Source organism: Phaseolus vulgaris, chromosome 3 (assembly GCF_000499845.2).
Source record: "Phaseolus vulgaris cultivar G19833 chromosome 3, P. vulgaris v2.0, whole genome shotgun sequence".
NCBI lineage: Eukaryota > Viridiplantae > Streptophyta > Magnoliopsida > Fabales > Fabaceae > Phaseolus > Phaseolus vulgaris.
Window position 1 is genome coordinate 46,160,153 of NC_023757.2, and position 71,538 is coordinate 46,231,690.

Sequence of the window (71,538 nt, forward strand, 5' to 3'; positions counted from 1 at the left end):
GTTAATACCATGGGCTTAAACTCTGGTATTAATTTCAATTGTAAAAATTTGAAGAAAAGTCTTCACTTTGGGCTGCTATAAAATAAATAACCTGATTAAGCTATTTCTAATTTAAGAATTATTTTATTTCATGTGAATTTTGTTGTGTCAAATTATTAGATATGTCTTAAATTTACAAAATTAACATAGTCTATAACAGTTAATTTCACTGAAAACAATGCATGGATGATGTAATTCATTTTTAAGCATCTTGTCTTTTGGCTTAATGTTTCTATTGACAATTTTTAGTGTGTTCCATTAATTTATTGTATTTACTATATGATTTTATGTTTATTTTTTAAATTAGGTAGCTATAAACAGTATCTTTTTCGTCTTCTAACACGTCTTCTAAATTAAGTCAAAATTTTCCTCACTAAATAATTAATAGTGCCATAACATATTTATAAATCATCATGAAACTAATATTCTGCCAATTAAATTAAGTTTTCACCTTTTAAAAAAGAAAAAATCTTAATTTTTAAGGATAATTTTATTAATTTTTTTAAAAAAGAAACATTGAAATTAAGCCTAATAGTAAATGTTAATATTTGAAGGTGTAAAATTTAGGTTGAAGTGTTAAGTTACTTTAGGAATTACTTTTGGATTAATGAATGAATTTGATGAAGTCGAAAATGGAAGGAGAGGAAAGAAAAAAATAGTAAAAAATAATGTTGTTTTAATTGAAAGAAAAATAATAAAAAATAAAGAAAAATGATGATGTAATAGAATAATCAATGGTTCACACATTTTTGTGATGGATGATATAAAGAAACAACATATATGAAAGTAAGTGTTTGAGAGCTTACTTGTGGATGTTTTCATACACCATATACAAAATTGTGTGATCCACTATACACACCAAATGAAACTGTTAAAGCTCCTATGTATGTACAAACTTGTTCAAAAGATTATCATTTTGTCTTTCACATTATAAAGTCCCCATTACTCAACAACCCATAAACTCTAAACATTTCTTCCTATCTCATGGGAGCTAATAGAAAATCTTATCCTTAGATAAACTGAACTAGCAAAGATAATGATAATTGACATCATTTGGGAGAGTTCAATCATTCCATGTAAGATAGAACTCAAAGGACTAGAACACTAAATAATTGTAACCAAAATTGATTGTGGATTATTGGTTGCGTTTTCAAGAATGATTACAAGATGAAGGAGAATATTAAATAAAAAATACAAAGAGATTGATGATTTGAAAAAAGGACTTTGTTCAAAATAGTACTTTATTACTTAAGTTTCAATTAAATAATGATATATATTACTATTATTAACTAATAACTAATTTATTAAGAGAGTTTAAATTTAAAGACTTATCAACCATTACTCATGACTTATCAAGAGAGTTTAAATTCAAAAGACATTTATATGAAAATTTGAAAATTTTATTTAATGACCTATTAACCATCACCAATTGAGGTATTTAATATTTGTTCCGTCATTTTGGTTCCTTTTGTTTTTGCGATATTAGTTCCCAAATCTTCTAAAATATGTAATTTTAGTTTACGGTACTGGACCCGAGATATGGGCTGATCATTTGGGCCTGTGTGGAAGCTCAAAAAAGTAAAGGAAAAAGTTCGTAGTTGTGCTAGATTCTTGAACTTTGATGGTTTCACTCAGTTTAACATCGCAACTTCATGGTCCTCCTCCTCGTACCTATACCCTCTGCAATCTTAACCTAAAGTAAACAACCTTATTTGTTGCCACCTATTTCTCTCCATTCACATATTTTTTATACCTGTTTTTGTTGTTTGCTTATAAAATTTGCTAGCTGATTCCAATCTTACCGATCGTGTCTATTCTAATTAATAATATAGTATGTTCATCCTAGTAATTTTGACTTCTGAATTCATCACAAATTCGCATTATCTCTCTATTTTTGTTATTTTTTAAACTTTCGTTCATTTTAAACCTATTCAATTAATTTCAAATGTGGTTACTTAAGTTTGTTCAACAACTGAATGAGTGTGAGCAAGGTTGAATTTATTTTTATTTGTTCTAAATCCTGATATTCTGAGTGGTAATTCATTTAATTACTGATGCATTTCAATCTTCCGTGTTGAAGATGATCTCAACATGCGGTGATAAAAGTGTTAAGTAACTTGCTGCAATGAATACTTAGAAATTGAACTTTTGCTGCAGTGCGCTGTGGCCGTGACTGTGACGGTGAGGTGAGTTCGTTAACAATGGCTGATGCAGCTGGCATGCCTGAGCCAGAGACACCGGAAAGTGTCCCTCCAAGGTTGGATGTCTATGTTTGGGACATGGATGAGACGCTTGTACTACTCAACTCCTTGCTGAAATCATCATATGCAGAGGCTTTTAACGGTCTGAAGGATGCGCAGAAGGGAGTTGAAATGGGGAGGATGTGGGAAAATCTCATTTTACAAATATGTGATGATTATTTCTTCTATGAACAAGTAAAATTTGGGTTATATGTTGAAATTCCATGGATTGTTTTGCTTGTGGAATGTCATTGATTGATTTGGGGTTTCTATGCTGCAGATTGAAAATTACAATAAGCCATTTCTTGATGCTCTGGCCCAATATGATGATGGGAGGGACTTATCTGATTATGACTTCAACCAAGATGAATTAGGTTCCCCTCATGATGATGCCAACAAAAAAAAACTTGCATATAGGCATCGAGTCATTGCCCAAAAGTACTTACAGGTTAAACTTCTGGAGCATTATTATTTCTGTATTTAACTTTTGAAACTCAGTACTATTGTACGGAATTTTGTGTTATAATATTGTTGCATATTTAGTGATGCTTCTTGAAGTTAATGTATATTATTGATGATAATGTATATTATTGATTATGTATGTATCTATGACAATATTTTCCTTTGTATTTTCAGTTATCATTTTCTTCATGATGAAATGGTTCAGTTATGAAGCCATAGCTTTGTTTTGATTTTATGTTCCTTGTCTATAAATAATAGTTTCCACAACACATTATAAATTACTTATAAGATTAAAGAGAGATTGATTGAGTTCTCTTTTTATACGGGTATGTTATAGTTTTCTGTTGTCTATAAATGCATAATTGTAATGAGTTTTTGAACCTTATGAAACTTGTCTCAAAGTGCATACATGTTAAAATACATGTTAAAATAAAAGTTATAAAACAGTTTGTGGAGCAATTTTGCTAGTCTTACATTTAACATAAAAGGTTTTGATAGGCCATTGGCTTGTGATAAAGGAGGAGGGTAAACAGGAGGGGGCCAATGGTAGCACGGGCCTGATGTTTATGAGAGGAAAAAGAAAAATAACAGTAAGGGTAAAGAAATTGAAAATTCAGTTAGCAGATAGGAAAAAGGTTCATTAGCGAATTGTGATGGGTAGCTTGTGGTGGGGGAAGGAGGAGATTCCGGAATCAGGATTAGTTGGAGGAAGGGAGGGAGAGAGAAGGGTTGGACAGAAGATAGTTTAAGGTCTTGTTGTGTCTGTTTGGTAGGTGGGTTGGGTATGCTATATAGGTTCTGTTCGGATGAACTTCTCTATGAACATATATAAGAGAAGAAAACAAGAAGGTAAAATAAATTGAGTTTTTCTTTTAAGTTAAATCAACTCATAAACTTTAACCTTTTTACTAGATCTCTCTCTAATTTCTCTAAAGTTTGAAATGATAAGTTAATTTTAGTTTATAGAAGAAACTCAATTCATTTTACCTTCATATTTTCTTCTAAGTGCTTATAGAAAAAACTTATTCAAAGTGATAGTGACAATGACATGTCCTTTCTTTTTGTTGAGTATTCTGTTTATCAGAGGATTTTTACTCATCTGTAAAGAGCTTTGCTCCCTAATTTCTGAATTACTATTATTCAGTATATCTTGTTTCTATCAGTTTTTCAGTTAGATATTTTCTGATTTTTGTGATGATTATTCTGAAAGTCAGTTGTAAAACTTTCATCTGACTTGCTCTTTTATCATTACTTATTTATCGCCGGATTTTGGATTGTATGTGTACCTATTACTTTCCCAATATTCCATAGTTTGTGTTTTAGATATAGAATAGATTGGCCATTGATAATTAACCCTGTTTCCATAAATTTGTGTCTATGATGACATATTTATGTATTGTTGTAGTCCCAATCTCACATTTTATGTTGGAAAATTATATCCTGGCAACTGGGCACCACTTGACAACCCGTGAGAGACAATTTTTTTAATATGCAAAGTTCATGGTAATGTATTGTGAGTGGAAAGAAAATACCACAATAATTTTTTTTCATTTAAAATATTATAGTTGTAAAGTGGTTTTAGTTGTCAATATATCAGGACATGTGAAAACAAAAAATACACAAGAGAGGGTTAAATTGTGTATTTAACTCTTCCGAAAATTTTCGCAAATCAACATTTGATCACAACATTTAGACGAAGTTTTGATTTGACAGATGCAATGTCAAATAGATTCTGTAAGAATAGTGTCTTATGATGATCATCATATGCAACTTCAAGTTGACAAACGTACTTTCAAAATCTTTCTAAAACTCGTTTAAGTAAAACCCTCCTTCTTTGATTAGTTTAAGATAAATAACATGCTTTTAAAAAGATAAGAGTTGAAAGAGATCACAAGGTATTTTTATACTAGTTCGTTTGAAAATCTAAACTACGTCCAGTTCTTGATCAACATTATCAAGTTCTACTGGCAAGCTAATGCTACAAGATACAAGGTGAGTATTCTTTGGACCCCACCCGTCCTAGCTAAACACGAAGTATTATTTGGACTGCTGCCACTCTTGGCTAAGAACAAATATTCTTTGGAACACAACCACTTCTGGCTAAATCAAGTATTTTGTAGGACACAACCACTCCTGGCTAAGACCGAGTATTCTTTTGAAACACAGTCACTCCTAGTTAAACATTTGAGTATTCTTTGGACACACAACCACTCCTGGTTAAACATCATTGAGTATTCTTTGGACCTAGTCACTCTTGACCAAATACTTTGTTTACACAAAGGTATGATCTAAACAATCACATATTTGTTAACTAAAAGAGGATAACATCCTAAGATGAACACAAGATGATAAACACTCTTTTATATTTTTAAATGAATATAATAGAGTTCTTGATCACAAACTGAAAACTTAAGGATTGTTAAAGATTACAAGAGCTTTGTTATCGTTCTTGTTATAAGAGTTTTGTCAATGTTGTCAACCTTTCTTCAAAGAAGTCTTCTTTATAGAGATGTTGAGAAGAAAAGAGTCGTTGCTAATCCTTTAAGAGTCGTTGTGAGATCTTGCGCATATCCATGTCAAACTCTTAGATGAATTAAATGCTCTTCATGCAACATGAAATGCATATAATTTCTCTATGCTACTTTTTGATGCACAACATGAATTATTAGGCTTAGGTCAAGTGGCTTCTTCCCAAACTTGAGTGAAGCATAGAGTCTGACGCGGCTGATTGCCTTTGCACGACTGATATTTCGCCTTTTCAGGAAATTCGTTTGCGTGAAGTAGCTTTAGGTGCATTCTTTACGAGATATTTTATGTAGACTCTTTAATGTGAGTAAGACACAGAGACTACATTCTCTGCAAGCATAGAATAAGACATGTATTATGTATGCTATAGACTATGTGTACTTATTGTCTGTCCAAGCAAAAACTTGTCAAACGAAGTATATAGGCAAAATGTTGTGCATCTGTTTGGCCAGACAAAACTATATAAGCAAGAAGCTTATGCGTCTGTTGGCCAAATGAAACACTTGCATTTGTCGAGACTTGATGCTTATAAAATCATATTTTATATTTTGTTGTTAAACACATCAAAATCAAATATAGGGTTTGTTGAACTTTGCGCTCCTTTTTATCTTCTATTAAAAATAGTAAAATGTCAAATAATAAGATGTAGCAAGCTGAGTGCTTCATCTTTAAAAACTTGTGGATTAATATTGAAGACAAACGACAAGGCTACACAACTATAGGCACCTGCGTACTGCAACTTTTTTGTTAATAAATATTTACATTCCTATGCTAGCAGATCAATAGTTGTAAAATGTAATAGAAACAGGCTTTCAAGTTTCAACAAATCAATGCTCATAATGTAAAACTGGGTTATTGTTTAGAAACAACTTAATGAGTTTTTAGTTTATCGGTGAGAGATGCTGCTTTTTTTTTCTAGTGACTGAAGCTTTGTAGACATCATGAAATGAGAATCTGAGTTAGAGACATGAAGTTGGAGTGTTACCAAATAAGTTGTTGCTTACTTTATTTGTTAGCTTTTCCATTGGTAGCTTAACATAAGGATAAACTTAACCTTTTCTTGTTTGGTTTCAGGGTTTACAGAATATTTTAGATCAAGAGACAATAAAACACTGGGATGAATTGTATGATAAAACTGATGAATACACTGATAGGTGGCTTTCATCAGGTATGTTTTGATGCTTCAATGATATTATCTTTTGTTCACAACCTGTATTACTTATATCTTTCATGTTTAATATATTGTAGCACAAACCTTTTTGAAGGAGTGTTCGGGTGAAGATGAAGATGCAGTTTCTTCAATTGCTTCTTCTAATACCAGCTATAACTCAACTAATGTAAAGCATGTTAATGTTTTAGTGACCTCTGGATCGTTAATTCCCTCACTTGTGAAATGCCTGCTCTTTCGTCTGGACAGCTTGATAAGCCATGGAAATGGTGAGTAATTTATCTCTTCTGGCTACTGTGAACTCACATAATTTGATTTTTTCATGCCATCTTTCCCAAAACTCAAAGCTAACAATCATGTTATAATGAACATTTTTGAAAGCCTAAACTAATAGTCATTTCAGTAACCAGAGTTTAATCCTGATCCATGTTAATTATGTATGTTGCATTTCAGTTTATAGCTCATGGGAAGTGGGGAAAATTCAATGTTTCCGATGGATCAAGGAGCGTTTCAACCGTCCTAATGTTCGCTTTTGTGTATTTGGAGATGGATGGGAAGAGTGTGAAGCTGCAGAAATCATGAGATGGCCATTTGTTAAGATTGATCCACGGCCAGGAAAACTTCACAGGTTCCCTGGTCTTACTTTGACAACAGTTAGCCACTACTTTTCTGTGGTGTATGGAAGGCCAAACAATGAGGATGAAGATTGTTGATTCAAGATGTTTATCTCATCTACATTTTCCTGCTATTCATGTCTGTACCAATAATGTAAAATGAATGCAGCAGCATAACCGGCAATTGTGTTACCAAGTGTATGCATTACTTCCGGGAGATGGCTATCAATCTCAGGTGCCAATTGCGTTGCGATTGAAGAAATTAGATAGAGCTATTTTTCTGATATGCGTTATGAGATGATAACTTCAGGATGTAGAAATGAATGTAGATCATTCAACAGCCACCAGTTCTAATGTACATAAGATGTCGTTTCTACGCTTATTTGGCAGTAAAGAAAGGCAAATTTGAAAACGCGCATGACTTACCACCACTAATCACACATGCACTGCATTTGCTTTACAAAACAAATACTTCGAAAGGCCTAAAGTTTACTGGATTTTAGGCTCATTTGAACTTCTGAATTTCGCACAATAATGTACATTCATAGCAAATCAATCACATACAATTCTCATCATTTTAAGTTAAATGGGATTTTTTCTTTCCAGTATCCTATAAAGTCAACCTACACCCTCTTTTACTCTGGAAAGGATAATCTAGAACGTTAATATACTTTTCGGAACACTCTTTCTGAAATGAAAGATGTGGGTGGAATTTTTTGAGGGGAAAGGAAGCCACTTCTAAGTTTTGTTCCAAGATGCATTGCAGATCAATTGTTGACATCAATATTTATGTGCTTATGGCTGGTGCTTCGTAAAGTGCTAGCTTGTTCTTCATTTACAAGTTTAGATAATAAAGTTTGGCATCACATTCACAGAGCTGTATCTGATGTGGAATGGCCGTCAACTAAAACTATAGGATAAATATCCTGATGTGATTTCTGAGGATTGACCAAAAGATTATAAAGATTTTTTGAGGTCTTTGTCAAGTTTGAATTAAGCTTGCCAAATTAATCTGAAGCTGCATGGCTGGTGTTAAGTCCAATTTTCCCCCCAGCACGCCTGTTTTCATATTAATTAAACAACTTGTCTTCTTGCCAGATAAGACCAAAAATGGTATTGGTATGGTATTCCTTCGGATTTGACATGCACTGTATATTGTTCTGGCATTTGAGATATACACAAAATCTATCCTTTGTTGTCCTTTACTTTGCTTGAGACCATGAATTGGTTCGAATTAAGGATAAGATCATTCGATAATCGAGGTACATATGGCTCGGGCTATTAGTCCAAATGAATACTTTGTCCACTTAATCATCTACTAATGGAAGACAAATCACCTCGGATTTATTTGGCCCTGCTCAATTGGAGGACGGACGCACTTTCATTATCAATTTTGGCTTGGTACGGTGACACGGACACCTTTCTTTCATAACTTTATACAATAGTATTTTTTTTTTCTGCATACCACTGGTTACTACAGAATAATTCTCTTCTTCTTTAAGTATTTACCCTCAATAATATCTAAGGATTTGTATTTTGTTTCCCTTCTTTTAGTCATACTCTACTTTAGCATTAAATAAGTGAAAAAAACTGTTCCTATTAATCACTGCTCTTTTGAATGTGGAGCTGTTCTCAATGTTTCTCCTAGAAAATTATATTAGAAAACATTTTATAGGAATGCCAATGTTGCTAATTCTCAAATTGCAAAACTTGATATTGCTTTTCTTTGAAGAAAAATTAAGATTTTAGACTTATCATTAGTGTAGGGTAGATATAAAGCACGTGATATACAATGATAATGGATGATAGTGGATTTTGTTTACAGAACAACATATCTTTATAGGGGTCCATTGCTGCATTTCCTCACCATCAAAGGCATGACCCGTGAGGTTGTCATTAGTAATTATCGTACTCATAGTTAGCAATTTTATCTTCTTCTGCATTTGCATTTTATATACTCACTCTTCATTGGTACCCACCAAAGTATATAGTCCCTTCTCTCATATCTGGATTTGGAAAGTATCTGAATTTCTTATGATAAATTCTAAAAGCTTGCGATGCTTCAACATAATATATAAAGGCCCAATAAAAGAATTTGTGCTTCAAATCTTAAACCACTCATCTTTAATCTGTACGGTCATTTTTATTGTCTTGTTTAAAGTTTGTATTAGAAAACAAATTAGATAATGTTATCTGTATTTTTATCATGGTTAAATTAATCTTTATTATTTTTAAGAAGTAATTCTCATAAAATTGTTTCCACTTATATACTATAAATTGTTAAATCTAGTTGAATTGAGATTTTCAAACACTCATTCACATCAATGCATATAGATATAATGCATAAATATCAATTTAGAAACTATTTAACAATAATAGAAACTAATTTAGAAACCATTTTTTTTTAATTTCTAAAATTGTCTCTAATTTAGTTACTATTGCAACTAATTATTTTGGTGTCTAAAAATTTGTTTCTATTTCATGATTATCTTGTAGTGTATACATTGTGACATTATTTTTAGTTAATGTGATTGGAACAACTTTCTTTTAAAGTTTAAAGTTGGTATAGTTAAATTTCTCTTAAATATTACTAACTTTATTGGATTTTATGATCAAGTTGTCATAGTTTTACGCTTTTAATAAAATTTAATAATTTTGAAATTAAATCCCAAGTTAATACTATTAAACTTCTACTAACTACTACTAATATTTTTGAATTAGTAACATATTTAGGGGAAAAAAATTAATAGGAGAGTGGATGAGAAAAAATTATTGGTAAATTATTGGATGAGAAAAAATTATTGTTTGCAGGTTTGCTTGGCGTGTCTGGTGTCTGTGCTTTAAGTAGTTTGGTGTGTCGTCTGTAATTCACAAGGAACCTAAGTCAAATTTTTCACAATTCAGGATGAGTCAGGCTTCTGTTTCGGTTAACGAAGTTTGGGATACAATTTGGGTTGACATTGTGAGCGAAATCTGGGAACATATCATTTTCAATAGAGGTGTGGCAGATATGTCTGAAGTGTTCGCTTTGGTGCAAATAAAGGTATGGTCTTGGATTTATGCAAAGTCTCGTTCTGCTTATTTCCCTTATTCTAGTTGGGTTTTAAATCCTCTGGCTTGTATGAGGTTGATTCATTAATATTGGTTAGTGTTGGTATGATTATCCATTTGCTAATTTGGTAGGCGCTCTAATAGGAGATTGGTGTCATGTATTTCTGTATAAAGGTTGGACCGCCCCTGAAGTGATCCCTATTTATTTATTTTTTTTATTGCTGATAAAAAAAATGAAATGCGTGCCCAAAATATAAAATAAACACAATGTAAATCTATACGCAATATTTTTAGTGTAATATTTTGTTTGACAACTTTATCTTTTAATTAAAGGGATTTCTTTTTGGTAACTACTGCACAATTACTCTCTCTAATTATAACCATCCAATTTCTCCACTTAAAATATATAACGCATTTTTTGAAAAAAAAAATCATTTTCTTAGAATTATATTTGTTTAAAAATATATTATTTAAATTAAGAAATGTATATACACAAACGTGAAATGTATTTCCACTAGTAATATGTAATGAAAATATAACATCATTAACTGATAAGGATTTAATTATAAATTTTAAAGCTATAGATATTTAGTTCAAAATAAATTAATTTTAGAACCTAATTTTGTAATGAATAATGGGGAGTTATAGATTAATTTTTTTTTCGTTATCATCAAGTTCTTTAATGTAGTTTTTTTAATAAAACAAAATTGCAATATATATATATATATATATATATATATATATATATTTGATGGTGGTTACTTAACATGATGGTGGTTACTTAACATAAAAGAAAGGATTTACATGTTATAATTTGATCGAAAATTTTGATAATAATAATAAAGATATAAAGAAATTAATCTAAACTTTGTCTTTTGTGTATATAAACCTTTTCAACCTAACACTTATTTTTCTTTTTCATATGTCCTTGTTAAAGATGAAAATGATCAGAGTAAACATCAAAGAGTTAAAATGGTTAGAATTAAATAAGTGGGTGTAATTTGTATTAATTTCATGTTGTCAAGGATATAAACTCAAATTAAGATGAATCTAAAAGACGGGTCAAAGTAGGCAAACCTTAACACAAATAAATGTATTAGTAACTACACGATTATCATCTTTTAGGAAAAAAAAAGTTAAAGTTTGTATATATTAGTAAGTACACGATTCTAAATGCCTCTCTGACTCAAAATTGAGATAAAAACGTCTTAAAAAAGGTAATGTAAAAGATCTATTTAAATAATAAATTAATTTTGATCTATTTTCGTCTTAATTATTTTCTATCTTCATCGTCAAGAGTTTCCATAACATTAGAAGTTTTTTACTTATTAAAGTAATGATTATATTGAAGCTTTTTTAATAATACTTTATTAATTACATTAGAGAAAAAAAAAGGCAAACTGGGCTGCATGGAATGGTTTTCAATGACTTAATTTTTGAACTTCCACATGTGCATTAAATTGAATGACTTAGCCTTACTTTTTTAAGTGCATTTAACGAGTAATTAAGTGACTTTAATAACTAAGTTTTAATAGAGTACAACTTTTAACGTGGATTCAATTATTTAGTTTTTTTTATCTGATTATACAATTATTTAGTTCAACTAAAAGTTTCACGACTTGGTATACTCAATTTATCATTAATATGACCTAAACTTATCAACAATAATAAATATATAGTTTAAAAAATTAAATACTTTAAATTTTCAAAAGTATAGTTTCTTGAGGAATGATTTAGCATTTAGAGACTTTTTTTTCTCAAAAAATTGATATTTTCTTACTATTATTAGTTTTAACAAAATACTGTAATTTTATTTCTTTTCATTTTCTTACACATCTCATTAAAAAGGTTGAGAAATATACAGGAAATTTTAAAGTTTTGTGGACAGTTGGCAATAGAGTAACGATGAGTTAAAAAAATGTTGAAACTTACATAAAACCATTTCCAAAAAAGAAAAAGAAAAATAGAAAAAAAGTGGACGAAGGTGTAGTCATAAAAGCATTGTTGTTGTGACAAGAGAGTTTGCTATAAAGTGATAATAAGAATTAATAATCATGGTATATTTTATACGAAATAAAGGACAAAATCTATGTATTGAAAAACACAGTTTCCTTTATTGAATATAATAAGTTTCTTTATTTTTACTCTATTTTTTTAAATCAATTATTCTTTTATTTATTTTTATTAAAAATAACTTTAAATTTAACTCAATCATAAAATATTTTTATATCTAATAGATGTGAAATCTGCAACTCTTTACTTATATTATTTTTTCTATATAAATAGTTAGAGTTTGTTTAAATAAACAATAGCAGTATAAGAAAACAAATGATTCAACCCTATCAATGCTCACCTCAAATTATGACCAATATAAATTTCCTTTTCTTTAAGCCAAGATGTATGTTCTACTAGAACCACCTTTGCTGAAGTGGGATAAAAGTATTAAAAAACAAAGTTCTGTTCTATTTGATCTGATCCTATTGAATGACTGAGAAGAATGTGCTACTAGTAGGTGACTTTCCATGGCCCATGCTTACACAATAAAAAAAATGGTTGAAAGATTGAAAGTTTTCATGAAGCAATCCTGATGAAGATGTATTTAAGAGTGGTTGAATGAGGAAGGAAATGAAAAGTGTAGGGGTGAATAATTGATGGACACATGTAGAACAATAATGGTAGGAATAATATCCAGTTAGGATGAGTGTTAGAACGCGGAGAAAATCCAACAAAACTACACTTTGTGGTCCCTTTTGCCTCTTCAGTGCTTATCTCTGCTTCTTTTTTTTTGGTTCTTTGTAATACCCATGCCTCACTTCCCCCTTTTCTCACTCTTCTTCCTCCTTCCCAACTTTTCATTCTCTCTTTCTTTCTTCACAATTCAATGCATTTTACTCTTTTTTCTTTTTTTTTTCTATACTTTCACCCTCACAGAAATTTCCCTTCTCTTCATCTTTCTCAATTCTTATAATAAGCCTACTTTCCTCCTTTTCCCATACCGTATCTACGAAGTTTGTGATCAGTATTCTTGTTCGCTGCCTTTTTAGAAGAAAAAGGACACACTCATCACTTGAACCAACACCTAGTTAATTAGCTTTAAAAAGATTACTTTTACATGATCTGATAAACTAAGGTTTTAGATATCTTTTAAGAGAGATGTCTGCAGATTTAAACACTGTTTCTAGTTCGGAAGAAAAAATGTCTTGGAAAACAAAAACAGAAGAACAGTGAGTAGGACTCTATATTTTGTCTTTAAAGGGAAGTTGAAGTCAGTTGTTAAGAAATCCAATTAATGCTGCTGGTACGGTTAATTAAATTGAAAGTTGAGAGTGTTATTTTTTGAAGAGGAGCTTAAAACCGTGAGATATGGAATCCAAATTGGCTGGTCCAACAAGGGTTGTCCTCCTGAGGTACATGGGCACATGGGTAAAAGGGTGGGAAAGGTTTTGAATTGGGCCACCTTTAAGAGCTCTAACATGGTTTTGATTGAGCAAGAAAAGCTAATGATGATGACAGTAATAATGGGTTTGCTAAGGCAGTTGTTGTTAATTAGATGAAAGGTTGAAAGTTGAAAAAAGTTACTAGAGACAGACAGAGAGAGGACCACAAAATTGAACAAGAATGAGGTTAAGGTCACCCCTCTCACTCATTCATGCATGCTTGTGTTGTGTTGTGTCCTCAACATGCAGAGGTTGGGTCCTATTGTCCAGTTTTGGCAACGTGGACGTGGCACATCATGCACCATCTAAAATGAGTGTGCCAAGTTTGCATCGGTCACGTGTGATACTGTACCTGGCATTTGCATTTGCATTTGCATTACACCAATGGGAAGGCCTAAAAGAAAGAAAGATGGTGAGTGATATGTAGGACCCTCATTCATCTCAGTTGTCAGTTTGATCTTGATATGCCACCTACAACTATGCTGCAAAACTAGAGATTTTAACGTCATGCTTACAACTCACAAGGTCATGAGGGTCTTTTTGGGATCTTCCAACTCTTGCATCCAATGGGAACTGTCTTTCTTCATTTATGGCATCTCTGCCGTACACACTCCTGTTAAATAAAACATAACTCACATATATTCATTTATCAAAGACAAACTTTATAAGCGGAAAAAAAAAATTTGTATTGAAACTCTCGATATGTTATTATCAACAAATAACCAACCTCTTATCCAATACATAACTAAAAAAACATTAAAATTAACGTCATTATAGTCTCTCTAACAGTAATCTATGCTTCCTAAAAAAAATTTAACAGACCTCATACAAATCATTACACCAATAAAAAAAAAATAAACATATCGCATAAGTTTTAGACTTTATTTAATACCAAGTCTTTAGTTGTGTCAAAGTAAAAATCTCATTATGATCCTATCGTCTCTAAAAATTCTCTTATTCTTGTGTTTTCATAATTCTCCTACAACTGCTATCCACACATAACCTCAAATCTAATTAAAATTTTCATTGACTTCACTCACCTTGAAGTTAACAAAATGCTTTTTAGGCTTCCAATGAATCATCGATGTCAATCTCATCCACTCATAACACTTGGACCACACAAGCCAGACAACTCTACATGTACAAAAGATATGAGACGTATTTTCGTCTTTCTCCCCACACATACAACAAATATTATTGGTTGTACAAATTTCCCTTCTCGCCAAATCCGCTTTAAATGTTATTTTGTCTTCCAAAACCCTTCATGTTGTGAGATGAGATGATGGTTGTGCCTTTATTCTCTAGAAACCCTGAAACAAATCCCTCTCATCCATCTGAGCATCTTCTTTAAGAATGTTGTATGCAGATTTGATCGTGTACACGGTTGTCGCACCATCTTTCCAAACCCAAGAAATTAAATCGATATATAAAATTGTAATTAATTTAAGAATATAACTCAAAAGAAAATCAAATATATAAATAAATAAAAAAATTCATCGATACATAAAAACAATTCAATTAGAAATCATTATTTCTTCAGACCACTAAACTAAATAAACTTTTAGTTATTTTTATTAGTCGAACACTTTTATATTAACATATTCACTTATGATGAATGGGAAGAGTTTAAAACTATATCCAATTTGCATTCAGTCACAATATAGCAATACAAAACCACGTTAAATCTAACGCAGATATTTTTGGTAGAAGAACTTACTTTCTATTAATTAAGTGATTCCCACCAATATTATTATTATTATGGATACATATAAAAAATAAATCAAAGAGCTAAATAATTATTCATACTAGACAATAAAATCTTTATATAGAAATTATAAAACAATAAGTTAATAATGTTTTATTATACGCATGTAAAATTAATACAACAATCCATAACAAACCTTTATGCTACCATGATTGATCTCTCTGCCAAACATTGTGGATGTCATCGGTTTACTAAAACATTCAATGAAACCTTTCGAAAATAAAATAAAATTGACATAGGGAATTCCGGTTATAGCCCATATAACTAAAATATTAAAAAAAATTATGAGTAAAGAATTAATGAAATTAGAAATGAATATTTTAGGTGTATTCCAACCTTTATAAAAAAAAATCTCCACCCTTTTCATCTTTTACACTAACTAACACTACTAACAATCAATAGATCTACTAACAATCAATAGATCAAAGGTGGACAATCCATATAGTATGAAAAAAAATGTAGACCTATTAATTCCATGTATTAATTTCATCAAGTTACAACACAATTTTGACTAACCAAAAGCTTCAACTTACAAAGATAAGAGAATAGTTTAAACCTCTTTCTTCAATTTTACAAAATTTTCTTTTTCCAATTTTAGTCATTGCTGCACACAGTAGTTTTATAAAGATAAATCATCAAACACAATATTAAAATATCTTCCACCTAGTTTATAAGTGTCTTTTCCACCAACATAAGTCCTTGTTGCACAAGGTGACTTTACAATAAGAAAAAAACTGTAGACAAAGTAACATAAATATTAATCATCTAATGTGTACCAGAACTTCTGTCTTGTATATTCACCTGAATAAGCACATCCAACATGAATATATGACATCACCTAATACAAACCCAATACATTAATGACATTGTAACCCGGTACATTTTAAGCAAACATTGTATAGCGTCTAAGTAAGAGAATGTAATTCTAGAAATTTTATGGATCATTCATACTCATACATATATAATTGTGTCATACAAAATAATTCTTCAACGACAACTTTATTATTCTTAAATATAGTACTATTCAACATCAACCAAATATTCCAAATATTGTATCACATTCATAATTTAATTTTAAGAGCATTTAAAAGAGTAAATCACATGTTTCTTTTTTAAAGTTGAGAATTAATTTTATAAAAACCTCAACCAAGTTTAATCGAAAGTATATAAAACCTTAAACCACATTTTTATACTATAATAAAAAAAGTTGCAGTTTAAAAGATAAATTTTTTTTTTACATGTCAAAATGTAATATTATTTTAGCTGTGTTCTACTACAATTAATATTAGTTGAATTATTTCTAGAATTTTTGTTGTAATATGTTCTATCAATATGTATTATATGAATTATTCGTTATTCTATTTAGTTAGTATTGTTATTGTTGGTTAAGGATGTCTAATGCATTTAGCTAATTTTTCTATTAAAATTATTTAATAATTATTTTCTCTTATAAATTTAAAATTTTTGCATAGTCCTAAATAATTTTTGTCTTGTGTTTTGGTTTTTATTAAAAAAAATTATTTCGAGTTTGTTTTCTATCTGTTTGAATTGAAGAGGGGATTTGTGAGGAGGGGAGGGAGTGGATTTGTGAGGATTAGAGAGAATGTGTGAGGATATGTGAGGTTGTTTGGATTGAGGAATGATAGAGTGAATTTGTGAGAATGATTTATTGTAAGTTTACAAATTTATCCTTGTTATTAAAAAATATTTGAATAATAAATTATGATTTTTTTTTAAGTTTGAATTAATTAAATATTTTTAATATATAATATTTATAATTATTTATATTTTTTAATAAAAAATTTAAAAATATAATGAAAATATTTTTGTGTTAAATTGAAATAAATTTATTAAATACATTAAAATTTATAAAAATAATATTTATTTGTTCCTTAATATAACTATATATATATTGTTGATATTATAATTTTATTTTTATTATTTTTATTATTTATAATTATATGTTGTTATTAATAGTATAATTAAATATTTTTTAAATTATAAATAATAAATAAATTTATATAATATTTAATTTTATATATTGTAATAAAATAAATGCGGATATTTTAATAAAAATACAATAATCAACATCAATTCCCCAAATCTCTTCATTTTGTGAAGAGTGAAAAAAATCATCCACCCTCCCCCATCCACTCCCCACCCTCAAAACTCTTGAAACAAACACACACAAAAAAAAGTAATACAAATATATTTTGAAAGAAAAAAATCAATATGATGCAAAATATTTTGTTTCTCTTTGTTCAGAGTTTGCATCCCCTATCTTTTAAGTCTTCTGTAAACCTAAAGAGAACAAAAATTGATAGGTATATGATTTTTTTTTTCTAGCATTTTCATCTTCTTTTATTTTTATCATCAAACAGAGAAGAAAGGAAATATCGAGTACAAAACTTAAGGAAAACGATGGTTGCATCACATTGATTAATTGTCCATAATTCATCACTTAACAAAGGTAACCAAAACAATACTTTTAAGATTACATAAAATAAGAGAATTTTTTTTATTAAAGATTATATGCAAAATTCACAGATATACAAGGAGGAAAAGTTATTTAAGTCAAAATGCATACAAATTATATTTTATGAGATATACAAATAAAATTTTAATTATTTAAAAACATGGATGACATGTTGTTTAATTTCCATTTTTTTATGTGTCTTTATTTCTCATCTAAGATAATAGGAAAATATCTTTCACAGTTATTTAAGTACTTACTTCATTAATATAATGTTTCATAAATATTTACAAAATCTCAATTCTAACATAATCATTAAACATGCATAGAATAATGCCTAAAATATAAAATAATTTACACAAGTAACGAAATCAAGTTAAATTCTTGGTAAAATATCCAAATCCAATCCAATCAGATCTTTCAATCTAAACCTTACACTCAATTCTAAGATTAAAAATAAAATAAAGTTTAATGTTATATATATATATAAACATTATATCACCGTTATTACTATTAAAGTTATAAATTAATTTCAAAAGTTACAAATATTAGAACAAAAGATCAAGTCCAAAAAATGGATGAATTATGAAAGATTTTCCTAACGGGTGATTAACTTTCTTTAAACCAAATTGTAATTTTGAGAATTTTTTTTAAAAAAAGTAGAGATTTTTTTTTAATATTCTTTAATTTTCAAGAATATTATAGAGATGTAAGCTAACAACATAATAAATGAGAGATAAGAAAAAAAATTAAAATATCAAGATTTACATTGGTGGGTTACACAAGGACTCTACACTTCTTTAACCACCCAACCAAGTCAATCAACTATACTTTTAATGTCTCACAACACACACAAAAATAAATAAAAAATAGCATCTCTAAGATCTTGAACTTTACAAGATCTCAAGATAACATTATATGAAACCCAGTCACAAGAACACTTTGATCACCCTAATCAAGAATTAACAGTACAAAAGAATAATAAAAAAACAATATCACTTCCAAGATTTAAGCTCATAATTGTAAAATCACACACTATATATAAATCTTCAACACTTCTAATAAACACTTATCATCATCATCAATGTGATTGGAGACATCAAATATTCTATTTCCAAGCTTGCTTCAAACTTCAATATCACCAACCAAAATTGAAATATAATCACATTCAAATACTAATACACTTCTCAAAACCAAATAATTCAAAAGTTCATATATTTTCCAAGTCAGTAATTCACATGCAAGAGTTTCAAATAAGCTCAAAATTAACTGTAATCTAAATTAAAATTTGGAAATAGTGTAGCTCTAATACCTTATTTTTTCTTTGCACCCAAAAGAAAAGATGAGGAAATCACAAAACTAATGAACTCTTTTATCACCTTAAAATTCTACCATAGTTATTAATAAATTCAATTTCTGAAACCCCAAAATCTAACATATAATAAATTCAATTTCTGAAACCCCAAAATCTAACATATATGAGTTTTACCTAGAGGAATAAAGAAAAAATTGAAGAAAATAGATCGTACTAGTAGTAGTGAACTTACTCAAATCAAGCTCTATATGGATGTTCTATATTATCTCTTAGTTAGCTTTTAGGTTGATATTTTCCAAAGGCAAGAGAGGTAGAGAGCTTTAATTTGTTATTTTTTTAAGAAAAATAAAATAAAAATGTACCAAGAATAAATGAGTGAATGTGTGTTCTTTGTTTTGAGAGAATAGAGAATTGAAGTTTCTCTATTAATACCCACCACTTCTAAGTTCAAATCTCTTTTCTCATATATCATTAGTGCATAAATGACTTTTTTTACGTTAATTATTAGAAATAAATCATGTTATTTTTAAATTTGATGTAAATGTGAGTGTGATAAAAAGAGGATACTTTTGTTAATTGCAAGAGTGTCTGTTCAACAACATATTGTTAATTGTAATAATTATAATGAATTCAAACTTAAATTAGGGATGTATATTCCTATTTTTTTAACATTATTTAATTGTTATATGGTAAGAGCAATTGGGTAAGTGACAATGTTTCTTTATGGTGATTAATCTAATTAAGCAATTCATGAACATGGAGAATGTAGGAAGAATCCAAACTGAATTGGAATATCACGTGTTGAAAGATATAAAAGCATATACCCAATTCAGTGTTGAATAGACTTCTTGCTAACATTAGAAGAGGTCAATGGGTTGTGATAAAGTTTTTGAATCACATTTTCACATCTTCAATAATAGCCATCAAATTCAACCTCACTTATCTTCTCATAACACATATTTCAAAAGAGAAAGAAAACTCTCCATTGAATCATAAAAAAACTTTAATCAATATCCCAATTTTTAATTAAATTTTCATGCTTATTAAAAGATTTTAAAGTTTAATGGTGGGCATGAATTTTGAAGGATAAAAGAAGAGGAAGAAGGAAAATTACACATAATACTTTTTTAGTGAAAGATAAACTTTAAAAAGTTAATTCTTAGTAATCAATTCCAAGCCTTTGGACAATCTCGGTTTAAAGTAAATGTTCTCGGTAATATATCACTATTACAAAATTATTAAATAAAAAATAATTTTAAATTATAAATAATTAGTTAGTATATTGAGTAAATTAGATATTATTTTAGATACTAAAAAAATTATTGATATCTAAATTTGTTTCTATTATTAATAAATACTCTCTAAATTGGTATATAATTAGTAGTTAAAACTTTGGTAACTAATTAGATACCAATTTAAAAACTATTTATCAATAATTAAAATTAATTTTTTATTCAATGTTTTTTTTAGTTTCTAAAATAATATATAATTTAATCCACATAATAACTAATTTTATTTTTTTATCTAAAATATATTTTTATTTAGTGATTTTTTTATTTATTTTGAACTTCCAAAAATTCAATTCACCATAATTATAATACTTAAAAATTGATAATTTTATCTCTATTTCTTATATATATGTAGCAAAGGTAATATAACAAATGGATTTGAGTATATTGAAAGAGAATGGAAAGATATACAAAGATAAAATTAGAAGTGAGTGTTGTAGGAGAATATTGTCCTTATTTATGGACATTTACGTATGTGGAAGATACCAGCAATTGATATATTTTATGAAGAGTCGCATCATTTTACATAATGTTTTTTTCTTTCACGAATATATCACGTCTTTTTAATTCCTGTCTTTTATAAAAAAAATGCTATTTTATTTTAACTTGTGTCCACCATGAATACATGAATAGTCATTGTCTTAATTGATGGTTATATGTGATTCTATTTTATGAATATTTATTGATTCACATGCTTATGACTAAATAGTGAGGAACTTTGTAACAAATAGATTAAGCCTAGACAACCTTTCAATTTAAATAAAATAATAAAAATACTCATAAAAATGAATGAATTAACTGAATTCTTCAATTTAAATAAAAAAACAGATAATTTTCATATATTGAAAAGTACACAATGATGTAATAAATCACCTAAGAAAAACAGGGTATGTTTAAATTTCTTTTTACATTAATAAATAAAATTATAAAAATATTTATTGTGTGAGTTGAATAGAGTACAAGTTTGAAGACAAAATGAGAAAGTAATTTAAGAGAGTCTAAGAGCATGGTGTTACCTTCAAATCTTTTGAAAATCTTACTTCTTTCTAATGTCCATTTATATCCTTTTCCTTTCCTTTTATTTCTCTGTCTAGTTTGTGAGTAGCAAGTGGGAAGTTGGAGCAGGAGATGTATAATGAATGAATTTTTCTCTTACATAAGTACCACTTCCAGTGAAAGGCCTTAGCTTAACTCTTATAGTCTTCTATTATTCTTTCTGGATTCATTCTCTACACTTTCATGCATAAGGAGAACCTCTTCATTTGATTCTTACTTTATCATCTGCTTTACCTTTTGATTTGCTGGCACCTTCTGCTTCACGGGTTTCCTTCTCACTCTACGTCATGCCTTTCTGTTCCATCACCTTGCGCATCACACTTTTTTTTTTCTTTCTTTCTTTCCCTCCCCAGATGAGTCTTTACTATATTTGCTTATTTTCCAGGGGCTGAAAAAATGGGAGAAAGTGCTTTGTTCTCTGTGTAGAGTTCGGCAGAGAAAGATAACATTTTTAAGTCCTTTATAATGCCAGTTCCACTTGCTCCCTACCCTGCACCAACAGCTCCTTATACACCACCAGCTAATGGTATCTTATCTGCCTTTCCCTCTTCTCAACTGCTTCCCAAGAAATCTTGCCATCATTTCATTGCTTTTTGGTGATGGAATGATTGGAGATTTAAATTCTTACTTCTTTTCCATCATTTGGACAAAATTCTAAAATTGAATGTAAAAGTAGCATAATTAAAAAGAAACAATAATTCATAATTTCCATTGGCTAAGAGGAGAAATGATGGATTAGATATGTAGATTTTTAAATGAGAATCCTCTGAGACTCTGATTTGGGTGGAATGTGGGATTTGAGATGTCTTATGATATGCTTTTTTTTATATATAATTCTTGTATTCTGAAATAGTCCAATTTCTCATGTGGTGTGGCTTGTAAAGTGTAGATTGAAACCTCTCTTAGAGATAGATAGAATGCTAGAGCCTTTAGTATGCTGTGGCTATTTGTTTGTACTTACAAGTTACAAGTATTTTATACATGAAGTTTTTTCTTGACTGCCAGGTGCACAGAGTCAACTTGTCTGTTCTGGGTGTAGAAACCTTCTCATGTATCCAGCTGGAGCCACCTCTGTGTGCTGTGCTGTTTGCAATGCAGTAACAGGAGTGCCACCTCCTGGTACGTTGCTGTTTCTCCTCACTAAGTCTATTACTCTTTATATAATTCCCCTGGTTGTAGGTTATTTGAAAGTTCTGTGATTTCAATAAACCGATCATGAGGCAGCTAAATCACAAACACTCGTGTGTGACAGGCACAGAAATGGCCCAGTTAGTTTGCGGAGGTTGCCATACTCTACTCATGTACATCCGTGGAGCGACAAATGTGCAATGTTCTTGTTGTCACACGGTCAATCTAGCTTTAGAAGGTATTTTACTACTAATGATCTCTCTGATGTTTAAAGAATTGTGTATGCATGATGGACAGAATTTAGGACATGTTTCTCTTGTGAGCTAAATCATTGTGGTTAAGTCTCTATTTTGTGGGTAAGCATAAGTGTGTATTGAATCAGCAAACCAGGTGGCACATGTCAACTGTGGGAACTGCAGGATGCTACTCATGTACCAATATGGAGCAAGATCCGTGAAATGTGCAGTTTGCAATTTTGTAACATCAGTTGGGGTCAGTGTAATCTCTTGTCCCTCCCTAAGTAGATTTTCTTTAAACTTTCTTTGGTCTCAATCTTGTTGGGAACGATCCCTGCAAGTGTATGCTTGAGTATTAGAAGAACATATACACTTCCCTCTATTCATTTCGGCATGGTAGAGTTAGACTTTTACTTTTTAATTGGTTGCAAATCATATCAAGTTTTTGTTTTGTTTTGCATACTTAATAAATAGAAGGAATGAAAATAGAGAGAATTTATCCCATTTCAAAAGGAAATTTTTTGATATAACATAATTATTCACTCCGGTGTTTCTAAATGATGCAGGCCACAGCAAGCACCACTGAGCAGAAGTTCAACACTGTAACCATACAATAGGAAGGTCATTAGACTGTACAACCTTGGTTTTGCTAGTTACATATCGCCCTTAAGGAATAAAGAGTTATCAGATTGGAGAGAAAACTCTTTTCACATGTATAGAGTTATTTTTCCCATGCGTGATTGTATTAAATATTTTTGTTAGATTGGGTGTATGAAAAACTATCTATGATAAGTTTACAGATTGAGTGTTTTGAAAATTCCAATCTTTAGATTGGGTGTAAAGTTTATTTTCAGCTGTAGATAATTTGTATACTTGAAGTAAGATATATGCACAAAAATAAAGTAATTGACAGAACCCTGCAATCACTAGATAAGTGATTCAGGAATATTTGGAATGGATTTAAAGCAATAGATGAGATGAGAAAATCTCAACTACTCTTTTACTTTTCTGTGCGTATACATATATACATATATGCATCGATATACACCATTAATTTGTTTGAGATACTTTATGACTTTTTTGAATCAGAAAAGGTCCCCGCAGTCAGTTGAAACACTGGATTGCATATTCAAAAGGATAACATCTGGATCCAAATTTCCCATTTAGATATTTCAGAATGAAATTGAGGTGAGAATTACTCGGCCAAGGGAGCATTTATTCTATGGTTTCCCATTGCTGATTTTGACTTTGTATGACTAACTTCACGGGTGTTCCACTTGGACAAACCTTGCTAATCAAGAACCGGATACACGTTGAATACATCATCATCAAAATCTCAAACAGTGCTTGCAACGTACTTTCATTCTAAGTTCATATTTATTGAAAAGTGCCATCTTTAGACGTTTTAGAATTTTAAATGTACTTCATTTTTCTCTCAATTATACCCCGACTTAATAGCTACTATAGTTGAAATATGTAGGTATTTTTGTATTATAATTAATTACTACTAGAGGGAAAGTGAATAAGGCTTTTTGTCTAAATTTGCATCATTAAATATTTCTTAATCCATGTGTATTAATGATAAGCATCTAAAGAGAAAGAGAATAAAAATATTTGCGAAACAGAAAGAGTGGCAGGTCAAGAAAACAGAAAAATTTTAATTTTGATATGTGCAGTGAAGAAATTCAACATGTTGCAGTTGCAAAATGCAGACAGGATTGAGGCAACACCAACATCACTTTTAACTCACACAACACAACATAAGCAAACATTTGATAGTTTAACAAAGTTAATGTCCTTTTCAACCTCATCTCTGCCCTGTCTTCCACTTAGCACTAGGAGTTAGCAAAAATCATAGTGAGTGAATGACATGGACATGTCTTCTTACATTTCCAAGCATTGCCCTTTGATGTTGGCCTATGTTCCCTACTGCCTTGTTTATGTCAACCAGGCCGTTATCAGCAATCCGGAGCATATTTTGATTCCAATCATTTTGTAAATGTCGTGTTCAATTGAAAATCACTGGTGTGAGAGAGTACAAGGGCAAAATCATTTAAAGGTTAAAACATATTTGGCTGTAACTGTCTCCTTCAACTTCAATCTTTAGCCACTTAGGCCTTTCCGTAACTTGCTGATAGATTAAAATAGCAAGTAGTAATATCACAACAAGTAGCTGTGAATGATATATGAGTCATCCCTTGTCTTTCTCAATATGGACAATATTGTTTTTACATAAAACTTTCTCATTTTACACTTTTCTTCCCCCTCCTTCTTCTTGCATTTATCACTCTCAACTTTGCCCATTCTCCTACACAAACTACATCACGTCTACATTACTTGTATTTTTTATTAGGAAAGTACATCACAATAAAAGATGCAAAAAGTATCCTTATCTGAAAATGCGTCTACAAGTTGTGTTGTGAGTAGTACATTATCCAAATGATCCACATAACCCCATTAAGGTAAATCTGATGAGCCTGGCTGAATCCAGTGTTACCAAGTTGGCGAGAAACATGTATTTCACACTGGGTACAGAGTACGACTAATAGCACCAAAGAATGAATGTCACATTGGAGGCTAGGTAACTAAGATTGGCTTCTTTATTGTAACAATTTTTCAGCAATTTGAACTTGTTGACAAGAGAAGAATCACTACTACCTTTACCTAATAATAGTAAGTTATGAATCTATCAGTTTTGCATGCAGGAGCACACTTTCTTCACATTCAAGGCTTGTGGGACCGTGGGGTACTGCTGTGCATCACTCACCATCTTCTTCCAAGTGACTATGTTACCAGTAGAAGCAGTAGAGCAATGGACCACAATGGTATATTCTCCTTTTGATCCTGAATTATTTCATCAACATTATGCCACTGTTTTCTTCTAGAGCTGGATGGACCAAAACAAATGTTGAAATTTCTATCATGGAGCCCAACCGAATGAAATTAACAGGGTAAATCCAATCTTCTTTATTCGTGGGTTTATCACTATTCCCAAATGACAAAATCAAGGTATACGGTATCCTGACGCTGCATTATTTCATCTACGTTATTTATTCTTCAGCTGGTCCATCAAAATATGATGGAGCCCAATTGAATCAAAACACAGATTGCAATCCCAATCCTTTTTAATGTTCTAATCTATCGCTTTTCTAAATTGACAGAACGGAAGAGACTTAATTTGAGATAAATTCTTGGCAAATTCAATACCGGCCCATAAATAATCTCACAATACTGTTTGATTCAATCCACATGTTCCTCTTTTATGGAAAAAATCACAAATATGAGCAGAAAGGCCACAAGAATCAAAATGTCCACGCCCATAGTATAAAAATTGACTTAACAACTTTTGTTTCTATCTTAGGGATCGCAAAACTTAGTCACAGACAACTTCTCCCATGCCAGCCCGTAACTAATGGATACAGTATCATCTTTAACTTCTTTATAAATATCTATTCTAGATTTTCAAACCATTCTTCTTCTTATGTAAAGATGTGGTTGACACATGTTTTAAAATAAATATGAAAATCAACTACTGAAAGATTGTTTTTGAATTCGCTTAAACTGAAAATTATACATTAATTAAAAAAATTCAATAGTTTTTTTATTTTATTATTATACTCATTTTCTTAATTCTATCTATATATTCTGAATATTATCAATTTAATCTTACTTTTTTAAAAAATAATTTAATATTTTCTTTTATCAAATTAATGATAACGAAATTATCATAATAACACAAATTATTTGTTATTTGCATTTAGTGTTACTTTCGTCAATAAATCAATTAAATAACAAGTATCTATGATAATCACATTACTACTAATTTGTGTAAATGATTATATTAATCCGTCTTTTTAAGTAAGACTAAATTAAGAACATCCAAATTATAAGAACAAATTAAAAAAATATCATTATAATACAAGAAAAAAACGAAAGATAAAATCAAATTTGCTACGTCCTTCTTTCCAAAAATGTTGTTTCATTCTGGCATCACTGGTAGTTGTAAATTTGCATATAACATGATATCATTTTATGTCTTCCTATGAAGATAAGTTAAGGTAGTAACATTTAAGGCAAATTCTTCCAACACCTTAAAATTTCGAAAATACCTTTTGAAAATAAAAATCTGAAATTAAAAATAATACATTTGGAGTTTTTTTTTTTTTAAAATAAAAATCTGAAAAAAAAAATCAAAATCCGAAAACAAAAATCAAAAGCTCCGGATAAGAAAATCCACAAAATCAAAAGCCTTCCGGATAAGAAAATCCACAATAGAAAAAATAATACAAGAACATTTTCTTTTTTTAGTGCAATTGGGTATATAAAGTTTGAAGTGGTCTGTATCTTCTAGATAATCCTTAAGTCTTTTTTTCAAATCCATAATTAACTTCCAAACTTATAATCCAAAATCTATTTCTCCAAAAATTTGTATTCCGATTAGATACTTCAGAAGCCAACCAAATAAAAAAACTTCCCTTATTCAAAAGGGTGTTGTGCAGGTTCGGGTGCAAAGAGTTTATGCCCTGAAATTGATTTGAGTTTAATTTTAACCAAAAAAAAAGTGTAATTTTATTCCAAATTTACTGAAATTGTTAATTTTTTAAAAATTATCTTAGAAACAACAGTTTAAAACAAAAAAAAAAAACTCATGTACCATCGCATGACTTTAGATTAAAATATATTTAATTTTAGCAAAGAAGTTGTGTTGTGTGCATGAAAGCACAACTTCATTTTAAATAAAAAAGTCACTTCCTTTTTTTTCTTTTTATAGAAGTAGTTCATGTAAGCTCGACTTCTTTTCTATTTATTTATTTGCAAAAAGACTTGGCCATAAATTTAGGATCTCCATTTTCACCCCAAGAAGGCTGGTGCAGAGTCTGATAAAATATCAATATCGGTATGCACTTATCTAATCCCTTATTCAACAAATACAAGTTGATGCAAGGATCAATTTACCTGATGAACAGACTTTTGTTACCTGATGAAGTGTTAGTTGATGAACAGACTTTTGTTACAATGTTTCGTTTAAGCTTGTCTTACTGAATTCCTTGCTTCAAAACATAAAATGTCAAAGAATTTCCTATTTGTGGTGTTAGAAATCATCAAGTCTAGACAATACAATCGAGAACAGCATGACAAAATCAACTTCTACGAATGAAAGAGGGGTAATACTTACATTCACGACTTCTATATATAAAGGAAAAAAATTAAAATTGTGCATCTATGCATGACTTCTTCCTGTTTAAAAAAAACAAAGTTGTGTTCTCATGTATGGCTTCTTCGTTAAAATAAAATAAAACAATTCAACTTGTATAGGAACATGACTTCTTCGTTATTGCTGGGTAATGTTTTTAAAATATTGCCTCTAGTGAAATTCAATATCTGATTGTGGAACACCGATCTATGGAACACCATCTTCTTCCAAATGATCATGGAAGCTTAGGTCAAGATAAGTAATTTTTGCCATTAAGCATCTCTGAAGTAATTATGGGAGAACCAGAAAAGGACTAGAAAACTCCATAAGCAACCATTTTAGGGAAAAAAAGACAACTGTAAAAAGAGGAACTCACAAGGTGTTCAACTAGGGTTATGCTTGAACCAATATGAAATGAAGAAAGGCCAGTTAGAAACAAGAACTAAAGAGGTCAATGACAGTAGCGAAGGTGGGGTACAATCATTCTGGTGGCAAGAATGCAATGCGTGGAGAACACGCACCTAGGTGCACAATTTACAAAATGTCGCACGTGGTGGTGGGTATAAGTTGGCTTCCGAGATCAGTTGAGTTCTCCATCACTCAAAGAAGGGCTTTAGAACCAATGTTTTTCCAACAAAAACAAAGACAGTGGTGCCAGACAATGACACGGGTCCTGGGTTATGCATCGCTTAATGAGATGAACACAACCACTTAAAGACAGATGACAAACAAAACGAGATTAACCCACTTTGATACCAACTTGAGACTGGAAAATATGAAAAATGTCTAAGATTTCAATGATCTCTTAATTGATTCATTCATTTATATGGATTCTTACGTTAGTAGAGAAACAAAAATAATGAGATTATCAATATATAGGTGTCTGACACATAATACATAGATAAGTTCACCTATTGTAATATGTTAATTCTTTTACATAATAAGTTCACCTATTCTAATATGTTAATTCTTTTACTTAAGTTAAGTAATTCTGACATGATCACACAAATCATTATAATTTACACTATCACTTTCATCACGATAAAGAGAACACTTAACAGATTTCAAACATAAACTTATGGACAACTAAAAAATTTCTCATCTAAGCGCAAAACAATAAAAGCTACACATAGACAAAATGCATAACCAGAACAGTAGGGCAAGCTCCTAACAAATTTATTAACCATGCCTAATGTTAAGAATTTACCAAGGAGCACCGCACTTCAACTTTCAAACCAAAATAATAGTACCTAATGGAGATAAAGATGATGGTCCAAAAATTGCAAAAGCCTTGATCTTTCTTGGGGTTGCATAGTAACAAACGGAAGAGTGCATGGGAGAGGAATACGATGAAAAGAGAAAATAGTAGTGAAAAGCGTAATCAAATGTATTTCAGATATAATTTTAATTCCTACCACATATAATCACATGTATTTCAAATGTCATTTTAACCTCTTCAAATGTCATTTTAACCTCGTCCTCAAGAAAGCCATTGATACACTTAACATGCCACGTTAACTTGTCTAACACTATTTAGTTGACGAGAGAAAAATCATTGGACTAACTAAATCAACTATCTTCAATTTCAAGACAAAAATTAGGGGCAGTGGAGTATGTATATATAAGGGGGCAAATAAACCAAGACAAGACCACAGTAGAAACATGAAAAAGAAAAAGGAGAAAAGAAGGAGAAACCAAATATTCACATTCTTTGCTCCACTAATCGTCAGATTTTTACATTGCTTACTCATCAGCCATGGCCAACTCCAAGGCATAGTCATCTCTTTCCTGTAAAAAGTTTCCAGGTTAAAAGTCACATAATCAAAGGCAATGAGCCATCTCATTCCAGAAAAAAAAAAAGGTTGCAAACAGAATTTACCACTGGTCCTCGAGCAAAATAACGTCCAAATTGAAGCCAATATACCTGTATGTGCCCAGGATTTATTAAACTCATTACCAGTATTAAATAACAAATTATTACAACAAAAATATTCTTATCTCACAAATCCAATAAATGACAACAATCACGGCAACTTTATTTAGCCTCAAAAGCACTTTATGAGAAAATTACACATTCTATGATTGGTTGAGATTAAGAGAATAAAAAAATAAAGGAAATGAGGGAATAGAACACTAAATATTAGGGTTCTAGATTGATAGTCGGTATTGTGATAGGATACAAAATACGAACCAAAAGTTCTGGTCATACTAACAATTAGGTTTAGTACTAGTGACTACAAGTCCAAGCCTCTACTGCAGTAGACAACTAATTGATTCAAAGCATATTTTAAAGAATTGAGATATTCTAAAATGTCCAAAGAGACAAGCAATATGTTGTGAAACATTTTGTGAATATTCTAACACTTCCTCGCGGTTTAAGCTTATTGCAAATAATAAAAATATAAAGCTTTCTCAACAAAACATAAAAAAAAAAACTCAAAAGATGCTAGAGGTGCAAAAGAGATGAACACTGGTAGAGAGATAACTCAACAAGACTATTAGTATGATCATACACCTGAAGAAAGATTATTATATATCAAAGAAGAAAAGACTTTCATGGAAAGAGGCTCAGCATAAATTTCTTAGCATGCTAAAAGATGAAATTAATTGCCCAACGAAAAAGTGGACGGAGTTCACTAACTTCCATTACAATAGGTGCTAGGGACCAATAATAAGCAAGTTTGTGTATCTTTCGAAATTATTTTAGGACCAACCCTTTGATATGTACAATCTGGATAGAATATGTCTATAATACACTAAGTAAAGAAAATAAACACCATAGCTAAATAAGGAAAGAATTAGGATCCTAAAAAGCATGTGTTACAATAGTTCCTAAATCAGAATAAATTACAAATTTACAATAACTCCTAATTGAATCTAATAATTGACCAGAATCAACAACACTTTTCCCAGGGGATCATACATAACAAGAAAGCTTCTCCAAGTTCAAGAATAGAATTTGGTGGCTTCAAACATGATAACTTTTTGCCTCATGACAACATTGATACAAACTATCAACTGGATTGGCTGATAACTAATCTCTGTACAAGAATCTAGCTAACCACCTTTAAAGGGGTCTCTCCTCCATATCATATTTTTTCAATCAACAAAGGACCAAGGCTCGAGCCTAAGATGTCTCTTAAGGGATCCAACTCTAGTTCCAGTTGGACCATCAGCCATTCGTTAGTTGAGAAGATAATTTAAGAGACCCAATAAAATTGGAAATTAGATCTAGGAATTATAAGTCAAAATTCATAAACAACATTAAGTCACCAATGAAATGATAGTAAATGGGAAAAGTCACCCTTGGAATAATTCTCATGGAAAATAATCTATCAATGAAATGATGGTGAAATATAGCGACCTAACAAACACCAGCATAGAGGTCAGCACATGTCACTATTCTCACTCTCTCCCTTATATGCCAAGATTACAAAAACAATATCATGGCATAGAAGAACTTCAGCAAAGATGATGATTTAATATGAACATACTAAAAAAACAAGTGAAAAGTTTTCTGGAAGATAAAATATGGTGAACCAGTAGTGGGTAGACCGGAAAAGATAAAAAAGGAAAACCTTTGATTGTGGTAACTGGTGCACAACAAATAGATAGATAGAAAAGAACCATAGAGATATAGACATCTTTGCAGTTGATTCCAATTTTTAATCTATCAAAATAAAAAGCCATCTCCCCATAGTGTCACAAATGGAATTAAGGAGAGGGAAAATAAGGAAGAGAATGTTGAGGAAAATGAGAAGGTTATGCTGAATGGACAGGACTCACACTTGAAGGGACGATTGTTGGGAATTCAAGTTGAGCTGGAAATCCCATTGGGTAAAAATTAGTAAGATGAACAAATAACTAGAAAGACTCACAAACCTATTATTTAAGATTTTGGGTTGAAGATGGTGTCTTAGTCTCTTATATGAGTTTGCTCACAACTCATTGGCCAGATCTCTTATATAAGCATTACAATGCTGAAGGTGGTGTTCTATATTTCTGCTTAAGAAAATATCTCTAACACATAGTTTTATGTGATCGGCATCTACCTCAAGCAGATATCACAAAATGCTTCAAACTACGATAGTCTTGTTCATTACCTCATCTTCATCTTGAGTTTCCACTTCAACATCAGAGGTTGGGAAGCCCACACAAAGAAGTGCATAACCCTGAAATGCAATTAAAACATCACATACTTGCCCAATATAGCAGTAAAAGACCATGGAACCCATAAGCTGGAATATGTTCTGTTGTATGTATATGTATATAATTAAATATATTCATTTGAGCGAGGGCTCTGGAATAGAAACACCGACCAAGAAAATAAAATGTAAACTACGAATTCAATCACAGAAGGAATATACTAGAAAGAAGAGTCAAATAGTTGTACTTATAAGTTTTAACTTAAACCCTTATTTTGAATAAGTCAATCTCATTGTTCTTAACATTACAGGAACGAACCAAAAGAGTCGTATTTCTATTTTTTTGGCTTTTCTGAAAGTTGTAGTGCAAATATTTATGTCCAGGTTAATATATAGTTTGTGTATGTACAGTGTTTCATTGTTAGTAATTAAAGTTGATTTTTATTTTGGTCATGAATCATAATTACAAGTTGTGCATTGACACTGAAAAAAGATAAAACTTTCAATGTCTTCTTATTTGCTAAGGGAAGAAGGTAAAGTTATTCACATGTCTTTTGGTGCTGGCGTCTGAAAACTTGAACAAGCATATTGGTTCTAAACCACCAATCATCCTCCTCAACTCTAGTTACATTTACAAACTTGCAAATTACAATGATACAATAGAGATAGAGTTGAGAAAAAATTGAGAATTGGTACTTAACAGGTTGAAATTACCAATTCAAGCGTGTAATTAAAAAAAATCATAAACATGAGTATAGATGAGGAACACGTGCCTGGTCTTTCAATTCGGCAGATATCCCAAGTGCCTCTGGTTGCCTGATCTGTCCATTCTTTATACGTACAGCACAGCTAGTACAACATCCTGCAATAAAAGGTTTCAAAGAACCAAACATGATCAGGTAGCAAGAAATAGCATCACAAATCCAACAGATTTCAATCACGACGGCAATAGAAACAGCAGAGAGAACAAGTGTCAATAATTCATCTACAAAGACAAACTTCACCAGAATTAAACAATTACCATATTTTCTTTGCTCCCAATATGAGGAAAACAAAACATCACACTAGTTTAAAGTAAATAAAACCCACGAAAAAACGGAATCTACCGTCAGCAATGGCTATTGGTAATAATATAGATAATAGGAATGTATAATTCGTCCAGTGACTTCCAAAAACCTTACGAAAGGCTAAGGAACTCTTTGGACAAGTTTCTCCATAAACACTTTAAAAAAAATTAAGAAAAAATAGTTTCTCCATAAACTAAGATTAGTTTTATGAATAACCTAATTTGTAAAAGCTCTTTTATGTAGTTTCTCTAAATTTTAATTTTTAACATACGCATAAGTTAATTTTAACTTACAGAAAAATCTATTTTATTTTTTTTCTTGTTTTTCTCTCCTATAAATGTTTATGAAGAGTTCACGGACCCTAACACGCACTTACAGATTTAATGGTAACTAGTTTGAAAAGTATATCGTCTCCCAAAGGGTATGGTAAAAATGTCAAATTTGGCACTAATAACATCCCTGTTTTACATAACTGGGTTGTGTATATCTTAAACATAGTCAAGATAATGAAACTCCACAAATCTAAAAATCTTCTATTCCAATTCTATCAGATGATAATGGTGCAATATTAACACTAAGATAACTAGAGAATCCACCGCCTAAGAACATCGGTACATGTGCAATGAAGCAGCAAAATACAAGATAACATAGCAATGAATGAGTGTGCAAGTGTGAATTTTTTATTAGGATTTCTGTGAAGATTTTTTTTCAAAAACAGAGGAGATACATCATGCAGAATTTAATTCCTATATTCTGTATTTAGAGCTAAAGTGTAATTCAAAATTCAAACAGTAACAATATCCTAATCTTAACATTTAAATTTAAACAGCATCCTAAAGATTTAAAAACAAAATAATAATATTAATCATAAAAAACCTCCAGAGATTTTAAACCTGAATAACAAATTCCTAAAAAAAAGATAAATTATCCATTTCCAAACTATAGATATTTAGGCCTATTTTCAACATTCTCTAAAAACAAATTGGATAAAAGCAAGTACCATGCCTGCAGGCAAACGGAAGGGTAATATTCTGGGCCTCAGCAGTATGTAATATATACTGGTCCTGCATTTCATAAATCACAGTAACAATCACATGTAAATCTTCAAAATATTATAAAAAAAAAAAAAACAGGAATAGTTAATTTCTTTCCGTTGAATCACAGAAACAGAAATCAATATTCAACAATGATAGGAAAAGAGAATAAGATAAAATATTAATTGCATGCAGTTGCAACAGAGAATGGAAGAGAAGGAGGTTATCACATCGAGGGAAAAGGTAGAATGTGAAAGATGGTACCTCAGGTACGACAAACTCGTGAACGATTCCTCTTTGTCTGTCATGGACTGTGACCTTATGAGTGGGAGCACCAACAGACGGAAACTGGTAATCGATTCCACCGGTGCGCGCAACCGCCGTCTGGAGCTCCGCCGTCACCGTGGTGGCTCTGCGGCGGATAGTGGAAGGGAATGATTGTTGTTGCTTGGGAAGTGGAATGCCGGGAATCGGAAGAAGGGGAAGTGCCATCTCTTTCTTCTTCTTCTTGGAGGTGAGGTGAGGCAGCACTCACGGACAGGGTGACGGGATAACGAGAGAGAGAGTGAGGCGAGGAACCATACGCGCGTTCTCCACCAACTGTTAGATTCTCTTCCAACCAAATCTTAACACGTGTACGGTCATCAATACTCCTCCATGGGCTTCACCACTGTTTAAGCCGACGTTTTAAAAGTACACCCTTGAGTACGCAACAGTTAAATAATATTTTAAATTTTCACTATAATAGTGCATTAGGTAAAATTACATCAAAATATTATAGCTTATAGTATTTAAAAATATTTTTCTATAGAATTGAATCTGATTCACAATCTATAAGAATCTTTAAAAAAAATTCCTATAAATCATACATTAATTGCTATTTTTCAAAATTACTCTTAATTTTTCTTACAAAAAATATTTAAATTTAAAGGCATATAATTTTCATCAAGCTATTGAACTAATTTAGTTTTAAATATAGTAAGGGTAATTTTAGAATGATAATCCACATTACTACCCAATGTATTGTTTCTCTCGCGTTTCTTTTGGCATCCTTTAGTCAAGAGAAAGACTATAACTCCTTTTATCATTTTATTATTTTTAAGATTGAATATTTGGAAAGTAAAGTTATGTTATGATAATCATAGTTATAAGATTATATTTTTATATTCCAAAACATATAAAAATCAATCCAAGAAAATCACGAATTATATTTTTTCAATTACTAAAGAAACTTTACATTACACCAACAGAATTTTTTTTTAATATGATTTTTATTATACTTATTATTATTAATAATATAAATATAATATTATTATTATTAATATATTTTTTATTATTATTAATATAATTTATATTATTATTATTATTATTAATATAATTTATATTATTATTATTAATATAATTTATATTATTATTATTAATATAATTTATAAAAATCATAAGACCAAGAATTTGTCTAGTGGTAATGTTTCTTTGCTTTGTTTTTTTAAAATTTGTTAAACTTTATCACATAAAATTTGATGCAAAAACAATTAAACTGTATATAAATATTTATAATATTTATGTGTACAAATCAATAGCAAATAAATTATTTGTATACATCGATGTATACAAACAGATGACAATTAAACTATTTATGTATAAATTGATTTAAAACATTTATGAAGTGAGAAACTGATAAAGAGTATTTAACTTAATACTTAACTTAATTCACCTTTAAAAAATGAATAATGAGTACGTAAATTTTGTGTTAGTCTCATCTAAAAATGTATTATAATACCATTTACCCTATTTGTTTGCTTTAATTCCTAACTGATCAACCTAAAATACATCTTACCGTTTTGCATACTTCAACTATCCTATTTCCTTGACAGCCTAATTTTTTTTTTTTATCGTAAAAGCAATTAACAACTAACAATTTTTTTTTCATGGAGATAACAATTGAAACTATATACTATGCATGCTAAACTTTAAATAGAAATAGTCAAATTAAGGGAAATAGTTTAAATATTTTTTATGAATGAAATAGTAGAACTGTTGATTTGTATGAGGATGATTTTATGATGTATTCATTCATACTTATTTTTTATAGATGTCTTTCTCTGGATTAGTTGGGAGAGATCTATTTTGTCATAATTTGGAGTAACACTTGTGATAAAATTTATGAATGAGTTATTCTATAAGGGTTGAATCACCTAAAGTGATTCATATTTAGGTTCTTTTCCCATTGGGGGGCTATTTTTTTTCCTTTTTTACCAAAATGAGGTCCGTTTCAAAAAAATTACAAAAATAGGGTAAGTCGTGTCAACTTGACACGACTTCATATGTGGAAGTCGTGCCAAATTGGCGCGACTTTGACACGTCAACATGAAGTCGTGCCAATTTGACACGACTTTATCCACGTCATATTTTTTTATTTTTTTAAAATAAATATATATTATAATTATTTAATTATAATTAAAATTATAAGTTATGTAATATTTGAAATTAAATTGATAAATAATTTTTTTATGAAAGAATAAATACATAGGTAAAGAAAATTAGGAAATTAATAATCAAACTTGGAATTGAATTTTATTATTAAACCTGTCTGTGCGAACAATTGTTTCTATTGTCACAATCGCTTATTTGGAATTGAATCATCCACAAAAATAATTCTCTATTTATTTTCCAAATACAATAACACTTCTCAAATAAATATATTAATCATGATCCATACACGATTATCTAATTTTTTTATTGCTCAAAATTAACACCCTTAAAAAATTATGTATCAAATTAATTTAAAATATTACACAACTCACTACTCAATATAAAAAAAAAATAACGTGGAGAAAGTCGTCCCAAATTGACACGACTTCTGCATATGAAATCGTGCTAAGTTGGCACGACTTGCTCCATTTTTGTAATTTTTTTGAAACGGACCCCATTTTAATAAAAAAATCAAAACAAAAGCCCCATTGTGGAAAAAAGCCTCATATTTATTTATGGCTTATTATCAATAAAAAAAATATAGTATTCAGAATTTAAACTTTTTAAAATAATTAAATTTAGAACTTTCCCGTATGAGTTAAGGTATTCCTTTGTGCCTTCTATTAGTTTCACTCTATCGGATAGTGGTAGGTTAAGTCGGTAACAGATAAGCCATATATATAATGTTTTTTTGTGTGAACGTGGCAGCATGTGGATAGGAATAGCTCTGCATGTTGGACAAGTATCACGCTGGCTACCATGTCATGCCCCTTACTTTCCCATACAAATAAACCCTCCTCCATCAACACTTGAACTTGTGAATTCATAATACAGAAAGATAAGAAAGTGTGACAGAGAAGAAGAAGAAGAAGAAGAAGAGCGATGCAATCCTCGAAGGAGAAGCTGAAAAACATGGCCAGTGCTGCCAAGGAACAAGTCGACGTCTACAAAGCCAAGATAGACGAGAAGGTATGCTTTTCAGGTTTTCCATCTCTATACTTTGTTCCCTGATACAATGCATTGAATAACGGAAAATGGTTGTGAAAGTTGATATATATAGGAAAAAGTTAGGAGTGATGAGAAATGAAATGTGCAGGCGGAAAAGGCTACGGCAAGAACAGAAGAGGAGAGAGTGATAGCCCATGAGCGCGCAAGGGCAAACGAAGCGAAAGCAAAGATGGAACTGCATGAAGCTAAAGGTAGGCATGCTGCAGAGAAGCTTGAGCATCCCTTAGTAGGAACTCATCAGACTCATTACCACGCTCCTGGGGCCGTTCCCATGCCCGGAGCCACTTATCCATCTCATCCACTTGGAGGAAACCTACCCAGAAACAAACATATATAGATCTGTGTTTAGGTCTCATACCTCTTCTCTCGCATATATTTCTAATGCCTTTATATCACTTGTATTATGTTCCAACTTTTGAGAATTCAACAATCTTCAAAATTCCAGTGCCTTTATATCTTAAATTTGACTTCTTTATTTTCAATAAATTTCTCAAGAGAGACCTTTCTCCTAGAGGCCCTTTCTGCTAGACCTTGAATTTGGTTGTTCTGTTTTTTACCTACCTATAATTAATTATTTTTATTATTAATATTATTTCTTTTAAATGAGTAATTATTTAATTATATTATTAATATAATGAGTGTTACTTATTACGGGAGAAATTATAGATTTCTTTGTTAATGTGTGTATAATTTTTGGGCATTTATTTTTTAAACGTGGTTGCCCAAAGGATTAACGAATTTTCGAACATCTACATTATACGACAGTTTGAAACTGATTAATGACTAGATGGTCGTGTAAACGACCGCTCTTAACTAGTTTAAAACTTAAATAAAAAAAGATTAATTACATTTTTAAGTTTAAGCTGAAAACTTAAGACATGAGCTAAAACTCAAACGAAAGACTAGTTAAACATGACAATGTACTTATCAGTGCACAATTTCAGTCCCAATTTTAAACGGGTTGGATTTTTTAAAATTCAATCTAAATCTAGATCAGAGATTCGAGTCCAATCTTAAATGTTAAGGGTTTGGAGTTATAAAAAATCAATCTAAATTCAATTCAAATATAAATTCAATATAATATATAAGATTTAAAATTCAGTGAGATGAAATTAAATTGAATTTTTTAATTTAAATTAGATTAAAAATTTAGTTTATTTAATTTTTAAATTAGATTTAAATTTGAATTATATTTATTGACTCAAAATCTAGATTCTCCTCGATCTTGGAGTTTGACGTTTGACCCAAACTACTAAACTTTACTTACCCTATCAATTTCTAAGTGCACCCCTCATCGACATGGATGCTTCACTCTACAACATTTTGTATTTTGTTTATATTTAAAATAATTTTGTATTTTTTTATATTTTCATTACGAAGTGTATGGATGCTTCACTCTACAACATTTTGTATTTTGTTTATATTTAAAATAATTTTTTATTTTTTTATATTTTCATTACGAAGTGTATTTCCAGATTGATAGGTGTGGGAGGTACGAAATGTATTTCCAGATTCATGTTTTTAGAAGCGTAATTTTACAATCTGGAAAGATCATTTTGGAAGTATTGAACTAGAGTTTCGGATTGGAAAATTCACATTTCCAGAACCATATTTCTGGAATAATTATGTTGAATTTGTTTTTTGAAAAACCATTTTTGGAATAAAATCGTATGTTAAATTTTGGATTAAACGACAGTCGTTAGCGGCAAAGGTTGGGGGAAACCAGGGGAAAGAGGAGAAGGGAGAAAAAAAATCTGAGGTTAAATTTGAAAATCCATAAGATTAATTATGACATTTCAGACATTTGAGGGGATGCATGTCTATATTTGCATAGGTAGAGGAAGCAACTGCCCTTGAATTGGGTCCACTTAGGATGATCCAATATTACTAATCCATCTTATAGTGACTTAGTTCTGAATTTAGAGTTTGATCCAATATTACTAAACTTTATGCATTTTGAATTCAACAATCTAGAATGCAAATTTATATTTTAAATTCTACATTTTAAATATAAATTATTAAAATATAAATTATAGTTTATATTATGAATTATAGAATATTTTAGATTTAGAATTTAAACTATAAATGTTGTATTCTACATTTGAAATTGAACAATGTAAAATACAAAATTCTACAATTCAAATATAAATTATTCAATTTCAAAATTTATATTTTAAACCGTACAATTTAAATATAAATTATAATTTACATTATAAGTTATAGAATATTCTAGTAAATTATTTAATTTGAAATTCAACAATTTAGAAATTCTACAATTCAAATATAAATTTTGAATTATAAAATATTTTAGATTTAGTATTTGAATTATAAATTTTATATTCTACAATTTGAAATGTAAAATTTGCATTTCAAATTTTATAATTCAAAATACATTTTATTATACTTCGTGTAATTCAAATTGCTAAATGTATTTTATTATACTTTATCTAATTGAATATACAATTTTTTTTATAGAATATACAATTTTTGTATTTTGAATTGCGTTAAGAATTAAAAAAATGTATTTTAAATTGTGTGTAATTTATAAATTAATTTTTTATGATTAGATAACATGTTATAACGTTAACATTTGGAGATGGAAGTTGTTGTAGTATTGGTGTTGGAGGTGGGAGTTGCTATGATAGTGGTATTGGAGGTGAAAAGTTGTTACAATAGTAGTTGAAATCGTCAATAAGGAAAAGTATATTGATGTTGGAGGTGGGAGTTGCTATGATAGTGGTATTGAAGGTGAAAAGTTGTTGCGATAGTAGTTGAAATCGAAGATGAAGATGAAAGTAAAATTATCATTTTCTTATTATATAAGTACGAATAAAGATATAAGTACGAATAAAGGTATAAAAATGAGAAAGAATTGTTTCCATCTTATTGTTAAACATGAATTTATATTACTATCTTAGGTTAGAATATAAATTTTAAAATTAAATTTGATTAGGTTATAATTGTTTAGGTTTGATCAAATCTAGATTTGGACACAATTTAAGTCAATTTAACTTGACTCAACAGAACAACATAGATAAATGTGAAAATTTTGTCACATTTTGTCATCTATATAAATGTGAATTTTTTTTTCTTCAATGAAAAATAAATTAATCTTTAAAATCTCACACACCTTTTTGATTTTTTTTGTTCTTTCATTTTATCTCACCCAGCACCCTAAGAACTTCCACTATCACTAATTTAAATGTCTTTCCTTTTTTTTTTCTAAAAGTATTTTAAATTACATGATCTAAAAGATATTTTCAAATTTGAAAATATTTTCCAGATTTATAAAATCTGGAAACAATTTTTTTTAAATATATATATATATATATATATATATATATTAAATTACATAATATAGAAGCTAATTCTAGATGTAAAAATAGTTTTTAAATTATGTAATCGAAATATTTTTTTTTAAATAACTGGAGAAAGATCTCCAAATGTAATTCAAAATGTAAACTAGTTATAGTTTAATATTTTTACAGAAGGTTTTGAAATATAATAACAACTTTTAGAAGTAAGAACATATGGAGGTGTAAGGTGTAGGAAAATGATAGCATGAAGAAATAGCCAGAGAGGAATGAATAAATGATTTTATGTAGGATGTTTCTTGTTGCAACCTATCAAAACTCTTTATGCACCCATTAATTTACAAGAAAAGGGCTATTTTACCCTTTTTTTAAATGACTTCCAGACTATCTTTTTTGGAAGCTTTTTTTTTTAAACATTTCTTTTTGAATTCATTCCAGAAAACGTTTTTAAGAAAGAAACTATTTCTGAAAAAAAAATCAGAATCAATTTTTTATAACGTATCATATTATAAAATGTATTTCCAAAATATATTTCGAAGAAAGCTGTCCAGAATGAGAGGAGAGTGAAGTATATGAGATATTTGAATATATTTCACCTATTTGATGAGATAGGGAAAGAACTTTAATGGAGTACATGAAGAAACACCCTATTATGTAATAACAGATAATGACTTTAATGGAGTGCAGGAAGAAACACCCTATTATGGCCATTATGCACTGTGTATCATACTCTCCATAATCTCACCGGCTTCAAACAATCTAGTCTAGCACTTGTGTTTTAACTGAACTGAAAATAATTTTAAAAATTACTCAAAATGTAATTCTACCAGCTGCTAGTCAAGAATAACAGTGCGCGATCGGACTGAGAAGGGATTCAGATTAAAGAAAAAATATATTTAGATTTCTTTTTAAAAGTTAATGAACAGAACTTTAGGAGACTTGATTTTCGTCCTCTTTTTTGGTTCACTCCCTCTGCGAAAATTAAGTTAGCATGTCATTTCAATGTTAATTTCCTTGAAATATTGAGCACATAAAATCCTATAATCAGCTCCAAGATGAAATAATGCAATTGATCATCACTCGATAAAATTATCATTACAACAAATCAATGCTTATAAAAAAATATAAGAAAATACAAAGGTACGAGAGCGAACAATCAATTTCAGGGTTCTCATGACAAGCTGGCCTTTTGGAACAAAAATATTAAAACTGATTTTCACACAAAGAATCATACTGACAGCAAATTGAGTAAAGCCTGAACCTTTCATTACATCTTTAATACTAGATAAGAAACTTGGATAACTTGCCTAAACTGCGCCTTATTTCGGATTTTGCTTTAATCTCCACCCAGCAACGCCAATTGTGTCTAGCACCTAATCTCGTAGGATCCTGCTTTTGTAATATAACGAACCCACTCAACGGTATTGTACCCGCTCTTCTCCCACACCTGCAGGGAGTAAATAAAGAAGATATAGAACCACCTAGAAGTGAGAGGATGCACGAAAAAAGGGTAGGGTAGGTCAGGATGGATACCTTGAGGAAACGGACACGTAAACCAGACGCTGTGAACATGGGAACCTGTCTCAAGAGAACAAGTACGTATAAGTGAAAGTTTGGAAAGACTGCTCCAGAAGTGAAAATGATCATTTTCTCAAAAATTTAAGCCAACAGCAAAGGATCAATACGTCTCGTCAAGCATGGCTAAAAGGGGGGAGGGGTGAAAGGAAATTTAAAACAAATAAATGGTTATGTTAAATCCACACAGTTAGACAACATCTGGCGAAGGAACCTGATTGTAATTCAGCGTCTAATTGCGATAATTTCTTCCGAGACAGACAAAAGCGGACCCTTTATTTTGTTTATGAATCAGAAATATTATGGCAAAGATAAACCAAAATCACAGCATGTCAAAGTTCCAAAAATTAAATTTAAAAGCAACATCTAAACTAAAGAAATTAGAAATTACTGAAACAACCACTGATGATTGAACAACACACCTGAAACTCCATCTGAATTGGTGGTCTAGTCCAAGATTTCTTTTCTGTTGTTGTGGAAATAAGTTCAACCTCTGCACTTAAGGTTGACTCAGTTTGCCCAGGGAATTTTCTAATCCTATAAATAAAGAAAAAGCAAGCAATAATGACATGAGAATGGCTATTATATTGAAAATGTAAAACACTAAAAACTAGAGTATAAAAGGAAAAGGAGTGGGGAGGGGAAGAGTAACAATTGATTCATATATGGATACACTGTGGCTTTTGGCCTAAAAGAATAATAAATGATACCCACCAATAAGTTTAAAAATAATTGGAATTTATAGTTCAAATAATAATCACATGAAGACACTTACTTCCAAACCAAAGAGTCAACAGAGGCGTTGTATTTTGCTCGGCCAGATGTAACTGTGAAATTTGTTTTTGCCGTTTGTTTTGGCACAGGAATCTTGACTACAACCCCAAGTGCAAACATTTTTGCACCAAACACACTCTTTACCTGAAAAACATGTACTGAAAAAATAAATGAACAAGTGGAGGATGGCATATCACCAACAATATGGACATCCAAATGAAAATTTTCAAACCTTAACGTTCACTTCTATTCGTGATCGACCAAGTTCCTTGATGGTTGGCAATACTTTAAAAGGAAGATTAACTCCCTCAGTTATACGATACCTGCATATAAATTGTATTAGCTGATATTAAACACAAACCAATGACAATGCTAGCACCATTAATGGTTAAACAAGATAAGTTTGAACGACAAAGACGAAATTACAAACAATAAGGAGCATATTTGCTGTTGATTTAAGAAATTAGATAGCAAGAGATAGGATTGAAAGAAGAAAAAAAACCTACTTCATTAGTTCAAATTCACCATCAGGTGGTACAAAACTAACGGTCTTCTCTGAGTTGAACCTTGTCAGATTTACACATTGATGGAAAGTGACATCATCAAGCTCAATACTTTTACCACTGCAACATAGATTTGTTTATAAGAGGGGGGGAAGTCATTAGAATAGTGAAAGACCAAACAGGAGGATAAAATACACTTTCTAAGTACAGCATACAGGATAGGAACTATAATGGGAAAACAAGAATACAGGCACCCCTTCTAAAACAAATCATTTCCAATGCTAACATCAGGAGAACATGAAGAAACATGTTTCAAGTGGAAAAAAATCATTGGCGCCTAAAAGAGGGAAATAAATGCAACTGAAGGCTACCTTTTAGTAGGACGGGATTTAAGTTGTGCTTCTTTCTCAAGACCAATCTTGTCATTCAAACCCAACTTTAAATCCGGCATTCCAGAAAGAAAGCACTTCATAAGAATCTTCCCGGTGACATCACAACGCAGAACACTACCTAAATTCACAAACTAGTTAGGAGACACGCAATCTAGCAAATATCAATGTGGAGAAAAATGAAATTCACAGCCTACCTTTTGAAGACATAAGAAGATTTACACTTTCCACAATATCCAGAAAGACCTGCAATAGGTCAATGTTACAACAGCACAAGCTGTATAGCAATAATTGTATGTAAACAACAGATGTGACACTACCTCATTCTTTTTGTACACAAGACCTTCTCTCCGCCAACCAACAGCACCAGTAACTTGTAAAGTTGCATTTGGAACAGGTCTGTCTGTGGGCTTTTGTTTGATGTACAAAGAATATAGCAAGCAAAGGATTTAATGGAATACAAAACCCAACCGGGTAAACATATTGTGTTAAAAGTAAAAATATACAGATAGATAAACACCGCACAAAACAGTAGAAGAATAGTAATCTGAATTGATACCATCTTTATGGACACAAGTTAAAAGTTTGCATCATCATTTTTTTCTTAGTATAATAATTGCTGAATTTACATCATGTTGAGGAGGTGTATGGAAAGTGCCATAGGGGAAAAATTCAAAGTAATATGACATCAATGAAGTAAGAGAAAACCTCACCGCAGTCCATTGGTATAACTCATGCCTTATCAATCAGGAACAGGGAAGAAAAAGGTGAACTTCCAGTACAAAAAAACAGTTTATTTGTTCCTTACAAATATGAAGCAACTACAAAACATTTCGAATTCTGCAACAATATTAACTTGAATGTTATGCATTTAGAAAAAAAGAAGCACATCATGACAGAATAAACATTCCACTTGTGGTGACATATGTCAGGGACAGATTAGTATTAAGTATCAACATAGACCAGATCAATGATGAGACTCATAATCCAGTAAATTTCCAAACAAAGGTCAACAATTTGATCATCAACTTAAGCAGCCAACCGATAGATGCCAGATTGGCCCAAGACAATTCTCTGTTCCCGTTTGGAAGAACAGAGGTGGTGCATTTTCATCTTTTTCAACTATAACATCAAGGCAGTCACAAGAACAGCAGAGAAGTTTCAAAAAAGGGAATATATTGCTAATATGGAGCAAATACCTTGCATATCACTTGATGTTTTGGTATTTGCATATATTCATAGATCTAGGTGGTATTATCTGAGATTTGTTTTTATTTTGTCATGTTAACGTCTCCCTGTTTTCTCATATTGATATCCTTATTCATGGTAGCTACTAGCAAGCAACAATAATATATATTGATTATGTGTAGCAAGTGTACAGTATATTATTTTATGTTTGCCATTATTTCCATACATCTATATGGTATTCCGTGTATCTTCTTCTACTATGTCAATATCTCCATGTTTTCTCCTATCATGTTCATATCCGTGGTCTTACTTCATATTAGCTACAAGCAACAACAGTGTTTGCTGGCTAACCTTGGATGAAAATGGGGAACGCACTCCTTCCTGTGTGATATAAAGCTTTAAGATCTCTGGTGAAAGATTTTGTGGGTAACCAAAGTCCATAATTTCTGCAAAAACCAGTTGTTAATAACCACTCACCTATTTATTGACAAGTATTTTTTTCTATATCACAGAATTTACTCTGGCAATTCAACACTTAACAAATTTTGACTTGGCAAAATATATTTGTTTATCATTTCAATAATATAGAATAGACCCACAATGCTACACATCTAATAGTTATCAAGCAATAGCGTTATTACAGTTTCACATGCACTAGCACAATCAAAACCATGTTCACTAATATTCAAAAGAAAAACCTAGTTTATTGCTTATTTTATGCCCACTAATTTTCATCAAACTCATGGCAATCATTTTGCCCAAAATGTTGGGACTTCAGACCAATACAATGAATTTAGAGTTTGCCAAAGACATCAAGAAAAAGGAACCAGTTGTATCCTTTCCTTTGGTTACTTGCCTTTTTTCCAATTGTCACTATACATAAATGTGTCTTTTTTTTGTATTCATCCCAGCTAAAAGTATGGTTATTGTAGTTATCTATATAATTTAATTTGTATTTCAAATGAAATAATATCATTAACATGTATTTGAATATCTAAGATGCACAATCATACAAAAGCATCTACCTCTTCTGAATAGGTACCAAAATTGACATGTATTACTCCTCACTTAAAGACACTTGGGCAGATGTAACTTTGCTACGATATACTCTTATAATTTCTGAAAGTTTCAAAAATCAGCAATCTAAAACCCTGGTGTTGAGTTTCAAGTCTAAAATATAACACAGTAGACAAAATTATCAAGGCAAGACTAGGTGATTCTCTGTATAAATTACATACCATCTAGGAGCTCATAAATGAGTACAAAATTATTGCGAATTGCATCCTCGTCAAAAGCTCCACCAAAATAAGATCGGAACAATGCAACTGCCTGTAAAGAAAAAAAAGTACAATTATCAACCACCACAAAGCAAAAATATCGTTTTTTAATCACAACAGGAAGTAAAACTTCTAGAGAAGAGAAAACATTCAAAGAGATCTATAAAGTGTTAAAGAAAATATCAATGTTACATTAAATGTTTTTCTGCAATATAGACTAGCGTGCTTAGGACGAAGGTCAATTATAAAGAGAAGAAATTTCAATTTGTCAACCGCCTTGAACTGTAGAAGGCCACTCAAATTATTATAATGTATGCCATACAACCAGCATATCCAGAATCTAACTACTACTCAGCTGCCGCCAACAATATAAAACCAAAAGATCACAAGCCCCAAGTATACGTGAAAATTACAAGACGAAGAATATAGTGATTCAAGAAATAAAATCTTTGGTAGCACAAAAAAATCCTCTGGGTAGATGTATAAACCAAGAAATAAACGCTGTCAAACCCTAATTGATCTTTTTATGACCCTTAGTACTCGTACAAATCCCAAGTCAAGTCCGGCATGGCTCATCATTTATCCACTCTTCTCCACTAAGAGTAGAAGGTAACACCAAACAATCATTTAAAAAACATTAACAACAATCAAAACGGCAAAATTATAAGCTAGATATGAGAGAGTCATGCACAAGCAGCACCCAAACAAAACCTTCATCTCAGATAAAGGAAAATTACAGGTGGTGGAGTACCTCAACAACAAACTTGAAAGCGCAAGCCACATTGGCGTTATTGCTAACAACAATAACAATGTAGACATTGCTGATCCTCATGTAAAAGAAAGAGCATCCACCAATCTGCCTCACAGGGCAAGTACCGAGCTCCTTCGTTTGCATAATATGAGTCCTAAAAGCATCCACCATATTTCCCCTGCAATAAAATCACCAATCAACCCTAGCTAAGTCAATTGTTTCTTATACGAAACCATGATATAATCGCTGCATACAATTCAACAAGCTACGATCGAAACGCGCGTAACACTTGAAGAAAGAACCTATGTACGAATCGCTGAAAACGTGAAAGAGAGAGGAAAGTGGAAGCAAGAGTACCCGACATCGTCGCGATAGAGGCGGTTGATGAGAACGTCTCCGCGGAGGTTGAGGAAGTATATGGCGGAAGCGGCAACCGGCATCTCCGGTCCACTTTATCGGAAGATCGATGGAGACTATCGGATGCGGTGGTTTTACGCCGCGGATCTGTGGTTTCCAGAGAGAGAGCAGCTAACAACGGTAGGCGTGGTCGCCGATTTGGTGGTTTGGATTGGTTCGGACAAGGGCGAAGGTAGTGAGTGAATTTGACAATTCAGACTTGTTGAATGTTAATTGAAAATTGGGAAAAAAAGCACACACGCGTATTCACAAAAGAAATATATAAGAAAATTGGGAAAAGAAATGAAAAAATAACACTCAAAATTTAACTCCATATAATCGTATGTAGTTTTTGTTTGTATAAATAATTGTTACTTTAACATTTGATATTTTTATTTTTATTATTAACTATAATTACTTCGGTGTTAAAAAATAAAATAAAATACCGAAATATTTATAAGAAAATTATTATATATAATTTATTTTAATTTTTATTATATTTCAAGCACCAATTTTACATTATTCTGCGAACAATCATTATCTTTAAAAGGTAATTACGTATATTTTTCACTTTGTATTAAATAAAAAAAAAATTATGTATTTTTCATTTCATAGGTAAAGAATGAGTAATAATAAAGTATATTAAATATATGTACAATTAAAAAAATTAATTATGTAATAACAGAAAAAGGGCAATGATTGTAAATCGTTAATGTTGTAATAGTAATTTTAAAATATATGACATATTTAATAATTTTATTCTTTTGTTGATAAAACTACTGTTTTTGATAAAAATATCTTATTAAAATTATTCGAAATTATAGTGATTATATTGAAAAAAATATTAAAACTAGGTTATAAGCATATAAGTAAAATGTAATTTAAAAAAAATGTTACGCTAAAAGTAAAATTTAAAATAAAAAGTAAGAATAATGTTAGAAATAGTAGAAATCACAATTGATAGTATATTAAAAAATTAAAATAGATTACATGTTATCAATTTACTATAAAAATAATAAAATATTATTTCAGACCTAAAATTATTTTTAAGTACTTTGAATTTAAATTATTTCTTATCATCTTAATTATTTTAATTAATATTATTTTTTATTCTAAACTAATTATAATTAACGATAATGGTTAAAATAACCACAGGAACTTAAAGGATTTAAGGTTAACTAAGATATGAGTTTTTCTAGATCTTTGCTTAATTTCTATGAATGAAAATAAATAAATATTATGTCATAATCTTAAACAATAAAAATTTCCATAACTAAAATTGAATAAAGAAATTTTCATAAACTTAAAAATATTTAAACACTCACTCTTTTTTATTAACTTTTTTATTATTTTACCAGATAATATATTCACTTTATATCACGTTTAAAGTATTTGCAGTAGTATAACTTGAATTTTTTTATAAAGTATCCAGATCATCAGTGTGTTAGTTAAATTAAAATCATTTTTAAAATAAACTGGTTTATAAAAATAATATATATAGATAAGATAGTCGTATTTTATTAGACTAGTAGTTAAACTATTTAAAACATAAGTTATTACACTGTCCAGTTATAAAACCATCTATTAAGTACAAATTTAACCTTAATTAATAGTATGAATACAAGGACGCATATATATATATATATAAATAAAAGTTTGAAGAAATGATTATCTTATAAGTGAGAGGGAGAGAGAGAACCATTTCCCTAAATCTTTACAATAAATATGACTAAAAAGAGAAAAAGAAAGATAAAAAATCTACAAAGAAAGATTATTAATTAATATTAAATGGAGTTTGAAGAGGATATTAATTTGAAAAAAATATTTTATAAATAAGTTGAACATATTTTTAGAGATTTCTAGACTTATCTAGTTCTTTATGAAATAAAGTGGCAAGAGATCCTAAATTTGTTCATTTAAATGACAAGGAAGATAATATTATTAACATAAATCATATATCTTGTATTTAAATTATATATATATATATGGTATTTTGATAAAATTCAATTGAATATATTTTTATTCTTCATAGTTCTTTCAAGTGAAAAAATTTATATTCCTTATTAATAGTGACACAATTGTTAAGAATTTGGTATGAAAATTCAATTTTTTTTATGGGTGTGAAGTTGCATAATTTTAACTTTTTTAACTGAGATATATGTTAGTTTAATGACTAGTTAAGTAATAATAACAGTGATTTTTTGTGCACTTTAGATTTTGCAAGGTTAAACTTTGATGATAGTAAGAGTATGCGACTTGTACTATATTCTATAGTTTGGGATGTCTTTCTAATTTATAATTGTTTATGAACTAAAAATAAATATTACATTATTTCTCATAAATGTATATTTCATAATACAAATTATTAGTAAGACACAACTATCTTATTAGTGAATAAGTTTTCATTCTTAAATGTTCATTAGACCTTTGGAACATAGTTTTCAAACTTAATTTAAACCATCACCAACTCAATGCAATGTTACAATTTTCTAATTAATAACCTTACATAATTAGGATTTTCGAAATGCCTTAAGAATTTTGTCTTTTATCACTTGTTGAAAATTATCATCGGATGAGGATTGTCATATTAATGTTGATATAATTGTTTGAGTTTAATTATTTGGGTTGTTATATTTCTTATTTGATTAACTATTTATGTTATAGTATCTTTGTTTTGTTTTATGTATAGAAATATTTTCATAGTTTTAATTTGTAATATGACAGTGACTTTTAAATTTCAATGCTTGTGCTTAATTGAAATTTTAGTTACTAGTTCATCTTAGTTTGTTAAGTTATACGATAGCCTCGGAGTCTTGCACGCACCCGTACGTGGATAATTGACCTACAGGGGATGTAGAACCACAATGCCTTAATGAATGTTGATAACTTTATTAAGTACATATATTTTCTTATAATATACAAAGAGCACCCCTTTGCACCACCTTAAACATATGAGTGATGCATTTGGTGGACACAACTAACTCCACCCTATTATAGTAATGCAACACCCATGGATATCACTGACCTATAAGAAGACCTACAAAAATGTCCTGATGAGGATCCAAGAGTGTAAAGATGATGCACATAACAATCTTAACCCTAAACCCTAAACCCTAAACTCTGATGCAAAAGATGATGTTATTCATAGTCATTAGGAGGATGCAGAAGAATACAAAGAAGATGATGCACATGACAACCCGAAGAGGATCAAAGAGAAGATTGACACTTGTTAAGTACAAGATTAGATGATGACAGTGACACTTTATCACATAACTCATCCGAGGTGTTCCACTATTGTATTTGGACTACGATTTATAAGTTAATATTACATGTTAAAATTTTATTGTACACACTGATGTTAAAATGATACTGTGCATCAATGATATAAAATTTTATTAAAAAAAACTATAAAAAAACTCATGTTTAATAAAAAAAGACTTATAGTATTTTGTAATGGACAACATGTTTGCAGTTTAAAATTTGTTTATAAATTACTATCTATATTACATAGATAGTATCTATATTAGTATTATAGATATTTAAAAATAATGAAATATAAAGCCTCAAATTCTCCAAAAAAAAAAAAAACAGTTTCAAATATATTATTTAAAAGAAAAGTAAACTCTATTATACATTTAATTTTTTTTATGACGAATCATTGAGGATAAGATAATCGAAAAAAAACAATGAGAAGTGAGGACATTAATTTTGACGTGTTAGAAGTAAGTAATAAAAGAGAAGAAATGATGTGAGATATTTAATGTGATTAAATAATGAGGGCAATATATAGAATAAATGTATGTAATAAAGAGAGAAGGGGTATTTAATAGGAGTGAGGAGGTATTAAAAGGGATGATTCATTCCTGTGGCATGCATAAAGGAAAGAGGTTTCGAAAGGTGAAGTTATTTATATGTACGTATAGGAAAGTAACATAAATAATGGTAAGTAGTATCCCATAAAATTATCTTTACCTCTCAATATACACTTTCCCCCCTTTCCTTCAATTCTAGTTTCATTATCTCACTCTTTCCGTATCATAGTCAGGTGCGCTTTTTGTTCCTCGGTCTCTGAATCCCCCACTCACAACACTCTTTCTTTCTCTCTCTCTCTCCCTCTCACACACAGTGAAACGCTTCTATCTCTCTCTCGTCGTCTCATCAATCACTCAATTCAATTCATCATCGATCGCTGCAGAGTCTTCAGAGGGAGCATCCAATTTCAAGCTTCAAGCCGCATTCGCCGCTTGATCTGCTGCAATGGACGCTCGCGAACCGCCCCGCGCCCCGCCACCCTCCATCATGGCAGGCCCCACCTCCTATGCCCACACCAACATCGGCCCTAATTCGTCCGGCGCCGTCATGATGGCGCCCGCCACCGCGCGATTTCCCTTCGGCGTCGTGCCGCAGCAGCAGCAACAGCCTCCGCCAGCGTCGGAGCCTTTCCCCGTCTCCCCCGCTGCCGCCTACGACGGCTCCTCCTCGCCGATGAAGCCATGCTCGCTCGCCAAGAAGAAGCGCGGTCGTCCCCGGAAGTACTCGCCGGACGGTAACATTGCCCTCGGCCTCGCTCCTACCCATGCCTCACCTCCTCCACCTGCCTCTAACGCCGCTTCCGGCGGCGGTATCGGTGGAGATTCGGCTGGTACTGCCTCCGCCGATGCTCCGGCGAAGAAGCACCGAGGAAGGCCTCCCGGTTCTGGAAAGAAACAGCTGGATGCTCTCGGTAGTTCTTGTTGTTTTTGTGTTTGGTTTTTTTGTTTGAATGGAACTGATTGTGATGGTTTCTTTTTTGTGTTGATGTGAAGGAGCTGGTGGGGTTGGATTCACTCCCCACGTGATCTTGGTGGAGTCTGGCGAGGTAATGCTAAATAAAAACTAGACTTTCCTGAAATGCCATGCAGTGTACTCGTTTGCTTGTTTGTATTATGTGGCTCTTGCATTTGTTTGTTGGTGGTTTATGTGGCTTAGCTTTGGATTTTGATGCCTTGTGTTCTTGGTTGGGAAAGGGAGAGTTTTCGCTCTTTACTCAACTTGAACTTTTCTTGTACCCCCAGAATGAATAATTATGGATAAATTAGACTATCTCTTTTACACAGTTGTCCAATCACAAATAAATATGTATGAGAGATTTAGAATTTTTCACAATAATTATCTTAAAAATGAAACTAACCATTGTGTTTTTAGTGTGTAATATTTTTTTTGCTGAGTATACATTAGAAATTAAACTCATAATTATATGGTAATACCTGTTTCTTTTTTGGCAAGGGTTATAAGCCTTAGTTTTGGAAGTTTTGGACTTATTAACTGCGTTGTTATGGTGTTATGGTTATGGAAAGGTTGAGGGTCTATTAATAATGAGAGCAGAAAGTTTTGAAACTGCTTTTGATTGTGACCTATCTATTTTGGGAGACAGCCTTGCAGTGATTATTGTTTTGTCATTCTTTATTTGTATTTTTTGTTTGAATGATTTCGGTGCTATTGTTCTGAGTTAATCTTAGTTCTTAACCTTTCTGGTGATGAAACAACATTGTGGAACTAGTCAAACTGCATACAGATAATCCTCAAATTGGGTGTTAAATGAGACCTTCATCTAGACAATTTTATTTTAAATATATGTTTGTTTTAGTTTTCTGTGGCTAAAAAAACTTACCTTGTTGCATGGGAACTTGATGTCAATTTCTCATTCAGTGCTATTATTTTTTAGTTCATCAATTCTCTTATAACTGTTGATGTGGAGTGTGAATGATTTTTGGCCATCTCATTTAATCAATTTCAGAATTTAAGAGGTGTATTTATTTGTTATAGTTTCTTGTACACCATTTACATTGTATATATTGTCCCACTAAAAAAGGTAAGGGGTAATTATAGCATTAACTTACCTTTCTCTTTATGAGGATAGTTAGTAACACATTTTCTAACACTTACAAACTGCAAATCAGGAGAGGAGATAATTACTAAATGAGAAGTGAGACTCACCAAAATTGGCCATTTTCAATAAATTCAGCTAATACTGGAATAGTGTGTTTTGGGGAATGCTTTGCCAGTATTTATTGTCAGCCTTCTCTTGTTAGTTTATCATTGAACTGAAGCAAAATTGGATTTCTTTAGCCAGTCACTATTTTATTGTGGAACCTTCATAGTTGGTGTGTGCATATATATGTAGTTTTTTTAGGCTCTAGACAATTCTTTTAAAGTTTCCATTGACAGGGTTGGTTTGGGTTACTATTGTTACAAATCCTTCTCACTAGCATGCTTCTGATTGTAGGACATCACGGCAAAAATTATGGCATTTTCTCAGCAAGGGCCTCGGACAGTTTGTATTCTATCTGCTATTGGTGCAATCTGTAATGTTACCCTTCGACAACCTGCACTGTCTGGTGGTACTGCTACATACGAGGTACTTTTATATGCATTTGGAATCTAGTTTTCCTTTTGTATTAAGCTTTATCTATACTATGTTGGAAATGATCTTGTACCGTGTGTTTGATTAACATGCATACCAATGAGAACATAAACTGAATGAATGTGATACAATTTTCCATACTTCCAATTTCATACATAACTATGCTCTAGAGAATGAAATATAACACAATCACTTAATTATTTGGATGGCTGTGATTTTTTCCATTGTTTCTTTTGATATTGGAACAAGAAAACTGTGTAGTTTCTGAGGTGGCAGCTGAAAATGGTTTATTCATTTCATGTGTATTTGATTTAACCTATTTTATTGTGTGTGCTATTATAATTATTAACAATTTTTCAAGCAACTACTTCTATTGTCAAGTAGAGTTATTAGACAATGAATTTCAAATTGTAACCTAAATCCAATTTCGGAATCATTGTTGAGTCATTGACAGGTAAGGCCAACTGAATTTACATACTAGGGCCTATTCCTAAATATTTACCATTCTGCTTCAAATGTGAGGTTGGACGGGTAAAAACCTTAAACTAATTTGAAAATTGTTGGATATATATATATACGGCATGGAATTGGTGCTTTCTTACTTGTAACCTGTCTATTTTGGAAAAAAGTATCCGCTATGATTATTCTCTTGTTATTTCTTCAAGTATTAATAATTTTTTGAGACTAATTTCAGTACTGTTGATCTTTGAGGTAATTTAGGGGTTCTTAACCTTTCTTCTGATGAAAGATGTTATATCAACATTGTCTAACTATTGTACAAAGGTGTACAGTAGTATGTACAAAGGTGTACAGTAGTATGTACAAAGGTGTACAGTAGTATGTACAAAGGTGTACAGTAGTATGTACAAAGGTTTTAAGGATCTAACAGAATTGGAGGTGCTTATATTTGTTGCATTTAAAGTTTGTATTTTGGTGCATATTCTCTTTTATTTCCATTTCCTGCCGTGCCATATGCATCCCACAACTAAATGTGTGTTTGGTTTTAAGTTTATAATGCTTTTAAATCGACATTGAGTGTTGTAAATGAATCCTTGTCTCGTTGGATTCATGTTCAACTTGATTGATTTGGAATACAAACACTGCATAAGGATCATTTTCTGCTAATAAGTTTTGGATTTCAGATGTCTCAATTATTAAGAACTTTATATCTCGTTTTATAAACTACAGCATTCTTGATCGATAAGAAATCAAAATGACCATCTACAGGAATTTTTGTGATGTTTGTTTATTGGTTGTACTTGCCATAAAAAAAGTTTCAAAAGAATATTGAAATTTAGCATTTAGGTTCAATTATTCATTTAATTCCTATAATTATAAAAACTTTTCCTTTTGGTCCCTATATCTAAAATCATCCCGTTTAGGTGTTACACATGCCATTTTTAATCTTTTATAGTCCCTTCTCTTCACATAATTGTAATCCTTTTTAATCTTTACATTCATCATTTTAATCTGTTTTAGTTATGATTACAATAATTCTGAAGTAAACCTGATTTTCATCTAGAAGTGTGAGAGTGGAAAGATTAGGGCTTTGGGAGAGTTGGTTCATCTACTTGATGAAATAGTTACGAGCTTAATCATTGCTTCCTCTATCCCTTTTTGCCCTTTCCCCTAGGTAGAGTCCTGGAGGGAGTGCCATTTCCCTGCATGAGCTAAATCTTATTGGTTTCACGGTTCTACACTCCACTATGTCTTGCTTTATATTGAAATAGTTAGTGATGTCAATTTACATTGCAGGGCCGATTTGAGATTATATCATTATCAGGTGCCATGCAACAATCTGAAAGTAATGGTGAACGTAGCAGAACATGCACTTTGAATGTAACCCTTGCAGGGTCCGATGGACGTGTTTTGGGTGGCGGAGTTGCTGGAACGCTAACTGCGGCATCAACTGTACAGGTATCGCTCTCAAATGGTATAAAGTTTATGTGGATTTTGGTATTGTATATATATTCCCTTGCTCATTATTATTTTCAAAACTTTGATGCTTTATTTATGTGGAATATTTTTCACTGATAGGTCATAGTGGGTAGCTTTATTGTGGATGGAAAAAAGTCGAGCTCGAATGTCCTAAAATCTGGGCCTTCTTCTGCACCACTCCCCCAAATGCTAACCTTTGGTGCACCCATGACTCCAACTAGTCCTACTTCTCAAGGGCCTTCAACTGAGTCCTCTGAGGAACATGACCACACTCCTTTTTGTCGGGGGCCTGGGCCTGGGTCTGGACCTGGACTCTACAATAATTCTAGTCAGCCCGTGCATAATATGCCCATGTACCATCATCCACTATGGGCTGGCCAAAGTCATCAGTGAAGACGTGACTTGGGATTAACAGTGCAGAGAAGCTGCATAGTTTGCATGTTGCCTGTTCAAAGTAGTGGCTAGGGATCAATTCTAAAATGCTAACTGCATTTTTGAGACTGACTTTAGAACAGTCTGTCTTAAGGTTTAAGCTATTAAGTTAATTAGGGTTTTTTCTTCTTTTAATTATAATCGTAACATTTCTAGGGATGATAGGCAAAGGATATGCTGCCCATTATCCATCCGAATTCTGTCATTTTGAAGTTTGCTGTCTGCACTCCGCAGTAGCAGCATAGCAGGGGAATCAGAATTTGTGCTCATGGCTCGGGTCGTTTATTTAATTCTCAGTTTACCCGCATATACATTTGCTGCTTATTCATTCATTTTAAAACTCTAACTGTCACCACTTTACCTGTCAATTATCCCATAAATTCTGACATTCTTCCTAAGATAATTCTATCTCATGTTAGCCAATTCATAACCATTATTATTATTTTAAATGAAAAAAAAGTATAAAATGCTTTTAAGACATTAATATAACAAAGCATTGATTTTGCTTCATTTAATGACTTTTTTCTTAAATACTTCCCTTTTAAGTGTGGTTTAAAGGTTTTGATACAGAATAATAAAAGCATTAATCTCTATAATTTCTAATGGATTTAAGTATTTTCAAAAGTATCCTTATAATTTTGTATTTTTTATTAGTTGAAAATTAGTCATCCTAATTTATCTTCTCTATAATAGAGGAATATTTAATCTATTCTCTCTCCATTTAATAAAAAATCTTTCAATAATCCGCAAAGAAATAGATTATCTGAAACGTTTTGTCTCATTTGAGTGGAAATACGTTTTCCTTTACAATTTTTATTCTTAAATTTTTTATAACCAAAAATTTTGATTTGAAAAATTATAAAAATATTTTTTAAAGAAAAAAATAAAATTTATTGATTAATTAGAAGATAGATGAAAATATGGAAGAAAAAAATTGTATATTAAAGTCCTGTAAAAAAATAATTTAGTTGTCTTTAATAATTTCAAGAGTAGATATAATTAGTGAAAAAAATTAATGTAGTCTGAAATCCAATATAAAGACACGGAACAATTTTAAATAGGGACAGAGAGATTACATCTTAGCTAGAAATTTCATCACTCCTGATAATAAATGTTGTGAAAAAAGAAAATAAGTTGTTTTAGTTTTTAATGTAATATTACTTATAACTCCCTCCATTTTTTTATGTCTTCTAAAGTTATTTTTGCCAACAAATATAATAAACTTTATTGATTCTAATGCAAGGCTTCCTATTTTATCTATTTCTCTCTTAATCTAACATATAAATATACAAGTAAATCATTTAAAATTATTGTAAAGATCCAGAGTATTATAGGAAAAATAATAAAGTATTTTCATGATTGAAACAAATAGAGAGAGAGAGTATTATTTTATTTTTATTTACAGATAACATTATTTTATTTATACCCTTAATGATCTTAATTATGGATAACAGAGACTATAAAAGATTTAATAATGATAGTTAATTTTGAAAAATTATTACTTTTCTGTTTGTGCATAGGACTTAATTTATAACTAGTGCTTTCTTTATTTTTGTCATAAGAACCAATATTTTTTATTATTTAAGTGAGATATTGTACAAAAAAAAATAGTCAATAGAGCAAGGAATATTAACTATGGGGTTAGTTTTGAAAAAGAAATATAAATTTAAGACATATTTTTTATCATTAACTAAATTAATCACTTTTTTTTTATGATAATTAATTTCTATAAATAATATAAATAATAATGAAACATCTTTTATTTATTTATTTATTATCATGCACACGTACGCACACGCAAAGTAGTAAGTATCATAAAAGAAGAGTTTTTTTTAAAGAAAATATTTATAATGACGAATAATTTAATAGCATAAATAAATTTGGTAAAAAAAAAATTGGAAATCTTAAAATATTAGATTTTCATATTAACTTGTCTATGAATATTAAAGTATCCAACACAATTAGTTGTGAGTGCAAACTTTCAAATTTTGAAAGATGTCATTTATGAATCAACCAAGTCACGAAACTAACAATATACCACGCGCCACTTCCCAAAGTCACACCTCAACCACACGGTGACGTATTACATTTTACCATCAATAAAAAAACTCACGCAAGCACGCATCATCATCATTACTTTTAGAGCAGATAAAAAAGTAAAATTTAATTTATTGACGGTCTAAAACCGTTCTCATTCGTCACCAAATTGACTGAGTGAGTAAGTAACTGTTTCATTTTGTATTTCAAAGTAAGATTGTCCACAGTTTGTTTAGATTTTTTTTTCTTTTATATTTTACAATTTTCTGTATAGGTTGACATAACATTGACATCAAATGCACGACCACCATCCAATATATTTTTAATGTTATTTCAACATAAACATGTGACAAAAACTTTATGAGAGGACAACGAAAGATTTTTGTAGCCTAAATGACATGTAATATAAAGGTGTTTAAACATTCTGATCAACTTGAAAAAAATTTAATTCTTCATGTTGGGTTTTGACTCTTGTTGATTTTGACCAACATTGATGTAAATCACCATCTAGTTACGATTTTAGTGAAAATGTGGAGAATAGAATCATAGTCACCTTAAAAGATGTGACAATGCAACTTGGCATCCCCATTGATGGGAACCCTGTGACTGGTCTTAGTAGTGATGATTTGGTATCAATATGTCACAAATTATTAGGATTTGTGCCACCTGAAACAATAGTTTAAAGGAACACAATAAAGATATCTTGACTTGGGTTGGAATACCCCTTAAGTATCTCTGTTATTTAATTTATTCATTGCTGATAAAAAAAAGATATCTTAGCTTAATAACTCTTTTCAAGAAATTCTGGATGATGCAACCGATGTTATTATATATAGTGCAACATGTCCGAGCACATATCTTGACATTAATTGAAAGTCTATTAATGACAAACACATCAACCAATCAGATGCATATGATGTATCTCTTCTTACCAAGTGACTTGAATAATGTGTTCAATTTTAATTGAGGGTCAGCCATGTTAGTTTATCTGTATTGTGCATTGGATCATTGTACTGATTATAATTAGGACAATATTAGATGGTGCATCATAGTTCTACAATATCAAAACATGCATTTATTCTAGAATTGAAATATTGATTGTTAATTAAGGAAAGAATTTTTTCCACTTAAGAGGTTATAATATTTTTTTTTGGTCAATTTTTAGTAATAAAAAGACCGTATTAGTTATGACAATCGTAATGTTTAAAAATAAAATGTTGAAAAAGATACATAAAGTAAAAAGAGTAATGCTATAAATACAAGATAACTAATAAAGGTGCTAAAAACATTTAGAACAATATAGTTTAAAAAACTAACTTACCTAAGAAAAAAAATAACTTTCCTAAGAAAATAATTGTTTAAATAAATTCAAAAAATGTATAGCATGACAACATAAGTGGGTGTACATTAGCAAGTCCTAATATATGTTAAAAATACATCAGGATTTAACATGATAACATCAGTGGATGTAGATTAGGGAATATATATATATATATATGTGGTAACTTACACCCACTTAATTTTTAAAATGAATAAATTAGCAAACCACACCTTGAATATATTTTAAGAAAAATTATAGTTTGTTAACTTATTTATTCTAAAAATGAAGTGGAGTAAGCTAACAAACATGTATTTACTAACGTACATTCACTTGTTTTTCTAGTATTAAATTAAAAATTTGCATACTTAGGGTAGTCAAAGAAATTTGTGGTCTAATATATTAACTTACTCCTAAATATAGTGGGTGTAAAAAGCTGTAAGCACATCAAATATGTAGAACATAGCAACACTCATTATCACAAGCCCAGAGATGACAGGGGCAAAGCACAACACTAATGTATGATATTGAGGATCATAACAGTAGAAGGAACAACGAGATATAGATGATTTAACAGTGGAAATTGTTGAGAAGATATCAACTGTTGAGAAGATATCAACGGTAATTAAATAGCTTACTGTACAATTTTTCATTCTCTGAAAGTTATAGCTCGGCTGGTCAAAGCAGCACTAATAATAACACTAGCCAGGTTCTGTTATACCAATATCAGATGCACTACGAACTGCACAGTAGCATCAACAAAAACACATGGTCAATTAAGAGTATACAAAAACTATCAATATAATGAATACTAAAATTCAAAGTCATGGAAGTGCTTTTAAGGATCTCAGTACAGCTTGGCAGTACCTGAACCACATAATAACACAAAGTATAATAATGTACAAATAATATTCTACCAACTTACTTCATCTAATCTAAAACCTTCCCCACTTCAGCTAGCATGTATGCATAAATAAGCTCATATGGCTGAAATGAAAGCAAAATAAACTGAGAGTGTCCAATGCATCTCACAAAGCAATTGTTGTCACATTTAACATAATATTAAGTACAGTGGTAATTCATGATCAATATAAAATATTTTATATAAACTCTCAATTATAATTCATCAATATAAAATCTCGTATACATTACATTGCCAATTAGAATTAGTCATTAATAGGCCTTTTAAGTTAATTATTGTAAAAATCATCAAATTTACCATATGTGGTAGTAGTTTGTGATCGAATACACTATCAGTGCATTGACTATTTTCTCACTTTTATTAGAGAAGAAGAGATGTTAAGGCAAATGTAATTTAGAGACAGAACATTTCAATTTCAAAATCTTACAGAACACACAGTTTGTAATGTCACATTCCTACTTTGATAAACCTAGGATTGAAGAAGTGATATAAACTACATGCCATGTTTTAAACATGTCTATGCAATCCTGCTAAGCTTTTAATGGAAGATCCAAGTTTGAACATAGAATCCTAGAAAATCTTGGGAACCAGAAAAGTACAATAGAGAGAGAGGAAGGGATAGCAAATATACAGTGCAGACCGAACAGTAGAACCATCAAGATCCAATCAAGAAGCTGATCTTGCCTTCTAACAAAACTCTTTGAAGTTTATAAAACCAAAAGAGAGTAAAGAAAAAAAAAGGAAGAGTTTATAAAATCTTGAAAAAGAATGAAAACTGAAAAAAGATATACTCCTAAGGTATCTACAGATTTCGAGTTTCTTTCAATTTAATTCAGGGAAAGAGTAATAACATAGACCGACCTAGAAAACACAGATACTTAAAACAGAGCTATACCTTATCAGTTGTGAAACCATTACAATCAGTTGTCTGTCATTTTCTCCACCTTCGTTGGCCTCTCACTCGCCGGAGTAACGTGATCCTTTGTTTCTCACTCGCCGGAAAGACATCAGATGAGATGAGAGGGAGGAAAACGGACCAAATATGGAGTGTCTGAGGATCCCCTTATATATATACATACGTGTGAGTTGGTGTAATGTTAAAAAAGAAAAAAAAAATATTATTATTAATATAAAATAAAATTGAATATAAAAAAGCACAAATTGTTTTAAAAAAATGTTACGAACAAACATAACACAGCAAAAGATGATATTTTCAAAACATAGAAAATTAACAGTAATAAAAAAGTTTAAAATGAAATCTCGATAGAAACGTTTAAATAAGAAAACTAATATTTAAAAGTAAATGAAAAAGTGTAGATATTTATAAAAAAATATCACAGTAAAAGGTAATATTGTAATTATTCCATAAAGTTGAAAAAAAGGATAAAATTTAACAAGTGATCAAAATTTATGAAAGTAATGTTTATAAACGTTTTAAAAGGTCATAAAATGATGTAATTTTATATAAAAAAAAAGAGTTTGAAAGTAACTTTTATAAAAATAAAGTAAAATAAAAATCGTATAAATTTTTAAATAAGTTATATTTATATAAAAATATTTCTATACTTATATAAGGGTATAGTAGTTGCTACTGATTAGACAATTGATGTTCATTACTCAATCGTTTTTCTTCTCTTTTCATCTTGTATTTGTTTCTTAATTTTTGGTCAGGATTGAAACTGCAAAAATTCATCCGACGATCAAGTAAGTATTTTGTATGAGTGTGAGTTAATATATTGATAATCATGTTTATTTATAATGTTTGTAACACTAGAACAAAATTTCATAACGACAACCCCAAACAAAGAAGGTTGTCCTAAAACCATCGTTAAAAATGAGGCAATGACAAACTTGTAATTAATTTTGTTTTTAACGACAACTATCCTTTGAATTGTCGTTATAAGTTAATTTGTGTCTCAAATAACGACGATTGTCCTATGGACCGTCGTTATATGTACTATATTGTTTTTAACTCCTGCGTGCCTAGTTCCTCTCATTTTCACTTTGCGCATTTTCATTCTTCTTTCTTTACTTTGCGCACCCACTTTTCCATCTTCGTTATCCACTATCGCTCCTTCTCCCACCTCACCTTCGCTCCACCGCCATCGCCACAGGTCCTTCGCTAGCGTCCAGCGGCCGCTGCGCCACCTCCTTCTTGCACGTCTCTCCTTCGCACGTCGCTAACACCTCCACGCTCTACTAGGACGCCCACACGCCTCCAACACCTCTCCATAGCGCTAGACCTCTTTTTCACCTCACCTCACCACCGCGTCAGAGCACTTACTTCCACTGCATCATAAATCTTGTTGTCACCCGCGTCGGACCGCACCCGCAACTCCATTATAGAATATTAGTATTTTTAGGGTTTAGGATTTAAATTTTTTTAATAAATATTTGAATGTGTGTGTTGATTTTTTTTTATCAGCAATAAAAAATAAATAAATGGGAACCACTTCAGGGGTGGTCCAACCCTTATACATAAATAGCTAGCGCCTTACCAACCTCCAACCAAGGAACACCTTCCAACTTAAAAAAGAAACAACCAAAGCAACTCAATAAAGCATTAAACAACCAGAGCCTCATACAATCCACTGGGTTCAAAACCCTAAAATGAATTACAACAGGACTTTGCAAAAATCCACGACCAAACATTTACCTGTACCAGTGCAAATACTTCGAGCGCATCTACCATGCCCCTGTCGAAGGTCACCGAGTTCCTATGTCTCCAAATTCCACTCACAACACCAATCCAAATCGCCCCTAAACGTCATTAACCACATCAGAAGCCGAACACAACTTGAATTGTTGGAAGTTTACCAAATGGTCCTTGTGAATAACAAACGACACTCCAAGCCACTCAAAACAAAGACACCACACCCGCCAAGTAAACTCGCAGACGGAAAACAGATGACAGGACAACTCTTCCACCTTCCCACACAAACCACACACCAGATTCTCTACCACCACCCCTCGCCTTTCCAAATTTACCCTAATAGCAATCTTATTCTCCATCACCCTCCAAGCAGTGACCAAAGCGGAAGGCAAAGCTTTGCACCTTCACAACTTACTGTAAACTAGGGAAACCTCCCCAACTCTATCCTTCCTAACCTGAAAATAGGTTGAGTTAACCGTAAAAGTATGAAACCCCCCTGCCTTCCAAATCCAGCAATTTGCCTTCCCTGATTCCAACTTCGCCCCTTGTAGTAACTGAAAGAACTGTTAGTTAATAGTTTAGGGTTTGTGGATACTTCATTTAATAGGTATTTGATGGAGGAGTCCTGAGATTTAAGAGAGATTTGGAGTTGACAAAAATTAGCATGAAGAAAATTCAAACGGTCATAACTTTTGATAGAGAAGCCGGATGGAGACACGTAAAAAATGAAAGTTTGGACCTTGCCCGCATTGGGCCCAACAAAGTTTGCACTAGAAGCCCCAACTGCTTCAAAAAGGTTTTGACCCGTTGTTGTATAGGAAAAGCTGCTCCACATAAAAAAAAAACCTCACAAAATCAAATCTTCTTCCCCACCTATTAAGTCTACATGATATGAAGACTTTTTTCACCCTTGCCCACCTCTTAATCATATGATATTCCCCATGACTCCCTGAAAATTTTGAGAAAAAGAAAGTAGTGTAATTGTGAGATGATTGTTGTGATTTGCAACCCTAACTTTCCTTCCACCGCTCCTCATTGACCTATCCGCTACACGTGTCATGTTTTTCCAAAACTACCCGTGATTATGGATTAACTGTTATTCAAAATTTTGATTTATTTATAAAATTGTTATTACATCTTTTTTTATTACGATAATTTTAAAATATAAGAATTGCAATATCTAGATTTTATATTAGTGTGAGATGAAATATGTAATGGAGAGATATTTAAAAAGTGATTTGGTAGAAAATTATAAAAGTGATTTTATGTTTTAATTCAATTACCCTAGTTCATCTAATTTATGATCTAATTATATATTTTATTCTAATATACCTATACAAGAATATATAACATTACAAGTTTAATATTCCTCTAAAAATAACATACAAGTTTATATTATTTACAAGATTATAAATAATTATATATATATATATATATATTAATGGGAAAATATTCTACTTTAATATAAACCATATATCTATATTTATTGCATAGAGACTCTGCTTTTTGACAGTATGGTGTAGATTTGGAGTATTAAGATTGGTGGAGGAGATGTTGATCGAGGTAGCAATCATAAGTGCTTGGCAGGGTAATTCTTACTGTGCAGATTTAGTGTTGTTTGTTTTGATGTAGGAATCCAAAAGCTGCGATGTTTAGTGTTAATGGTTTAGCTAGATGGAGGCATTTAGTGACATTGGTCTAGCGTTGATCAAACTTTGCTCTAATTGTTATGTTATTGTTTTGAGCTGGGTAAACTTTGTTAGGCGCCTAAGGAGGGAGTTACTGGTGATTAGCAACAGGATATTTATATAAGGGTTAAAACACTCCTTAAATATTTCATTTTAATTCATTTATTTTTTATCAAAAAATAATATATCTATATATATGTTAGTTTATTTTAAGAATGTTAAAATCTCATTTTTCACATTTTTGCCAATTTTTAAAATCTCATTAAAGTAAAGTGAGAATAGGACAATTAGTTCAAAATTAAACAAACCCAATTACATTGAATCAAATGATATGGTAGGTTATTTTCTTAGAAATTATTCGATTAATCCAATATTTTTTTATCAATAATAAATAAAATAAATTAAATAGAATATTTGAGTGATGCTTCAACCTACATACACACAGGAGAGACCATATGCCTCCGACCAAACTCAAAATAAACCAACAACGTAGCAACACAAAAAAATACTATAGACACTCTATGCACTCTATGTATGAGTTGACTTGTAAGTTGAAACCTAATTGTCCAACAACAAAAAGATTTATCGTGCCAACCAAAAAATAATTAAGAACTTGGGCCAAGAACAAATAAGAGATGAATCGTTCCATGATAGCACATTGCTTTTCTTGCAGCAGTGATAGCCTGAAAGCCAAACAATAACATCTAGGTTCACCACTGTTACATGTGTATAAACTATCTATGCCACTACATCTAATTCTTGAGCTGATCAGAACAACAAACTTCCCATTTTACTCTCCAACAGAAAACACATTAGCTGCTTGCTTGTGTTGAGAACCAACTGATTTACAAAAAATAACCTACCACCACTTTGTATTCTCCGATTCAATTGGCCACACCAGAAAAAATGGCCTAAAACTGCTGATACAGGGAATACAGTAACAACACTTGTCTTTGACCTAGAGGAAAAGATGGCTGTATGAACTCTTGAATATAACCTTTGAAAGTGGACCAAAATGAAATACAACTTAAATTGGTTTGCTTGATTCCTTGCTTAGCCACTTCTGATTAGCAGCTCCAATTCAGCATCTAGGCTACAACTTGCTTAACTCCCAATTCTGCTGCTTACTGCAGTCCCCTATCCATTCTTTGACTTAGATTATCACTCACTGTTGCCTTCTATGGTTCCAAAGCACTGTTAAGTTAAAATGTAACACCGGTTTGAGATTCCAAAAACTGCACCGAATATGCAGTATTGTGTTTGTTGGTGGTTTGACCATGGCGGCTCACCTGAGCGATCGGAGCTCATAGGCAGCTTGCAAGCCAAGGTCAAGGCATTTCCATTCAATTTCAGCCAATTTCCGTGCTTTTCTTTCTCAGTAAGTACAATTATTTTTCGTTTCTGCGATTCAGCAGCATTTGCAACTACATGTCCTAAATTGCTTTTGTTGCTGTTGAATTGAGGAAAACTGAGTTTAGAATCATCATTTCTTTTCCCGTGCAACCATCGTTCTGTTGGATTTGTATACTTCAAACATACACTCCGACAAATGCATTCAGATAGGGTTTAGGTTCCTCCAGAGTTGCTTCATTGAATTCCTCTTAATTTCAATCCCCTGAATGTGATGTGCGTGCTACTACCATACCCTATTTATATTTCGCGGCATTATTATTGTATCACCTATTGGAATACAAATGCACTAATCTAACTTGAAAAGAAGAAAAATGTAATTAAGCTTTGAAATATAATTTATAATCAATACTTGGAATTCATTTATATCGTTCTCTACACTATTTTTTCATAAATCAAAATTTTATTTATAAAGTACTAGAAATACTAGGTCAAAGTTCATGCATATATCATTTGTGACATCTTTACTTCATATAACTTACAAGATAAAAAAGATAGAAAGAATTCATTTTCTTGTAAGCTAAAAAGAAATAACTATATATCGATCTCGATATTAGTGAAAACTAATAATATCTAAAATCTAATTATTGTTTTTATCACATTCCATAAACATGTGACATCAAAGAGATTATGCTTAAAGATTATGCATAAAAAATATAAAAATATAAAAATTGCATAAAAGAGACCATAACTGATATAAAACTCTACTTGTTCAAAGCACGTGGTTAAAACTGGGCAAGTTTAAGCAGATCATTATAACCCAATGACTTATCCATATAGAATTACAATGTTCAAGTTGCAGAAAGCAGATTAATCGAGGGGATTTAGAACAAGCAGACACCTATCATCACATGCTCATTACAGAATTTGAAGGACTAAGTAGAGAAGTCGTTGTCATAAGTGCAGACTCCACAGACGTGCATATATTAGGTGCAGATGAGAGATTGCAGTTTTCATAATTAATAGAAATTATTATAGTACATTACAACATCTAGTGCGCGTGTATATATGTATATTACGTTGGTGATACTAGCTATACATATATACGGATATGTGTGGTGGGCGTATATTCTTGAAGCTAAGTGGTTTGCAGAATCAAATGCGTTAATTCTAGGAGGACAATGAAGCTCCATTACAATTTGTTTTGATCAAAATTAAAGATTAGTACAGCTTCACTACCGTGAAAGAGAAGGTCAGCGTATCATCAGAAACCCCAAGGAACTTTGCGAAAAAAACTTGTTAAGTGGAGAATAATTACAAGCCAGCAGTGACATTAAGTTTATGCAATATTTAAATCTAGTCTGCGCCGGAAACCTATGCAGCCTATAATCGAACCTACACTAATTTATCATTTGCTCCATAAACGACTAAATATATATAATTATGTCACAACTCTAATTAGCCCCACAAACTAATTAAAAATGAGTTAACGATCGACTTGGAAGATGAAAAGCTATTCGGCCTAAAAAATAAGGGGCCTAATATTTAATGATCAAAATCAGTAAAGCATAATTTCCCTGTTAACTAGCCAGTGTAACAAGTTTTACCCACTGAAGCTTATAGATTTAATTACAGTTGTGCAAAATAGACGAACCATAATAAAGGGTGCAAGTTTTTCACTACGTGAAGACCAATTATTACTATACCAGTAGTATCCTGTGTCCCCCATGCATTGGATCACTTCCTTTCTCCAGATCCGAATTGAAAGACAACACATATATCATATACTGTGTGTGTGTTTAGGGTGGAGGTGTTTGGTTTCAAGTGTGCGTAGGTCACCATTTGATGACCGAAGTTAATTTCAGGTTGTAGTGTAAATTCCCCAATAAGATCAGGCAGTGATGCATGACTCTTTTTTTTCTTTACCAGGATCATAGATACTACCTAAAGCTAGTAGCTAGCAGAAGTCAAAACTGGACTTCAAAAATTCCAATATTACAATTATTCAGGCACTATAATGATCAGAAAATAGAGCCCAATCGGTACTGAAGTTAATGTTGGAGAGGGTAATCACCAATTTTAACTTCCATAGATCCAAGTAAAAAAATATAGAGAAGCATATATGCATGACCTAAAAGCATACATACATACATATATATATATATATATTATATTCATGATCACTATCCGTGGGACATAAGAATAATACGAAGAAGGCAAAGATTTAATTTCAGATATTAACTTTATTTTTGTGAATATACACACACATGCAGGAAAGGGTTATAAAATTAAGACCGTACATGTCAGCCTTATATTTATCACTGAATCCCTAGTTTAATTATTTGTATACAGAAAACCAAAACACGAATTATAAATTTAATCCTAAGCTTGTGAAAGAAGCAAGGTGGTGTATTTAAAAATAGAGATGCCATAAAAAGGCACAGAAATAAAGGAGTCGGGGAAGGGGTTGCTGGTTATGGGGTTGTGACTCACTAGTTATTGCTTTGCTTTATGTCGAAACGACAGGTCCTTGAAACATGTAGCTAGGTAAGTGCAAGTGATGTTAATAATTAAAAGGCAAATACTCAAACAGAACATATAATTAACACAAGCTACTAATTAATTAAATTATACAGTAGTAGTGTTCATTATAATAATGGAGAAGGAAATAAAGAGATGAAATGAGACAGAAACCCGCCACATAATCATGATCTCATACCATATCGTAGTATCCATTGATTAACATCAGCAGCAGAAGAGGAAGAAGAGAAAATTAATTATAGTATTTATGTAGTCCATGAATGTGCTGACCTTGTAATAACATACAGTAATCCCTTGAAGAAATCGTTGATGGATGAAGATGGATCTGGAGAGAAAGAAGAAACTCAAAAAGGTGGTGGACGTGAAGCGGCGTTTCCCGCCCAACCCTCCCCGGGTAACTGAACGTTCTGCATATTCAGAGGTAAGTTGAAGAAGGGAAGTCCCGAAGAAGGTTCGGGGAAAGAGTTGTTATTGTTATTGTTGCTGTTGTTATTTCCAACGCCATGAGACGACGTCGTAGCAGGTGGCTGAATCTGAAGCTGTTCTTCTTCGTCTAATGGTAGCCTCTCGTAGGCTACGTTCGTGAACGACGCGGCGATGACGATCACCGGCCCCGCTGCGGTCAGCTCTCCAACCACGTTTCCTCCCACGACCTGGCCCTGCCCTCCGGCGAGGTAGATAGTCAGACTTGTCGCCCCAGGCGGAGCCGGCGGCGGGAGGAAGGAGCCGGAGAGGGAAAGAATCTCGAAGCGGCCGTGGAGCGTTACGACGGCGCCTGCAGCAGCGGGCTGGCGGAGGCTGACATTAGTGACGGTGCCGCTGCCGCTGAGGATGCAGATCCCACGCTGGCGGCGGCGCGCGTAGGTGGTGACGCAGTCGAAAACGTCGGAGCCGCTTCCGACCTCGAGGATATGCGCGCGGAGCGTGTTGGCGCTCTCCCGCGTGATTATCACCGGCGGCTTCGGCCTGTTCTTGGATCCCGGCGGCCTGCCACGTGGACGCCGACCGACCACGTCACCGGGACCCGCTGAAACTAGCTCCAATCCTTGGCTTTGGTCATCGTCTTCGAACGGCAAGCTTCCGCGGTTCGGCGGCGGCGTCTCTTGGTCCTCCGAATCGCGATGGAGCTGCTGCAAGTGCAAGTCCGGTCTGTGAAGGTTTTGAACAAAGCGTGAAGCGCTTCCTAAATCCAAACCAGCCATAGACACATCCAAGAGAGAGAGAGAACGATATATAAATATAAATAGACACACAGCTTATAAAAAAAAGGGTTATATTATAAGATAGGAAAAAAAAAACAGAAAACAAGGAAAACACAAATGATTATATTATGGAGAAAGAAAGAAATATAGTTAATGAATAGTAGAGATTTTTATTTATTTTTGTGTTGAGCTAAGAACAGTGTTGGTTTGTTTATGGTTATTTTAAGGTAAGTGGTGTGAGTGTGTGGAAACAGAAGGAAGGAAAAGAAAGAAGAAGAAAAGGAGATGGATGGGGTGGGTTTTGAAAAGAAAGATAGAGTGCAGAGAAAGAAAAGGGAAGAAGAAGAAGAAGAAGAAGAGAAGAGAGAAAGAATGGGAGAGAGAATTGAAATGTGGTTGAAGGAGAAGCAAAGGACTCACGATGCAGTCATTTGTGTGGGCAAACAAAAGTTTAAATTAATAATAATAGGCATATGTACTATAAAATATAACAATTAGTTGAGGGAAATCTTTTTAACACACTTGCTCCAATGTGTATGTCACTCCCGTTAGAAGAGCGTGGCGGCAACGCGATCTTAACTTAATTACACTTAATTAAGTCAACATTTCTACCATCAATTATTGGTTAGGTTTTCTATGGGCGTTATATCAATATGGCCATATACCCCTTTCCGTTACATTTTTTCTTTCAATATAGTTTAGGTTCTTTACAACATTTTCCTTTTACAAATTTCATTGATTAAATTCTATAAAATAAAGATTAAAAAAATATGACAATTAATTTCAGTTAAATTAAATATTATAAACTTGATCCATTGTCACAAAAAAATTATAAACCATTTTTTTTTGAGACATTTTAATCTAGTTGTTAACTTGATAAAATATATTATTAGCACGTAATAGCCTATCATGTAATGAATAAATCTATCAGTTTTAAAAATAAGATAAGTTTGGACATTCTTCTTAAATGAACATTGACACTCATATGATATTTGTAAGACACGTATCCGTGAAGTACCCAATTCAAAAAGTATTTGTTAGATTTTGTCTAATACGATTCTAACACAATTTTAAAAAGGAAGAAAACATTAATTTTCTCAAAATTCTAACTTTATTGTATAAATTGTTATTATGATTATAAAAATAAGAAACAAATCCTTGTGAATCA

At 31.3% G+C, this 71,538-nt stretch overlaps 7 protein-coding genes and 1 long non-coding RNA gene across 13 annotated transcripts; 4 read left to right on the forward strand and 4 right to left on the reverse strand.

The window, feature by feature from the left end:
- Positions 1-1,600: 1,600 nt before the first annotated feature.
- On the forward strand, positions 1,601-7,461 carry LOC137808176 (eyes absent homolog). Of its 2 annotated transcripts, none has more exons than XM_068609153.1 (6): positions 1,601-1,737; positions 2,197-2,474; positions 2,560-2,727; positions 6,342-6,435; positions 6,516-6,704; positions 6,889-7,461. In XM_068609153.1, coding segments are annotated over exons 1-6 (990 nt in total). In that variant the 5' UTR covers positions 1,601-1,736; the 3' UTR covers positions 7,149-7,461. The 2 variants fall into 2 exon arrangements, with proteins under 2 accessions (XP_068465254.1, XP_068465255.1); XM_068609154.1 differs by having other exon boundaries at positions 1,709-1,870.
- A 13,889-nt stretch (positions 7,462-21,350) lies between these two features.
- On the forward strand, positions 21,351-23,616 carry LOC137808178 (protein LOL1-like). 4 transcript variants are annotated; one of them, XM_068609156.1, is made up of 6 exons: positions 21,366-21,701; positions 21,821-21,961; positions 22,441-22,554; positions 22,688-22,801; positions 22,946-23,055; positions 23,366-23,616. In XM_068609156.1, the coding sequence occupies exons 2-6, from the start codon at positions 21,901-21,903 to the stop codon at positions 23,414-23,416; spliced, it is 450 nt and encodes a 149-aa protein (XP_068465257.1). In that variant the 5' UTR covers positions 21,366-21,701; positions 21,821-21,900; the 3' UTR covers positions 23,417-23,616. The 4 variants fall into 4 exon arrangements, with proteins under 4 accessions (XP_068465258.1, XP_068465257.1, XP_068465259.1 ...); XM_068609158.1 differs by having other exon boundaries at positions 21,407-21,701; positions 22,954-23,055; XM_068609157.1 differs by having other exon boundaries at positions 21,351-21,961.
- Positions 23,617-29,548: 5,932 nt separating this feature from the next.
- Positions 29,549-34,928, reverse strand: LOC137808179 (ferredoxin C 2, chloroplastic). The gene is made up of 6 exons (XM_068609160.1): positions 34,504-34,928; positions 34,206-34,269; positions 32,912-33,000; positions 32,097-32,165; positions 29,873-29,917; positions 29,549-29,781 (listed from the first exon to the last, which is right to left on the reverse strand). The coding sequence occupies exons 1-6, from the start codon at positions 34,729-34,731 to the stop codon at positions 29,737-29,739; spliced, it is 540 nt and encodes a 179-aa protein (XP_068465261.1). The 5' UTR covers positions 34,732-34,928; the 3' UTR covers positions 29,549-29,736.
- A 2,587-nt stretch (positions 34,929-37,515) lies between these two features.
- On the forward strand, positions 37,516-38,205 carry LOC137805952 (late embryogenesis abundant protein 18-like). The gene is made up of 2 exons (XM_068605830.1): positions 37,516-37,680; positions 37,808-38,205. Exons 1-2 carry the CDS (start codon positions 37,594-37,596, stop codon positions 38,054-38,056), a joined length of 336 nt encoding a protein of 111 aa, XP_068461931.1. The 5' UTR covers positions 37,516-37,593; the 3' UTR covers positions 38,057-38,205.
- A 3,884-nt stretch (positions 38,206-42,089) lies between these two features.
- On the reverse strand, positions 42,090-48,183 carry LOC137808177 (AP-2 complex subunit mu). The gene is made up of 13 exons (XM_068609155.1): positions 47,848-48,183; positions 47,491-47,668; positions 46,701-46,791; positions 45,814-45,908; positions 44,595-44,684; positions 44,472-44,520; positions 44,257-44,395; positions 43,889-44,005; positions 43,615-43,705; positions 43,384-43,526; positions 43,031-43,145; positions 42,567-42,611; positions 42,090-42,480 (listed from the first exon to the last, which is right to left on the reverse strand). Exons 1-13 carry the CDS (start codon positions 47,928-47,930, stop codon positions 42,400-42,402), a joined length of 1,317 nt encoding a protein of 438 aa, XP_068465256.1. The 5' UTR covers positions 47,931-48,183; the 3' UTR covers positions 42,090-42,399.
- A 3,552-nt stretch (positions 48,184-51,735) lies between these two features.
- LOC137808181 (AT-hook motif nuclear-localized protein 13-like) lies at positions 51,736-56,928 on the forward strand. The gene is made up of 6 exons (XM_068609161.1): positions 51,736-51,931; positions 52,082-52,609; positions 52,692-52,744; positions 54,152-54,283; positions 56,045-56,206; positions 56,327-56,928. The coding sequence occupies exons 2-6, from the start codon at positions 52,144-52,146 to the stop codon at positions 56,618-56,620; spliced, it is 1,107 nt and encodes a 368-aa protein (XP_068465262.1). The 5' UTR covers positions 51,736-51,931; positions 52,082-52,143; the 3' UTR covers positions 56,621-56,928.
- A 2,140-nt stretch (positions 56,929-59,068) lies between these two features.
- On the reverse strand, positions 59,069-61,974 carry LOC137805953 (uncharacterized). Of its 2 annotated transcripts, XR_011080285.1 has the most exons (3): positions 61,832-61,974; positions 60,653-60,756; positions 59,069-59,362 (listed from the first exon to the last, which is right to left on the reverse strand). It is a non-coding gene; the product is annotated as an uncharacterized lncRNA (long non-coding RNA). The 2 variants fall into 2 exon arrangements; XR_011080284.1 differs by lacking the exon at positions 59,069-59,362 and having other exon boundaries at positions 60,389-60,756.
- Positions 61,975-69,209: 7,235 nt separating this feature from the next.
- LOC137808182 (AT-hook motif nuclear-localized protein 23-like) lies at positions 69,210-70,823 on the reverse strand. The gene has a single exon (XM_068609162.1). The coding sequence runs from the start codon at positions 70,368-70,370 to the stop codon at positions 69,513-69,515; it is 858 nt and encodes a 285-aa protein (XP_068465263.1). The 5' UTR covers positions 70,371-70,823; the 3' UTR covers positions 69,210-69,512.
- Positions 70,824-71,538: the final 715 nt, after the last annotated feature.

What these genes read in the sequence shown, in the direction of transcription:
- LOC137808178 (XM_068609157.1), top strand. Translation starts at nt 21,901, where the DNA reads ATGCCAGTTCCACTTGCTCCCTACCCTGCACCAACAGCTCCTTATACA. An exon ending in TTATACACCACCAGCTAATG is followed by an intron (nt 21,962 to 22,440) that starts GTATCTTATCTG and finishes CTTGACTGCCAG; the next exon opens with GTGCACAGAGTCAACTTGTC. An exon ending in ATTTTGTAACATCAGTTGGG is followed by an intron (nt 23,056 to 23,365) that starts GTCAGTGTAATC and finishes TAAATGATGCAG; the next exon opens with GCCACAGCAAGCACCACTGA.
- LOC137805952 (XM_068605830.1), top strand. Translation starts at nt 37,594, where the DNA reads ATGCAATCCTCGAAGGAGAAGCTGAAAAACATGGCCAGTGCTGCCAAG. An exon ending in AAGCCAAGATAGACGAGAAG is followed by an intron (nt 37,681 to 37,807) that starts GTATGCTTTTCA and finishes TGAAATGTGCAG; the next exon opens with GCGGAAAAGGCTACGGCAAG.
- LOC137808176 (XM_068609153.1), top strand. An exon ending in ATTATTTCTTCTATGAACAA is followed by an intron (nt 2,475 to 2,559) that starts GTAAAATTTGGG and finishes TCTATGCTGCAG; the next exon opens with ATTGAAAATTACAATAAGCC. An exon ending in TTGCCCAAAAGTACTTACAG is followed by an intron (nt 2,728 to 6,341) that starts GTTAAACTTCTG and finishes GTTTGGTTTCAG; the next exon opens with GGTTTACAGAATATTTTAGA.
- LOC137808181 (XM_068609161.1), top strand. Translation starts at nt 52,144, where the DNA reads ATGGACGCTCGCGAACCGCCCCGCGCCCCGCCACCCTCCATCATGGCA. An exon ending in TCTTGGTGGAGTCTGGCGAG is followed by an intron (nt 52,745 to 54,151) that starts GTAATGCTAAAT and finishes TTCTGATTGTAG; the next exon opens with GACATCACGGCAAAAATTAT. An exon ending in CTGCGGCATCAACTGTACAG is followed by an intron (nt 56,207 to 56,326) that starts GTATCGCTCTCA and finishes TTTCACTGATAG; the next exon opens with GTCATAGTGGGTAGCTTTAT.
- LOC137808177 (XM_068609155.1), bottom strand. Translation starts at nt 47,930, where the DNA reads ATGCCGGTTGCCGCTTCCGCCATATACTTCCTCAACCTCCGCGGAGAC. An exon ending in GGTGAATTTGAACTAATGAA is followed by an intron (nt 43,706 to 43,888) that starts GTAGGTTTTTTT and finishes ATTTATATGCAG; the next exon opens with GTATCGTATAACTGAGGGAG. An exon ending in TACGTGTCCGTTTCCTCAAG is followed by an intron (nt 42,481 to 42,566) that starts GTATCCATCCTG and finishes TACTCCCTGCAG; the next exon opens with GTGTGGGAGAAGAGCGGGTA.
- LOC137808182 (XM_068609162.1), bottom strand. Translation starts at nt 70,370, where the DNA reads ATGGCTGGTTTGGATTTAGGAAGCGCTTCACGCTTTGTTCAAAACCTT.
- LOC137808179 (XM_068609160.1), bottom strand. Translation starts at nt 34,731, where the DNA reads ATGGCACTTCCCCTTCTTCCGATTCCCGGCATTCCACTTCCCAAGCAA. An exon ending in AAACTCAAGATGAAGATGAG is followed by an intron (nt 29,918 to 32,096) that starts GTAATGAACAAG and finishes GGGCACATACAG; the next exon opens with GTATATTGGCTTCAATTTGG. An exon ending in ATTTTGCTCGAGGACCAGTG is followed by an intron (nt 29,782 to 29,872) that starts GTAAATTCTGTT and finishes AACTTTTTACAG; the next exon opens with GAAAGAGATGACTATGCCTT.